Raw genomic sequence first — 72,089 nt, 5'->3', positions numbered from 1 at the left:
GTAATCACACCCAGATCATTTTGATTTTCAGAACAAAGCAATTTCTTCTGACAAATATATTACTGCTCCATAGCTTAAATGATCGTTTTTCCTGTTTTCTCCAAAAGGAGGGAGAGGATGGGGCCTTGGATAAAGGGACTTTTGTTCCAAATTGGGAGCTAATCTTTCAGGACAGAATAGCAATGAATAAATTGTTTACAGTTAAACTCTTCTCATTTGTATTAGCCTATAACTACATTTCAGTCTCAAATATTTGAGCATGTCTGTGAGCTCAGCAACTGTCTGCTGCTGTGATTGCACAAGTGAATTACCTTCGCTGAAAGCCAGAATATACAAGTTTTCCTGCCCTCTGTACCAGAAACATACTGTATCTTGCATTTTTACCCCTAAGCTCCAGAAGCAGTTCCAAACTCCCTGGGGAAAATGATCCCTGTTTTGGAGAGAGGGAGGTGAAGGAAGCACCTCCTTTGGCGTTCCCTGAAGAGAAAAAGGGCCCTCCCATGTCCCAGGTTAGCCCTGCACAGTTGCACACCCGATGCACGCACACACTGAGCACACAGCCCCACACACACGGCTCGGGGCCTCTGCCCTGCCTCTGAGAAAACTCTTCTCCAGGTTCTCAGTGAAGCCTGAGCACTACTGACTGCCTAAAATGTTGAACAGCACAAGGAAACGTGAGCTCAACCTATCCACTTAATTACCCTACTGCCTCTGCTACTGCTCTCCTACCTACGTGTCATCCTCCTTAGGATCCAGTAGGAGCAATCATCATGAAAAACAATCATCATGAAAAAAAGCTGCTCAGTAAACAGGTCAAAATCACCAAAGGAACTGTTTCCATGTGGCGAATGTCTCTCCAATGTCAGACCAAGGTGATATTTCAGCTGTGAGCTTCCTGTTAACTTATGTACAAATGGTATGGCGATAAAAGTCGTCTATACGATGACATATAGAATAAAGCCTTTACACCAACAGTGCTGTATTAGATTGTGCATTTGAGACACAAAAAAGCACAGTAAATGACCATGCCTGTTATATGAGTATATTCATTGTAAACATTCAGAAGACATGCATGCTCATCCAAAACCAGCATGCCCCTTAATTAGGCATACAGCAGTAAGTATGGAGCCCCAGACAAGCAGTTACGCACATGGCAATAGCTCACGCGCTTACAGCTTACCACTTGTACACACTTACTGTCTTTTGTCTTCAATCATGCTGACCAGACACACAGAGCACCTTTTTGCCCTACGTTGGCACTATGGTTACGGGGAAGCAGTCTTTTCTCGCAGTCTTTTTCCAAGACTGAGACTTCTCCAAATACTGTACTACAACTTTTGTTTTTCATATTGTAATCCATGATAAAGGATGTTAGCTCTTGGGAACCAAGAGCCAGGCAGGGCCATATGAGGCAGGTTAATAATAAGTGAATACATAAATGCATCTTGAATCTCTGAACGTTATTTTGTTTTATTTCTGTAGTAACTAGTGCACACGCAGATGCAATATATTGAGGTTCTCCCACCTTTGTGAAAAATCTTTGCACTCAGGTTTTGAGTTGCTCAAAGTATTTTTTCATGTAGTGCTATGTAGCAGATGACCAATTCTTTTTCTCATCAGAAATCCAAGGGATAGTAAATAATACTGTAAAAGATATCTAAGAGTAAAATTTACTAGTAAATTCCCTTCCAGCTCTGTAGTAGTTTGTCTTGGGTACTAATTTGTATAAGACTTTTTTCTTATTATTTCTATTTAAGTCACTGGAGAAAGCAAGGCTAACATGAGACATTTAACACACACATCCACTTATCAAAAAATAAATATATTACCAGTTTGTTGGAATACGTTGCAGTACGTACCCTACAGCAGAGATAAAGACTAACCTTGGCCCACAGATCAGAGCATAGCTCAACAAACTGTTGCTTTGTACCTTATCTGTCTTTGGTACCCACACACAGTCCCCGAGCTTCAAGCCAGCTTCTTAACTGTTCAACCGTTACAGAATAAAAGAGCAGTACGGGCTTGAGGCAAGTGCTCAGTGGTCATTAGAGCGAGCAGCAGCTCCCTCCAGTCAAAAAAAACCCCGCTTTAATATTCAGTCTAATTATGGTCCTTTGAGAACTGATGTGACAATGGGAAAGGGACTAAAAGAGCATAGATTTATATTTATAGATATAATATATACACACACTTGTGTATAGGATATCCGTCTATCCCTATATCCTACTCACAAAACGGGCAGAATCCAGTGAAAATAGTAAGACGGAAAAAATATCTTTTCTGGTGTCTCCCATCACTTGGCAAATGATCACTCGTGAGCTGCCAACAGAGAACAGAGACCTCATCCCCACACCAACCTCAAGGGCTGACGTGGGGCAGTAACGCTACCAGCTTCCCTTTAAGCAAAACCTGAGAGAAGCATTTTATGCTTCCATCCCTTAAGAAAAAGGCACCAGGGCAGGAACACAGACTTTCTCACAGGCACAGAAGCCTCTTTTTGAAACACACAGAGGAAACGCCAGGTTCGGGGTTGCCAAGTACCTGATTTCAGGGTTCATTCTGTTACTGCATATAAATTTCTCTGGTGTGTGTTTGGCACGACATGTTATCCTAGACTGATCATATGTTCACAGATTGTGGAGAGTGTGTGAAAGCCTTTTTTGCTGTAGTTATTGGGCGAAGTCATGTCTGTTACCTGGTACTCATGCAGAGAAATCTGTAATCTGGGAACAGATGGTCTGACTGAGTGAGTGAGAGAAAGAGAGAGAGACGCTGTCTGGAAGACTGCAGAGTTTTTCACTCAAAGGAGATAAAAGAGGAATGAACAAACCCACCACAGCATGACGAAAACATGAAAATACAGAAGAATGTCAGTCCTGAAGGTCATTCCTTTAGAATTCACCAACTGTCTATGCACCATATGTGCATATCAACACACCAAAAAGAGCCCACCATCCTGTTGAACAGAGCCGGAGGTATCTTAGCCAAAAATTGCAGGTTTGTAGACTTACCATTTAGGAAAGTGACACACTCCATAGTCTAAGCATACAGTCTGAAAAGAATCTGAAAAAATATATAGCAGCTTCTGCTCTGGATTTTTTACAAAATTTAATAGCAGTAGACCAGAACAGAAAAATTCACATCCTAGTCTTCAAGCACTGCCTTTGCGAGATATGTTTGGACCTGAGACTTTTTCAGTAACTTGAAAGCTGCAGACCAAGCCTGGCTTTGGAGTCCAGGTGCTCCTGGAAATGGTGACATCTGCCATCAGGACAAGCCCATCCTTCCCAAACAGTTACATGAAACAGGCTATCGTTACCAAAATACAGCATTGCATTACTCCAAAATAAAATGAATTGGATCTAACCTGTCATAAAATCTTATTCAGCCTTCTTGACAGTGGGAATTTTGGTAATCAACAGCGTAACCAAAGCTACGGGGTGCTGCCCTGCTCATGTGAGCACCCACCTTGCTGGCCTGAGAAGCCCACATCTCTAGGTGGGAGCTCTGATGGCCTGAGGTGCCTTAGCTCTCCCAGGGACAGGAGCACACCCAGCTAACACAGGCACAGATCACGTTGTAGCTGTGAAAGCACAGAAGTCGCCAAGGTGCAATAAACCCAGATGAGGGTCTAACAGAGTCCTAAGGCAGCAGAGTCGTAGTGATCCCTGCGTGGCCTTGAATACACCCCTGTCATCACCCACGCCAGACAGTTTAGTGAATCTCTGCTCCGTCCCCACAGCTGCCATCGCGTCTTTGGCAACAAAGGAGACACCCTGAAAAATACACAGACCTCTTGCATTCAAGTAAAAACTCGTGACCATCCCAAGCCCCATGTTCCCAAAGACATTATTTGGGATATTTCAGCCAGAGTGAAAACAAACAAAACCCTATGTGAGAAAGCAGCATCACAGCAATGGCAGCAAGGGTCTGGAGCGAGGTGCTGGCGCTGCCCGACATAGGCGCAGGCCCCTGGCACGGCAGGTCCGTGCAGAGCACACTGGGCAGGAGGAGCAGAGGGATCATCCAGCTGACGAACCAAAATGCCTCTGTGTGACAGGTATTGAGGGAAAGCTGGACCTAGTGACAAAACCCCTCCAAGCCCTGTGAATTACACACTGCAGGGACTCAGCATGGGCCCTTTTAAAAGCTTCTCACATAAAACCTGCCCACAGGAAAAAGAGGAGAATCAAGACATTTCCCTGGTGTAAATAACTGGATGAAATCTGTGGTATTACCCTCACATAAAACTGATTTGAAAAGATAATCAAGACTTAATCGAAGAGGATGATTTCTTCAGAAAGGTGAGGGGTTGCAGTCTCACCAAATTATTGTCTGAATGAGACTGAATTTTTAGCCCTTTCAGCCTATAGCTGAAAACTCTACTTGTAACACATCAGATGAAGCCAATTTTAAGAACACTTCAGTTTTTAGCCAGCACAAGATTTTACATTTGGGTGCTATCCAGTACTTCAAACATCTTTTCACAAGAGATCCACATTGTCAGACATAGACAAGCAACACTATTTTACTATTTATTCTTCCAGCAATGTGTCAGTCAATTTGCAGAGTTAATTTCCAAATGGGACCAAACATTTTTTTTTGTATCTCAATAGAACTGACTTCACCAGAACATTAAAAGGCAAAATTCCTCTTCCCTCTCCTCTTTCTGTCCCAGTGAATGGCGGCAGAGCAGAGTAACAAGATCCAGGATTAAACATGTTGCCAATGGAGTGAAAAAATCCATTCTTTGACAGTTACAAAGTGATCTATCATACCTCATGGCTAAGCTACTGAAGCAGACAACCTCCTTTTGGTCAGTCTCAGTTGTTAAAAGTAATTGCCTGGAGCCAAAAGCTGGCTAAGACACTCTGGAAAAGTATAAAGTATCTTACAGGAGAAATGAAACACAATATCTCCTTGTGCAACACAAAACAAAGGCTTCGACTACTTTATGTGTTTGCCAAGTCAATTATGTAGATGGTGATCCTGCAAACATGCAAAAAGGGCAAATATCAACTTAAAAGCCCAGAACAAGCATCTCTGCTCTCCCTCTCACTTGGGTGTTTTTACCCCTTTCTGAGGCAGGATGAGTTCATGTTACATGGGTACTACAAAGGCTGTGATACCTTTCTTTTCCTTCGCAGCTGTAGAAGGGATGGCTCTGTCTTTAAGGAACAAGTTTCCCAGCCTCTAAAAGTCTAGTTAGGGTGCAGGGAAGTTTTTGTTATGCACAACCAAGTGGAACTGGACACGGAGCAAGACAGATCTCTTGCAAGAAGTTTTAAATGCCGCACACCGTGCTGAGAGTAAAAACTGTATTAGCTGTCTTCTAACTGGGAGAATAGGGCTTCTGAAGCATCGTAGGAGCTGCAGCTTTCAGAAGATGAGAAAATGACTATGAGTTTACACCTTGAGGGTATTCACATACCTCTCTAATGGCTCCCACCATCCCCTAAGATCTTTAGGCCCTTAATTCAGACAATTGTGTGACGGTCACCTTCTACCTGCATGCAGTGGACGTCAGCAAACAGAAATCAGTCAGATGACAGAACTATGCAGAAAAATGTTTGATTCAGAAGCATGTAATGTTCTTGGTAATTTGCTGTTAATTAGGCAGTGGGATTACATACATCTGAGTATTGCATGCTGCACAGAAATGAAACATAAAAAAGCTCTGTTTTTAGACAAAAAGAACAAGGAAGCAGAAGAGCCATCTTCAGCTAAAGCTGAACAGTGAGTCTCAGTACCTGGTAAGGGATGAGCTGGTGACTGGCATCCAGGAAAAGAAACTCAGACAGAAAGAACAAAAGGACCCCAAATTAACTCTTGGTACACTAGCACAATTTGACAGACACTATTACCCCAGCCTGGGCCAAAGCTATGAAGAGTGGACAGGAGTGTACCGCTAAGGATGTGACAGAGAGTCCTTAAAGACTACGTAGGACAGCGAGGAGGGAGTACAGCCCTCCAGGCATGTGCTTGGACTGCAGGCGCAAACGCACACTCAGGCCAGGACAAGGACAGACTGGGACTGGTGTCACTTGAGAAGAGTTTGCACTTGCCAGCAGAGTGGGTGCAGATATAGGGCCAGTGGACAGCTCTGCTACAGAAGATGAATGTGCTATCAGCCTGAAAGCAGATGGCACATTCACTGCTTTTAAGTTGGACACTAGTGCAAAAGCCAGCAGGTTTCAGTTATGAGAATGAAAAAGCACTGGGAGTCAATAAGTAAAACAGACTTTGTTAAAAGTGTGTCTCAGGTGTATCCTCCTCCATCAAGAAAGGGAAGCTAAAGGCTTCTCATACCACTGTGGTGATAAAGGTGAAACATATTTTGGAATAGCAGGGGAATTAAAAAAAGGCATAGGAAGTCTGCCATAGGAACACAGAATTTTAGTGAGAGTACAAGACTGAGTTGAAAAAGCCCAAACCAAAGCAGGGGCTGTGCTAGCTTATTGCTCTGGAAATTATAGTGAGAAAAGAACCAACAAAATAAGTGTCCTGAACAGATCATCATGGGGAAAAGAGACAAAATTCTTTGTTGCTACAAAAAAACAAGGACAAAAGGGTTAAGTAAAGAGGTAATAAAGGATCATCTTCCATTATCCAAAGCAAACAGATCAGAGGCACCAAGTATTTCTCTCCATTTTTCATGCTCAGTGCGTCAGCAGGCTTCTGGCCCTTGGAAAACTGCAGAGACAAGGTCTCGAGTGCGAGACTGGAAGTTTCGTCTTTCTCCCGTGAGAGCTGTACTGAAGAGGGGAATGAAGAAACCCAATTTCATAAAAAAGGGGAAAAGCAAAAGGATTCTGAGAATCTGTATCTGAAAGTTCAGTTTGAAAGCAAAAAAGCTAATGGGATCCATTACCCACAAACTGTGCTCTAACAAGCTATATCAAGGCTACTTACCAATTAAACGGTGTAATTTGCATGTGAGAATAAAAGGACAGAAGGGGCATATTTTGTGTCACACCTTGCAACAGTCTCTCCTGGTACAAACACAGGAGAAGTAAACCTGGGAGACACTGGAAGAGGAAGGTGTCAGAGGGCCTGGTATTCTGCCTGCTCTAATATCCCTTTCTGCAATGAAGCACAGCTCTTTTGATGCTCGTGTCCTCGCATGTTGGAACCAGGCAATGCATGATGCCGCTGAAGTCGTTTTGGTTATACTCATACCATCTGCATGCCAGGCCTTTCACTCCTGCCACCACTGTGGTACACAAATTACTGCTATGGAAATGCAGCAAAGCCCAAGGTTCCTAGAAAACCATAGCCCTCTTCACACCCAAATTTTCTGATGTGCAAGTAGCAGGAAGGTGATTCTTCTAACGGTGCACAGAAGCACTGCAAAACACAGTGTACACAGAGGCTGAAAGAATACAATAACCATTAGCTTCCTAGTACTTTCACAACCCTCAAGCTAAACTATGAAATAATTCCTGGACTCTTTATATCTGTTAATAGATCACATCTAGGTAACCTCTTAGATGCTGTATAATTTTATCTGCCAATGCAACTTTGGTAGCAATTCTGATTCACCACTGGTGCCAGCTGGGCACACACACAAACACCCTGCAAGAATGTACACACTTGTTGAGCTCAATACTCATCGTTTATAATCAGTTACTTGGCTCAGACTATAATACCAGCTCTTGGCAAGGTCCTGGTGAGCCTGGAATCTGTAGAGGTTTCATTTATTGGTGCTGATGATAGGGATGAGTTAAATTACAGAAACTGGAATTGCTTTTAACATTATTCAAGGGGAATGTTTCCAAAGAGCCGACTGTTGCAAAAGCCAACAGCAATGTCTCTTCCAAAACGTTTGCCGTTTCAGAGAACTCCAAGCTGCCAAAGTCTAAAGTGCAACAGCTTCATTAAGAGAAAAGAACCTATGTTCGGTATTGAGCAACCTCTGCAGATCCTAAACGTGCTCAGCACCTTGCAGGGTCAAGCCCTAAGCAGCTTGTCCTGGCATGTTTAGAAATTAACAGCAAGACCAAAGAACCAAATTTCTGTCCAAGTTTCATTTACTGTATGTTTGCATTGAAGGCCACACTAAATCCATCTACAAAGCCATCTTTTATTTCCTGCATCCCCTTTATTTGTATGGCAGGATCTCCTCAGAGGTCCAGTCATGAAACGATTATTCAAAGTGCTGTACAAACATGGAACACAGAGATGATCCCATCCCAAAGAGCTATTTTGTACACATCTCTAAGAGACAAAACAGAGAACATCATAAGCAAACAGGTAGTCATAGACGCTGGTCCTCAGCAGTTACACGCTGGTGAGTTAATGGGAAAGTGCTATGATTAGGTGCCGATTTCATGGGGTGCTTCAAGGTATTTCAAACCTTTATGGAACAAGTCAAAGTCTGTATACTTTACCTAAATACATTTCATTTAAGTCAATATAATCCAGAAGAGATTTAATTCTCCACATTGCTGTGGAAAAACTTCAAGTATAAATACATGTTTCAGTGACAGGAATTGCCTCATACTTAGCAAAAGCTGCCATGTTTGTAACAGTATGAAAGAATTAGCATTTTCTAAGACTTCCTGATTTTACATATTCCCAAGAGGTGCCCAGAAGAATCTTATTCAGATAAAACCCATGATTCCCCAGATTACAACTGTTCTTACCAAAGGTGCATGGTAACTGTTTTCTGAAACATGCCAAACTGATCATGATAATTCATTTAATATGTAGGATCTGAGCTGCCCAAGAAGATACAGCAATCATGAATTCTCATTTAATTTTGTGGAATGACACATCAATAGCTTAATTAGAAATTAAGACCTGAGGTGAAATCTTTGATGGTAATACTGAAGGAAAAATGAGACTTACTTAAAATTATGGTAATATGGAAAAAAGTAATGAAAGACAAATTATTCAATAGAGCAAGTGTGAATGTGCTCCTAGCAGTCAGGATAGTACACTTTCCTCAGCTCACGGACAGTCATTAAGACAACGCTGTGGTACTTGTGGCCAGTAGGAACATGCAGTGAAAAGTCAGTTCTCACTATTAATTTGCAGCATGTTCCAGTGCTCAGCCCACCTAAGAAAGCAGCAGGCAAGCACAAAAGAAGAACAGAATTTTTGCTACAAGCAGGATTTCACTTGACTCTTCAAGAACAAAGCTTAGATTTTCTTCAGGGGAATTAAATATTCTAAAATCAGGTGATTTTTTTTACCTGCTACACTGTTCCCTCCAGTCCTATTCCTATTGCAGAAGTATTCTGAAATTTCTTCTTCTACAGCCAGCATAGCTTACCACTCACTTTGTTGAAAAGTGTGTCACAGACATTGCTTCAAGCTCTAAAGTCATTCCCTACCATCTTTTGTTACTGAGCAGTTCTAGCTTTTCCTGAGCTGAGGTTCTGTTTTTTTCCTTTTATTGGTTTAGTTCTATTCCCATCCCCTTTCTGAAAGTCCTCAAAGATGCACCTTAAAATACAGTGTGGGTGAATAGATCTGCCTGTCCGTGGCTCAGGACATAGAACAATGCCTCCTGATCACAGCCCAAAAAGATCGTCTCATGCTCCGTTGCCACCCTGGAGAGCAGCAGTGCGTACAAGTGACTCTCCGCAGGGCTGATTTCACAGGGCCTGTGAAAGCAATCACTTGTATGGCAACATTTGAAAAGTTGAGAGGCATACTGAAAAAGTTATTTAGAACACAACTAAGCACATTAGAATGTTATTCTTTCCAGGAATATTCTTCTGACTTAATTTGAATTCAGAAAATTGTCTGGAGTGTTTTTGATCGAAAAAAACATCTTGTCAACTGCTAGATCATCTACAGATACCTAGTTCATCTCTACCCCCTTTATATTCCCACCAAAAGGAAGAGCGAATCCTCTCCTGCTCAGAGGGGAGCTGGGTAGGCACTGGGTAATTCAGTCTCTAAGCACATACAGCCCGTGACATCTCTGCTGAGCATGCCAGCAAGCGTAGTCATTGTGAAAAGAGGTGTTTAACCCAAGTGATGTAACCTGCTACAGTTCACTCGGTGTCGTGCAGAGACTGTGGCTTCCATTCAAAGCATTACAATCTCTACCCTGAAACCAATTCAGCCCAAAGAAAGAAAGAGTTGTTACAACAACCTAAATGGTGCCAGGATTGCACAGAAAGCTCCAACCTTTCTTTGTTATGATTTTTTATTTCTATAGCTCAACAACGCCAGCTGCGGGAATATGTGTGGACCCACTCTGATTTCATCCGCACTACTAAGAGTCAACGAAGTAAACTGTCAGTGCAACAAACTGGGATAAATGATAACTGTACTAACATGATAATAGTTTTATACCCAGGTAGCATCTCAAAGCTCCAGCCAAGACTGAAGCCCTGCTAGCTTGGCTTTGTACAAACACAACAAGGGACAATCCCTGTCCAGGCATGCTTACAAACTAAACAGACAAGACAGGCTATGTGTAACAGGGAAAACAAAAACACAAAGGAATTAAATGTCTGGCCAAGGGTTACACCAGCCAGTCAACGGCAGAGCCAAAAATAGGATCCAAGTTTCTTAGTCTACTAGATGTGGCAATGGGAACTATGTGGCCCATCAAGAGCGTGATTAGTCCACAGTCTCTGGCAAGACCTGCTTAAAGTCCTTCACCAATATTTAGGGACATTATTTGTACTCTGCTCTATTTTGCTTGCCTTCTTTCTCCTCAGAATGGAAACTTTTTTCTGTGAAGGAAACTGGAAAGAGGCTCCTTCACATGAATGGGGGAGGTGATGACTGCTACAGGATGAAGCAGATGAATAAGTAACTCCCCCAAATTAATAAAAAATAACTGCTTTTAATGCAAAGTATTATCCCTCTCAATGTTCATAATTGTAACTGTCAGTTATCAAAATTAGGATGGAAGCTATTGTATTTTTTAATTGTATACTGAAAGCACATAGAGCTAAATGAAGCCTATTGCTCACAGCAATATGAAAAGCAGTGGTTCCCTCAAACATGAGATTTTATGTAAGTCAATACATAGTTTTGAAAATAAGAGCCCATATTTAGCCCCAAAATTTCTTTCTTAGGCACTCGCTTGAGTCCCAGGTGGTGGGGTAGGGAGGACCATGGATAATAAGCATAGACTTATCATCTTGACATTAGGCTCCTAGTTTAGAGCCCACTCACACCCATATTGCTTGCGTTAGGGTTCTATATGTGGGATTTTGAAAAAGCACTTGCCATCCATCTAACTCTTCCTTTCTTGCCATTAGGCATCTCTAACTTGAGGTAGAACAAGACCAGCACTGAGCCCTTCTGCAATCTCACCTGAACTGAGATGGCCAAATGACACAGAAGCAACAAAAAGATCTCTATACCCACTACTTGAGGACATATCAAATCTCACAGTTTCACTTTTAAACATAATACATATTATCCTAATTACTATCTGAGAAGTATTTCCTTTATTTATGGTTAATTTCTTGAATAAGCCCATGTGCATTATATGGGAATTAAAAAATCAGCCCCGTTTCCCCTATATTCCATTAATTATGACAAAAAACCTTATACATCTTCTGGTTGTTAGTCACTTACGGTAAATGAGATTTGAATTCCAGACTTTGGAGTGCAGCCATTGAGGATATGCAGCTTTGCAAAGTATTTTCCACAATGAAATCTCCAATGATTTGAAGGTACCTCACATTAACCTAAAGCAATTTATTAGTGCAAAACGCTCTAAACTACTGACATACCTGGTCAAAGAAAAACATGATAAATCTGATGCTGAGGTTATAGTCATTGTACTGTGGTGAGAACTGGATTTTTGAGAAGCTGGTGTTTTTTGGATCTATCAACAGAGTTCCTCACAGTCCAAAAATGAAATTATTAATGCTTTCAAGAGAAAGAGGTGCCAGTTCAATGCCCAGCTTTTATGCAGCACAGGGTTGATTTGGAGTAACGTTAGTTGTTTATGTGGAATAAACCTACAAGCAATGTCAATGAGCTATCTGGGAAAAGTCCTAGCAGAAGATGATTTGCAGAATCAGGCCCTTTTAATCAGAAAGTGTAACTGTTATTTCTACAGCTATATCTTTATATACCAGAGCCTCCATGAATCAGTATCACATTTGCCTTTTCTAGACAGGGGCCCAGAGATACAATTAGTCTGTAAAAATTCAGATATCTGAGATTTGTGCAGCCAACAGTTTCCTCCTATCCAAAACAAAAGCTTACATATGCTCAGATGATGCAAGGAATTCAAGTTACTGCAAATCGCCTGAGCAGTGGTAACTGTCTGGATGAGTTCACAGTCCCACTGCAAGTTTAACTGAATTTAACTTAGCCTGCTATTAAAGAGGGTTACCCAACATGCATTACAATGCCTTTGCTGCTACTTAATACCATACAGAAATAAATAAAACAACTTGGATGATGCATATCTTGTGAAGCTGCATTACCTAGGTGCATTTTTTAGTCCAATTTCTGATCTTGTGTTTATATGTGTGCCACACATTTACAACAAGATGATAGAAGCCTGTAGACACAAACTCTCTGGAATTTTGTTTGAAATCCAAATCCAGAAATGCAAACAGATTCTGTTGTAGCTTCAGCTCATATCTGATGTTTAATAAGTCTTGTATTTCCCACAAAACTGAAAGCAAATCCCTTACTAGTTGAGAGAACTTAAACACATTTCACTCTCTCATAAGCTATCTACTTTCTGTCACTATTTCTGACAGCACTCCCTTTGCTGGCTAATGCATTCTGTGATGGTACTTTGGAGAAGATCACTTATTTTATTCCTCTTTTAGGGGTTTCACTCACAAAGAAACATCCTTGTGTCCTTCAGAGACAAGGCTGTTCTGATTCACCTGTAATTACCTTTGCATCCGTAATAAAAAAGGGTCCTTTTTAGTGCAGAACTCAAGATTGCAGTAGGCCCAGTATAGGATGCACCTACAGGGAATGTGTGAACCTAGCAACCACAGTGCTTCTTGATCATGCACACGTCCTCACGCTGTCAGAGGCCCAAAAGAAGGCAGTAGCTGAAAAGTGAGCCTTAAGATTGGCATTGCTAGCAATTCTCAACACAGCAGAGTAGGAGGTTCATATGGTTTGTTGTATTAATAGAGAGCATGGCCATTATACACTTGAAATTTTATAGCGTTTTCCATATCTTCCATAAGCCACAAGCTATGGAAAAACTTTCTTTCTGGCAAGTCTATTTACACAGATCTCTGCCAGTCCACTGAAGGCTGCATTGGCTTATTCTACAGCTGAGTGCATTCTTCAAGGACCTCCCACTGAGGAGAAGAAGGACGAAGACATTATTAGAATATGTTTCAAAAGTGTCACCCTCTCTCACTGTCCATTCTTCAGTAAAGAACATCAGGCCCTACATGTTAGGACCTTTTTTGTGTCTAACAGAGCCTGATTCTTCATGCAACAGGCAAAGGAATATTGGGTGAAACATCACTGAAATCAATAGCATATTAACATAAATGAGAGTCAAAATTAAAGCTTGGTATACAAGAACACATCCTTGCACATTAAGCATAAGATGAACAGCTGTTTGGGCTTGGAGATAATATAACCCTACAGTGGGACAGCTTCCACACATGGTCACAGAGAGGAGGTGCGACTTATTTCTTACTAGTACAGTTGTTGGGAGACTGGGTAAATCCTCAGCTCAACATCAGCATCAACAATGCCAAGAAGCTTCTGACCCCTGAATCAAAGTATTAATTCCTGAGAGCTGAGGCAGAAAAGCCTCAAGCACCAGCTGTGGCCAAACTCTCAGAAATCAACCCTTGATTTGAAAGGAACATAAAACAAAGCACTGTACGTTCATGCATTTTTTGTATGCACCTAGCTGCAGGTAGATGTTCAAAAATGCTAGTAGTAGTCACTTATCCTCACTAGGCTTGCTTTTTCCCTTGTATCTTCAGACCATTACGAGTAGGGGAGAAAATAATTACTCCTCTCCACGTATCAGGCTTGTCCTGATAAGACAAATATTTTGTGATGTACTATTGCAGAACTCAAGCATGCTATAATTAGCGGCTGCGAAGAATCAACTCCACAGCTGTCAGCGCATCCATCTCTATCTTCCAAAAGGTTTTGTGATATGACTTGGAAAGATATGGACATGTAGGAATTCTGAGTAAGTTATTTCAAGTCAAAGGGAAATATTCATCTGATAACAATACCACAGTTCAGACCTGTGCAATACTTAGCCACAGCAGGCCCAGTTAAAGCACTAAACATTAGTTCTAAAAAATCCTTGTTGCTTTAAGTTTCACTCCACCTTTTACTGCCCCTTTAACGTGATTTTGATTAAATATAATAATTGACTTTTTTCAAAAAAAATACTTTGAAAAACTACATCAGCAGTAATATTTATAAATAGTATTTCAATAACCTCCCAAGGCAAGGAATTTCCTCATCAGTGAAACCTAAGTCACTGGCTAATGTAAAAGCAGAGCGTCAGGAAGCACTGTCTGCTAAGACAGTACAATGGCTGCTACAGAACTGGGGACCATTGAAACAGGGCTTGGGTTCCCCAGCAGCCTCTGCAGGGATGCAGCCATAAGCCTAGCAGGTGAAGAGGCAGAAGGCAGGTGGGGTTCCAGAAACCCTCAGCCTTTGGTCCATCTAGATAAAACCAGACTATATTTGCAACACAGTTCAGTCTTGCAGGCTCAGCAAACAATATGTGATTGGAAATTTTCTGACCAATCCTGCACTGTATTGTTCTTAGAGGCAACTACAGTATTTGTTAAATTCATCAGATTTAATCATATGTCCCCAGACCTGGAAATAATTTGAACCTGCATTCAAACTTCATAAAGCCTCTGAGAATGGCTTAGAACCAAGTTAGTGATTGGGCCAACAGTTATCTACCATACATTGGCCCCTCTGGACATTTGTTATGTTTCTAGATCAAGTGAAACAGCTTTTTTAAGGAGGAGCTGTCTCACATGTAAATTATTCTTCCATTTAACCCACTGCTAAACCAAACTAACACAGCTGAACAGTAACATGCAATATATATACAAATATAAAAATAAGTAAACTGCCATGAGAAAAAGTAATCAGAATTGCCTGAGGTATTGAAGAAGCCATAAGATAGTACTGGTAAAGGTGCAGGACTTTTGACTGAAGAGTTATAATCCAACAGTAAGTGTCAGTACAGGTTTTCCTTGTCAGCACAGTTTTTCCTTGTCAGCATACAAGAGTTTATTAGCTGTCACGCAAGCTAAATATAGCCATCTATAACACCCTATAACATTCTCTGAAATATGAACAAATGTGTTCATTTTAATAATATTCACTCCCTTTGCAACACAATCACAATCAAGTACCCACACTTTCACAACTGAAATTTAGGATCTGATTCTTCCCTGACTTAGGCATCATACTGTCATTTCACCTAGGCAATATGGATGCAAAACTTTCTCATGAGAAAGATTTCTAATCTGCTTTACCCAAGTAGCGATGGCTATGGAAAGAGAAGAGTAGTGGTCTACATTTAAAGCAAGGGTTGAACTGAAAGTAAGGAGTACCACACAGTTCTACTGTCATATCTCCCTGCAGCTTGGGTTGTGTTGCCTATGGAAATTCAGCTACACCGCATGAAGAGAGCAGAGAAAAAGAAGGAAACGATCAGGTTTTGTTACAAGGTTGCTGTTTTCCTGTGAAGGCCACTTCCAGTAAATATGATCTATAAGGCTATACTATTTTACACATTACCAAAGGTAAATAACCTTGAAATATTTAAAGGAACAGTTCTGTCCAGCAATATCTTGACTGACATACTCAAAAATGTAAGTTTGTCAATTGTTGACCTCAGTAAGAGTAATCTCCAAGTAATATATTTCGCCTAAGCAACACAGGCTCCAGATGCAATTCTGTTTTAAAAGCAAATAGTATGAAGCATCTAAAGCAACTGACCATAATAACTATTGCACTTTGCTCCATTGACACTAGCAATAATTCTGCCATTCACTAAAATCTACAGTTCTATACAATTTTAGGCAGTAAATGATGTATATTTTTTTATGTCCATGACAACATTTTAGTCAGGGCCAGCAGAAATATCAGAGCAGAGTGGCCACAACAACATTATCACTATTCATTTCCAGCAAATGAGATCTCCTGATACACTTTTGTGAGCATGGGCATTTGCTTTAAATAGCTTGAGTAACATCTCACTCAAATCTACTTAATCCTTAAGGAAAATCCCAGTGAGCATCACTAAGGTTTTTCCTAAGACAAAGAAAAAGCACTGTCAGCATTTCTACATGTTCTAATTCACTTTAATTTTCAAAACTTAATAAAAATTGCTAATAAACATTCAGAAGGTTGCCTGAACTCCGCTAGAACAAAGCAAGGTTAGTATGAATTGGATAGTTTTACTAGTTGATGGATGAAACTATTGTCCCATCAGCCAAGTTAATTTTTCACATATTTTATAGCTCACTTAATGCTTTTTGACTATGCAATGAAAAGCAGAAAAGTGGATGTGGTTAAAGTTTTATGGATGGCTAAAGTTTGTGTCTTCAATTCTTTTAATTATTTTAGTGGGTAAGGTCACTGGCAACCTCATATTATTTGAATGATAATTTCTTTTTTGCAACAAATCCTTTTTAAAGAAATATTGTTATAATTTGTTTTATTCAAAATTAGTACAAAATATCCAAATATCCAGTATGAAGTGTTTATTATGTTAATCAAATTAATAATAGAAAGATTAAATCAATCACTCAACTGTAATCTAACTAAAGCTACAGAACGTCAGTTCTCTGACTTGTTAATGCGTTAAAAAAAAGCGTGAGTCAGAGAAAGGTTTTCAAAATGTCTGCATAGCTTTTCCACCCTGTGCTGACCATCATTATTAACTACTAATAGACAATGATGTGAGCTGTTGTAGCACATAATAAGGCCAGGCTGCACTGTCATAACCAGTGCAAGAATTAACAAAATATTTTCCCAAGGGCCTCAGTACTAGTTTTCCCCCATGATAATTTCAAGGGGATAAAGTGAGACATGCAGGCTGTAATACCAGGTATGGGTTGAGTGGTTGAGACAGGCCCATAAAGTTGACATAAGACTAGTAAATCTTCCTCAAAATTATGTTAACTGATGGTTAGACCATTACTAGATTGAGCCATTATCACTGGCTAGAAAGGAAGTTAAAGTCCTGGGTTGGTTTAAGTTCCACTTGTCATTTCTTTTTTGTTAGAGAAGTTGCCTTCCTCTGAGAAATAATCTGCTCCTAAAATGTATTACTCCATGTTACATGTAGATCATGACAGGTTTACATGATATTGTACAGGCAAGTATAAGAAAATTATTATGGCAGAGAAGGTTATGGTTTAAATCAGACATTAAACAGAATACTGGAAGCATGCAATAGTGATGGAAGCAGTAAGAAGAGATGCATTTCATCAATAACAGGTCAAGAAACTAGTCTGACTTTTGGACTGGGTGTCACTGCACTTCATTCTCAGGCCTTACTTATTCTTCTTACAAATGCCTGAACACCACAACTGAAATAGTCTCCAAGTTACACAGCCCCACAACTGCAGTGGGTTAGACCCAACACACAGGTAACATTTATGTGAACTAGGTACAGGTGAGAGAGGTGCACTGATAGCTCACACATACTTTCACATGTAGACACTTGTGTGCAGTTCTTTAATGGTAGGGAAGCAGAGTACAAGTGTGCCATATCCAAAGCTTGAGGCTTCTGCAGCATCTGCAGCGTGGTGCTGTCAGTGCTAAGCAATCTGGAAAGATAAATGCTCAATGCATGTGATCTCTGCAGGTACCCTTATGAGCTGGATTGCCAGCTTGGCTCAGTCTCTTGGAGGCCCAATGAAAACGTGGCAAACAAGCAAGTAAGGCATTCAACTTTAGATCAAAATCCTCAGCTCCACACCACCTGAATTAGAGCTTTTTCCAAGCTTATAAAGTTTACTTCTTCATTTCATTCAGGACTGGACAGTATGTTAGAGAAGTTACAAGACCAAGTAAAGGAAGAAGGCAAAAAAAAAAAAAAAAGGAGAATAACACCTGTCTTTGCAGCTGGTCAACAGGCAGACCTTTAATGTGCTGCCTGCTGGGAAACAGAGATGGTCTCATGTTACACTGAGCCTTCAGCAAAGGATGGAGTTTGCAGAAAGGAATCCTGCAACTAGATGTGAGGCTTGGCCTTCAGCCAAAAAACAATGGAGAACAGCATTAAATGAAAAGTTCCATAAGTCCAAATGCATTCAATCATTGAACAACACACAGCTTTGTGGTTTGAAAGAAATTTAAAAAAGAAATTTAAATCATCACTGCAGAGCTACCAGTTGTTTCTAATTTTGAAGAACAATCACTATTTTACCCTTAACTACCACCAAATATTTCCCAGAATGACCGTAGTCACCCATAAACACCCCGAATATCTTCATTTAGGAAGAACAGACCAAGTCTGATAAAAGCTGATATGCTACTCTGAAAATTGCTTCAGTGCCTGAAGCAGAATTTCATCTTTCATAGACTAAATTTACCCTAGTAAGTGGCACCGGTTTTGCTTTAGGTTACATCCTTAGAAACTCATTGACTACAATTGAAAAGTCATTGAAGAAGAGTGATACCAAAAGGCTAGTAGAGAAATATATCTAATAGTATTACAGTAGACATTTAGAGAGTATAATCTTAAGAATAGCAAATAAAGGTTGTGACAGAAAGCAACAGAGTAAAATAAAAAATAAAAGCTGAGATGAAAATCCTAAAGCAGTGAAACCTGCATAGTTCTGCCTCTGAAATGAAACAGTGGAGCAGCGAGGACAGGATGGCAGAATATCTCACAAAAATGATCAAAGAACTACATAACCAGGGAGTAAAATCACATATTAGAAGCCAAAATGCACTTCTTTTTTTTCATACTCTCAATGATCCTGACTGCTAGAAAGGGATAAGGAATGTAGAGGTGCATAAGGAGCATATAGGTAATGACCTGCATTTTCAGCAGTGACCTTTAATTTTGGTTTCACAGGGTGAAACGAAGAAGAATCTTTTTTCTGAGGGACCTAAAGCCTCTTAAAATTTCTTAAGTTTAAGCCTTTCTTAAATTTAAGTCTTAAGACTTAAACTCTCCCTGCTTTTGGTAGGAAATGAGAGGACAGTAACCTTCCCTGATAAGGAAGCGTCTCACCTCTCCTGATGAGTGGGGGAGATATCACCCCCAAAACATTGTTGAGAAGTGAACTGTTGGAATGACAATTTCAGGAACGTGACAAGACCTTAAGGATTTAAGAAAGAGTTAAACTTCTACAATATTTGAAAGGGGCTTTATTGGATGAGGTAGTGTTTGATGAGCTAGAGTTTGAAGGATTAGTAAATATTTTAAGATCATATACAGATACAGTTTATGCTGGCCCATTCAATGAGGGACAGGGTTAACATTAACAAGGCTATTTGCTGGTTTTGGGTTTCTTATTTTATGGCAGAACAATAATTATCCTTTGGGGGAAAAAAATCCATAAACTGTATTTCAGCTCTTTGTTTTCAGGTTCATGGCTAGAGATTGAATGACCTAAGATTCCTTTAATCTCTAATTTTATGATTCTATTAAACAAATGATAACTAAAAATTTCCTCTAGACACACAAGGGGAGGCAAAAAAAAAAATATCACCAAAATATTGGAAAAGGATCCAGGTTTTCAGTCAGTTGAAACCTCCCTAACTGGCTGGCATGTTTTTCTGCACTTATTACAGTGAATGCTGCCATCTGTTTCTTACTTCAAAAGAAATAGTCAAAATTATAAGCAAGCTAACAGAGAAGAAAGTCTTATCATGCATACAGAATCTTTAAAAAAGCATGGTATCCACTAGCTCCCTGTGGATAGCATATTTTCAGTCTTGACAAGATAATTACTGGTAGAAAAATTGTGACAGGCAAATATTCACCAGTTTCCATTTGTGATAATGGGGCACGTACAGATGAGATAATTTTGACTTCAGGTTTTCCATTACTCAGCTTTCAGTTTTGCCTTTTAGGTATCACAATAAGGGTGCTTCTTTGTGTGAGCCAGGCTGTGCACTGTCCATCCGTTAGATCACAGGATGCTGACTGATGCATTACATTGATACTGAAGAGTTTGCCAATGTAAAACGTCATCTTTAATAGCCCAAAGGGAAGTCAAATACACAACAAGAGAAAGAGCGTGAAAGAAAACACACACACAATGTCAGGGTAAAGAAAAAGACACATAAGAGAGAATATACATTCACTTCCACTAGACAGCTAATACATTAACAGTGCCATCATCATTTCTGATTTCACAACTGATCAAATATGCATCACACAGGCTTTTTTTTCCTCATTGTTAAGCATCATGAGTGCTGATATTTTAGCACTTTAGCATTTAATTCCATCAACTGCTGCTCAACCTGAGGACTGCAAAATTGATGCTTGAAAAACCAGTAGTGTCAAAGACCCCTTGCCTATACATTAATGTTGGACATTCACTTCCTTGAGTGCTTGTAGAATATTCAGTGAAATATAACCTGTTATGGGCGGACTGTAAAGGCAAAATCCTGTGCCAATCTGTACAGGAACAGCCACAATTTGAAAAGACATGGAAAGAAAACTATAGCACACAGGATGTGCAATAAACCATAGTAACTACTACAGTCAAGTGACAATAGCATTAGTATGAAATACAGGAGAGGATTTCACTCACATAGAGCCTGTTATGTATCTTTTCACCCAGCAGTGCAGTGGAGAGTAGTGAGACTCACAGCTTGTCCCCACCCCATTCTTTTTCCATCTGACCATAGGAATCCAAATCTAGATTTGAATAGATTTGTATGAGACTGGGAGAAATAAGAGCTTTCTGCTCTCTGCATCTCATGGCAGAAAATGACAGATGCCATTGCTACAGGGAACAAAAATAATTTGCAACAAAACTAGTTTTGTATCATGCCAGTTTTTTGTTTTGTTTCAGAAAACACTATTAATTCACCTTTATGCTTTGCTTTTTCTTCATATGTCAATGACTGTACCATAATATTTCCTAGTTTCACAACTGCTGAAATAGCAGAAGCATGAGAGACACAGGCCAGGGCTGAAACATACCCACTGGTAACTCCTTTCATTTCTATCTCTAGGCCACATAAAGAAACATAGGCAATTTTAGAAGGAATAAGATACCAACATATATTTATACCACAGGATGTCCAGGCTGTAGAGACACCTGCTCAGGGATGAATGCAGCAAGTGGGAAGAAAAAGAACAGAAAACAACACAGGAGGGGGAGGGAAGGGATGGCAAAGGAAAAAAAAAAAAAAACACAAAACCCAAGAAGTGACTAACAGGTCATCAATGAACATTTGCTATCAAAGCCTGTAGACCAAAAAAGGTAAAGAAGAAAGAACATACAAGCCTCAGACCAGAAAAAGAATCATGTCTTGACAATGTCGCAGCTCAGCTTACAAACATGACTGATGACTACAGTTTGTGTTTTTCACCCACTTTCTCGAAAACAAAAGGAAGGTACACACACACACACAGTGTGGGAAACAGGAGAATGGCCATGAGCTGATGTGATAGCTGCTGGCTCTTGCTACCTTACAAGGGAAGCCTGAGAAAGTGCAAGAACAGCAGCACTCAAATTGCACAGGCAAAGGAGGTGTCAGTGCTATCGCACTGGAGGGCACTACTGTAGCCAAGGATTCAGCACAGTTCTCAGGCAGCTGGACCTTTGGAAATGCAGATAAATTCAGAGGAGTTATTTGAACCCGTAAACAGGATATATAAAAAAGCATGGGAACTCAATCAGCTCCTCCGTGAGCTTTGGTACCTAATACACAAGCTTGATCTGTCTTGGGGAACTGTGCACCGGGAGGCCTAATACAAATAGTTCTTAACCAAAATAAAAAAACCCCAAACCAGCCATAGCTTGATGAAGATATCTTTTGCTTCTAAGTGTCATCATTCTCATGCCATGAGAGAATACTTAGCATCTCCTGTGATCAATAGGCAAACCTTAAGCTGGGCAGAGCTGCCTAACTCCACTTGTCACAAATATGTCTGCTGTGCTACCAGAACCGTTTTTTGATAAAGTAATTGGAAAACAGCCTTTTTATACTGGATAATAAACAGCAAGTGCTGGAGGGTATTTAACATGCAATGGGTATCACACCACAGAATGCTACGCACTCTGCATGACAGCCACTGAGGAAACTGGTTGGACAGACACTACAATTTCTCATGGAAAGGAAGAAATGTCATTTAAGGTAATGTGTACAACTCGTCAAATCAGTGCTGACAAATACATTTGCTGACAACTTCAGTCCTTTTCCCAATTACCAGCTGTTCGCAGACTACTGTTGTGTTTGTTATTGTAATTGTAGAACAGACAATTGAAGTGCCTGAGCCAAAGCCCCAAATTCTCATCAACTTCACTGGGGTATGGGGAAGGGTTGTGGATGAACAAACTTTAACCCAAAGAATCTGTGAAATATTCATTCTGACTCTTTCCCACTTGTTACTTATGCTGTGTAACTGGTCATTCACATCATAGATACTTTTTTGTTTGCTCCCAGACTAAATATATTAAAACTTTTAATTAATAATTTAATAGCAAATATTTTTACACATGAATGAGTAACCATATTCACATGAGATTAAAACAATGTGAAGAACAGCCAACATCCAAATGTTTATGGCAGTACAAACATCCATGTGTAGTTCATACCAAAAGGTTGCAATGTTTGAGATGTTCAGAATCCAAGGCAGTGTTTGCAATTGTAGTTTCAGACCACTCAAGAAGCTACTGCATGGATCATTAGTCTGTAGCAGAAGTCTCAGAACAGACTGCATTGCAAGCTAATACTCTGAATGTTGAAATCACCAATTAATCTGTCCTTCCCAGGAATAAAGAGAAAGTCAAACACTGGGATTAAACATGTAACTGCTTCATTTTTCAGGACTTGGAATTATATTGTCTGCCTCTACAGGAGGAAGTAGTTGTCTTTATAATTCAGCCCTACTGTAGTCTGTTATAGTTAACAATAGTAATAAAATATCTGTTCCAAAATACTCTAGGAAAAGTCCTTCAGAGGATTTACCACTTAATAGTGAGATTATGATACACTTACCTTTACAGAATAACATCCTCTTTTCCTAATCCAACTGGCTTTGAATAGATTTGTTTGCAAATTCATGGGACATGCCAGCTGCAGAAGGATATCATAATCTGATTAGCTGCTTCTAAATGTCTCAAGCAGTATGGATCCTTCTTGCCTCTCTCATTTGAGCATACTAGAAAGTTTCTCCTTGATACTCAGACATTTTTTTAAAATATTCCATACCTCTCCTGTTTATAGAGTAATTTTTCTCCATCTTGGCCTTCATTTACTAAATAGTGGGCGTTAAGACTAGATTCTCATAACCAAGCTGTCATGGAACAAAAAATTTTCTTTAATGGGGCACTGTATAGAACAATATAAACTAGAGTATGTATGCTGTAGAATTACCACCTCCCCATGCTACATGTATTTCTTTTTTCTGTTAAATTCCTTCTCCTGAAATATACCTAATGCACACCATATATTCTAATTATTTATATGTTATCTTGCATTGAAATCCCTTAAAGGCACTTTAATGACCCAGAAATTTGTGAGCAATTGGTTGAAGCTCTGAACAACCACATGACACCTGTGGCACATCACAAAGATGTTTTCCATTTCTTGATTCTGATGTTTATTTTCCAAGTACTGAATTATAACATTTAGTACAAGGAGCATACAAACACAATAAAACCAGTCATCTGTTTAACGTAATAAATAAGCTTGAGCTATAGATGTGCTATTCGATTTACATTAATTTGTTCCTTCTTGATACTACCTTGGTAGCAGCAGGTAATGAATGTGAAGAAAATAACATTGGTTTGAGTGTTCAAAGTGATACACAGAAACATTTTTATAAACTATCCCAAAAGCTCAAGGAGAAGGGAACTGGCAAATAACATAGGGTACGATGAGCTGAGCCAAGAATGTGATTTTGGACTGTTTCCATTGCGGTTTTCACTTCAGAGTAATTTGTATGATTTGGAAAGCTAGCAATATAACTCTGTGTAGGGATGGGTTATTCAAGGTAACTTCTATGTTTAAAGGATGGGGTATTTTTATAGCCGTGGACCAAAAATGAGGTCACATGCTACAGCTACCTAGAGCTAGAAAGGAAGACAGAGAATCCACTGTTTCTAATTTCTCACATTATCTTGTACAGTACAGAGACACGTATTTTACTGTTCTTAAAATACATAGCTGTTAATATTCTAATGGCATGGAGAGCAAAACAGCAAAGCCTAATAAAATGTCCCTCTAGCAAAAATACTAATTTTTCGTATTCTTTAAGGCTAGCGTTCACACTGAATTCCTCAAGAAATGCAGGGATGTAGAAGCATGAGTGTAATAGTTAGAACTTTTAAAATACATTGGATTTTAATGCATTCCTAGTTCATGTGGCAGCCCAACTTGTCTATTTAGTGCTAGATTTTCTGTCGCAAACCTTGAGCTAATTTCTAGAAAACAGCTAGAAACGTTTAAGCTGCTAAAAGTTGTGGTTTGTGCATAAAAACACAGCAACTAAGTCCTCCGAGTTCATCAGTTCATTCCCCACTTTTAATATTTCAGATATGTTGAGCTCAACACAGAACAAAGATAGGACTACCATCATTTAACATATTTGAATGTGAACAATGTTTTCTCTAGTACAGAACAGGCATAAAAATGTCAAACTCCCCAAAGAACCTTGAAATCAGCCACCAATGAAAGTTTTACAGACTTCTTTTAAAGACTTAGATCCAGGTCCTCATCTGTAGTGAAGTTTCAACGAAGGAAGTGGAAATATGTAATTTATGTCAATGAAAAATTGGACCTTAATTATAAGGTCAAGATAATACAGACATTAAATTCTCATTTTACTCCTCACTGCTTGCAAGGAGTAAAACACTTCCAAGATTTCTACAGGACCAATTTAATATCAGTTCTGGAAACCATCCACATTTGCAGGACGATTTAGAGAAATACTCATAGGGTCAAGGTCTTGAGACATCTTGAAGTCCTTGGCTAGAAGCCAGGTGAATAAAAATCAAGTAACAAAAAGTTAGAATTTATGTAGCATTGTAAAGAAAAATTAAAGGAATGATTGAACAGTACTAACTAAATAAAAAACACTGGCACATAATAAACACCTTTTTTTACACCCTTTTTTTCAAAAAGGTTCAACCGGGATTTTTGATTGTTCCTCCAATACAATCTTTCCATTTACTGACATGATCTAAGTGAGAATTTCAACCAGCTTCTGGCTCATTCCAACTTATAAAAGCTCAGAGGTATGAAAAAATGTCCTAAACCATGGAGGCCTTCCATGAAAGAAATCCCTAGCATGGATGGTAGGCTCTTTTCCCATCGCTACCCCTCACAAGCCCATATATCACAGAAGTCCTGTGAGGAGAAGCAGCATGCTGGGGGCTAATGGGACATTGCACTATATCACCAAGAAGATACGGGTATAGCGTTGTACCCAGGGTGGCCCCAGTAAGCTGCAGTAGTGCAGATCCCAGTGGTTACTTGGATAACATAAGAAGTAACTCAGAGAGCGAGACTCAGGATTAGAGCATGCATGCACAAACACACACAGCTTGGAGTCACACAGCCCTCTCTCTACATCTGGTGATGGGACGCCAGCCTTGGTCCATGCCTCTGGTCAAGTACAGGCCTGAAACTTACCATGACATCCCAAATAAGTGACACTGCTGCAGCAGCAGTGGCTGCTTTGGCTAAAGCTAGATAATCTGTCTGCATTGCATGGATATCCTCTCCAGAGCATGTCTTTATACCATTTCACTCCAAAGCTAAGTTTTTAGATGCTGCTGACCATCAGGCAATTTTCCCTTAAGTTTCCTTTATTTCTCATATATTTATTATTCATTAATACTTTTCTCATTTCAAACTTAATTTACTAATGCCCTTTAAGTTTGGTGATTTCCTAGATATATTTTGCTTATGTTCTCCACAGCTGCTCAGTTGTCTTTCATGTGCTGTATTGGATCTCCAGGATTGCCTCTCCTTTTTCTCATCTGCACCTGACAAGAACTAAGTGGGTTGTGGTCTGGACTAGGACATGTAGTTACGGTGACAGGACACTTTCACTACCAGATGCTTACTAATGCATGTTAGGTGTTTTATGGAGAGAAGAAAGTCTGATTTTTACACAGGGCAAATTAAAGTCTACTGGGGATAAAACAATTTATATTGCTCTAGGGAATGTTCCATGCAATTGCTGTAGCCTTTGCTAGATGAAGATTTTACTATGTACCCGATCTGGATTGCTTAACTAGTACTTAAAACCGTAGGGTTTCCTCTGGAACATAACTTCAGTTTCCTTCAAGATAAATTATTAAAATTGCTTTTTATAGTGAAAGAAAGAGTTCTGCTAACACAGAAGTCAGCTGACAAAAATTTTCTGCCAGTGGAGTGTTATCTAAGTAAAAGCAACACTGCTAAACAGACAGGCCAGAGCATGAACTGTGCCAGGCACAGCAGCTTCCTTCATTCTTCTTGCTGTGTGACAATGCCACGTGGTCAGGACTCAGCACAGAAGACAGACCAAAGTCCTTGTAATCCTTTTAGAAGGCTCTTGATATCATCTGAGACAAGGGAAAATGAGATTTGTGGATAATCTCAGCTCATCTTAGCTCCAAATGCCCACAAGGAAAATGTGACTGTAACCTGCCACATTTTACACACACAAAAGATCCCTTGTCTTTTGCTCTTCTTCTGTAATCAGGTAGCTCAGGCAAGTGGAAATACAGTGGTGGCTTCTAGTCCACTGGACTTTTTACAAGTGCAAGATTAGAAATCCAGCTTTTCCCCCGACTGACCCTACTGGTGGACTGTGCAGAGTTACGCTAATAAACCAGAAAAACCACAGTTCTGTTGTGATTAGAAACCTTTGGTATGTCAAAACGTAGCAACGTATCTGCAGTTTGGCTGTTTGCCCTAGAGGTTTACACCAGTGGTTATCATAAGCCTTTCACTTCCAAAGCTGGCACAGGAGCGACCAGAAAATAAACCAAACTGTCCAGAAACAGGCAGGATCATGCAAGCTGCGAAACAACACAGCACTAAGAGGAGGTGATGCTGCCTTCTCTTCATTTTTTTCCCTGTCGTCAATAAATAACAAGAAGAAAAAGCACAGACTATCAAACCTGAATGAAAGAGCCGATTCAGTAGTCAAGCTCTGATCTTCATTGTGTTCACTGAAAGTTCTGGTTTTTTTAAGGAAAGTTTCCCTGTTCTTACATAACCTTCGACACTTTGCTACAGCAGGGGCTAAGTGAGGGAACAAGATTAACAGATACGAGATATTTTTACTGCATCACCCAAAGATTCACAGAATTTTCTGGGAATTTCAACACTTGTTCAAAACAATGTGCGATTCTTCATGTTGCTATCAGGGCTAGGAGAGAATCCTACATAGCCTGCGAGTGATTTGTATTGAACAATTTTACATAGTTATTTAACATCCTTCTTCAAACTAATAAATCTGCTAAACTGGTTTTTGATAGGAACCAAAGTGCTATTATTAAGTATCTCTACAAAATAACAGCATTATTAAAGTGGAAGTCATTAAGCTGCCGTTTCTACCAACCGTTGTGTATGTTACCACGAACTTAGCCATGACAAATGCTTTCCAAGTTAACTACAGGAAATATATTTGTGTCAATCAGCACAGATTATATGATCGAGGAACAAGATCAGTGAACCATAATTAATGTGGTCAATATCTGCCCTAAAATATGACAACTATTAATCTAAATGCAATATCTCAGCTTCATTTACTGCATCTCTTCCTGTTTCCCTCCCTTTACTAAGCATTTATTAAAAACAATGCTAGTGTAAACAAAGTATGTGTCATATTTTTAAATGAACTTCCATTACAACACTGTTACCCACTGTTCTTCTGATACAATTTGCTTGCCTCACTACCATGAGCTGATATTGTTACCAGCAAGTCCTCCAATCACTCTGACTTCAGCTTGCGAGAGGTCCACCACAGACAGGAAAATCAGTAGCATTTTCCCCACCCTATACAGCTCCACCAAAGTAGAAGCTGAAGGTGTGATATCAGCATCTCAACAGTCAGATGGAGCGCCAGATGTGCAAACACATGGCCCAGCCTGCGATAAAATCCTTTTTCCTCTCTACAACAGCTGTACCAACGTCAGAACTCCTTGATACAGAAAATCCCTACAATTTCTCTAGTGGAGGAAAATGAGTGAATAGTCCCATAACGCAGATTATCATGGGCTATTAGTTAGCCCGGGATTCAAGAGTATAAGCCTTAGGAGAAAATTTCTTGTGCCAGTTATAAAGGTCAATGTTTCAAAGTCTTCTGCTATGCATTAGGCACCAAAATCAGATCCTCAGCCACCTCTCCTTAACTTCACCAGTGGCACTGAATATCTGAGACTCCTTGCTCAATGCTGAAACCCTGTGCAGAGCTTTGCATCCACACAGGACAGAACAGCTCTGTGCAGTTCTGCATAGGAATGCTTTCTGCAAATGAAAACAGTGAAGATCATGTGCAATTCCGCCAGCAATGCTCTGCTGTCTGAGACCAGAACCTCTGCTTTCATCGACTTTAAGAGGGTGAGTAGCATTTATACAGGCAGCTGAATCTGGGGTAAGAAGGACAAGACCACCTTGACATCAGATAGGAAGAACTCTGCCTCAGAGTCAAGACCCATACTTAAATCATGAAAACATGTGAGTCCAGGATTTCTTCTGTTTTCTGCTTTCAAGCGAATTCTCTAAGTATGCTACTGTATTTTTTATTCTGCTGTTACTCATAATATTCAAAAGTGTCTTCCCTTTGAGCACATATTTCGAGATATGGGTCTGATTTTTGAAGGGGACGTGCTCAGCACTTCACAGGACCTCATCAAGGGAAAGAGATTTAAGTGTAAAACAAATAGACATATCGCTAACCATAAAAAACTTGAAAATTTTAACCACAAAAAAAATGTGTCTGCATATATAAATGTAAAAAATCTTATTACACAAAGCCCTTGTTTTCAAAGTATAGCAGATAACAGAGCATTAAGCAAATTTACCAGTAAGTCTGAGAGTAACCATTCTTGTGCAAAGGAAACAAAACAAAACTTCTACATGCTCAGCCTACTAAAACACACTGCCAGATATTTGAGAGCAAATCAAAAATCTGTTGCTGTTGAGAAATGAGACATGCAATCTTTGGAGCCAAACTGGTCACTGGTGAACAGTAAAAACCTAATAGTTTCCATATTTAGTAAGTAATCTATGGCTATTTACCCCAGTAATCATTGCACACAAAAAGTCGGGCGGGGGGGAACCAAACCAACAACAACCTGAGAGATCCTGGTGTATGCTGCTATCCACTTCTGTTGTTCTTCAAGCAACACAATGGAAAGTAACACAAAAAATGAAAATATTAGATCTCATACTATGTTATTGGAATAATAGAGAGATAAATGATTATAAAAAGAAGATAAATGAAAGTCTGTTTATTCATGCTTTTCACTTTTTTCTCTTACTGTCACTATTTCCAGAATTTCTTCATTTAAACAAAGAGAAGGAAAAGGTACTTTATAGAGGAAAGAAAAACAGGAAAGGAAGGGGAAGAAATATAACAAAGGAAGATGGATATTATCTTTATCTTCAGTCAAAATATAAGATTTTTTTTTCTTTTAATACTTCATAGTCGTCTCTACTAGGTCTGTTCTAGTCTCAGCATACTTCTAATTTCCATTAGCATTAATAACTGATGCGTGCTCACATCAAAAGAAGATACACTTTACTTTGTCAAGTCTCAAAACTAGACAACAGTTTTAAATGAAGAAACTTGGAAAGGCTTGGAGACAAGTGAAGCAGTACGTAAGTCGTCTATAAAGGATAATAAAGAATACTTAGCATAACTATAAAGATTTCACATCAGTGGTAAAAGGCTTAAATAAATCACACAAATGAATAAGAGGACTATAAAATCTTTATATAACAACACAAGAAGTAAATAGTAAAAATTGCACATAATATTGAATTACTGTATCAAAAAGCAAGCAACTGAAAATAGCCCATAGAGCTTTTAAATATTTACTATATAACATATTCTTATGAAGGATGCTGGGGGATGGAGATGTTGCAATTATGACACAAAACTAATGGTCAGAATTGCATACTTTTCAGCCTTCATGTCCTGCATAGCTTTAAATCCAGTCATTTACATTCTTTGTTTCTCAATTTTGTCTTCTGTATTATAGCAGTAATTCTCTCCCATGTATATCAACATACAGTTAGTTACATTAACATTTGCAAAAATATTTAGGTCTATGGAAAGATGAATAAAATACAGATGATGATGAGCAGGAAAAAACAATTAGTCAGATGCATATCCCTGTGTAGCATGGCTTTTTCCATGAAAAACATCTTGATGATCTATAGGGCCCCCAGCTTACATGGAGATATAACAAGTTAAACTAACTGAGGATCTGTTGTTCAGATTTTAAACAGGTTATGACACAGCCTTTCTTTACAGTTGAGGTCTACTTGATTTTAACCATTTTTAACTGATACCATGAACAAGTCCCAGAAACAACACATATTCCCACTTCTGACAAAAATACCAGCAAATGTATATATGTCAAACTCCTATATATATGCCTACAGGTTAGTTAGTCACTCACCATGTCCTTCTAGCCTGATGTGCAACTTTCCAGTCTTCTCTGGAATGAGTGTCATGGAACAAGCTGTTAGCTAGGAATTCATTTGGAACCCACAGAGATTTTCCAGTTATCTCAGAACAGCTTAGCTGTGCTGCTGCTTTGCCGTGGAGACCCAGACTCCAAAAACCAGATACAATTGAGGGTATCCAGTCCCTACTGTACCCTCCCTGTTTAAAAAGCCAGTTCTCAGAATGTTTCTTCCTACTTTCCAGAAGCCTTTTCCACTCCTCTCTTCCTCAGATGTTTTCTCCACATGCCTTCCTTGGCATCAGAGTTCTATCTGAGAGTCTTCTCTCCAGTATACTGGCAAAGTACGATTCATATTGAGTTTTACAACACTCACCTATTTCCTGAAAAGCTAGGTACAACTTTGAGGTCTCATTAGTCAGCTTATAACAACATATTCGAGAAACTGTGTCACATTGAGGGCCACTTTGCATGTTGGCCACCACAGATGGAAGGAGTAGCAAAAAATGGCATCACAGTCCATTGAAACATTTATTTCTGCATGCATAGACTTATCATGCAAACCTAAACTCCACCCAGTGCTCCTAACACAGACTAATCATGTGCAGGTGCATCCGTAAGGCCTGTGCAAACTGCAGAGCATAAGTCACTACTGCCTTGGGGGCATACTGTGTTTATGCAGAACTCCCAATGGAAATCAAGGTAGCAGCAGTTAATTGCTATGTGTATTTCATAGGAAGCTAGGATAATTTTTCATGGGTAACATATGGTGCACTTTGCTGTGACACGGTACCTAGACTGTCACAGATCTCACTCCAATCTCAGGCCAGTGTGTTGGGAAAATGGGGACAGTGGTAGATGGGAGTGTGTATTTGACATAACATGAGAGAGACATTTTTTGGTTTTGGGCATGCCTGTTCCCCAAAGATGATCTACAAACCTTCTCAAGGTCAACATCTCCAGTCATCTTCTATCGCAGTCACCACATCTTAGGATTCTTGTCATAAAAAAAAAGAAATTCACCTTGTGGGCAATCACATTTTCTGCCCCCATAACTCTTGATAGAAAAGTGCTCACGAATGCGTAGAAATATTTTTTTCTCAGTTGCCGCCTAAATGCATTCATGACCAGTCCACATATTTGTCCCTGTGCCAGTGCTGATCTTTAGACTAAGTAGTTCCTTGCTGTCCCTGGTTCTATGGTAAGCTGCAGAGTGACTATTTTTCTCTTGTTTCAAGGAGGTAGATAGCACTGAAGATAATGAATACCTTAAGTTAATACCATAACATGGAACCAGGCTCTTCAAATAAGCATCATTAGGTGTATTTATGCTCTGTTTTCTGGCACCGTGGTCTCTGTGTCAATGTGGGTGAGGATTCACATTTTTCTATGTTTAAATTCAGAATGAATTCATTTTGGTTGAGATTTACTCCAAGGGCAGGCAGAGACACCCCATGCAGAAAAGCTACCTGATGAACCAACCCAATCATCAGCCATGTTCTCTGTACATTGCCTATTTGGTCAGCTCGCAAGACATGAGCATGATGTGGACTGGCTCTGGATAAGTGGTGCTGATGTTCTGATCTTGGTTCCAGCTCTGGCATCGATTCCTAGCTCCAGTAAGCAGCTGAGGGGCAATACAGCAGGCCTGCTGCAAGCTCAGTTCATGGAACATGGATTTCATTTTTCCTATCCCCTTCTTTACACCACTTCAAGCAAAGGGCTGCCTCATTGTGTGTCCATCTTTTCTTCCTACCATTGATATTGTCCTAGTTTAATTTCTCAGAAACTAGTTCAATATTTTGACAGTGCAAGTGCCACCTCCTAATGAATACAGACTTCTCTGTACATTGACATAGCGCATCCTCTGTGTGTGCTGGGTTTGATCAGTTCTTCTTTAAATAACTACAAATTACCTAAACAAATCCAATCAGTTGATTTGTTCTTCTAAGGCTAATTAATGCCACCAAGAAAAAAGTAAAAAGTTAACATCTTTTTGAAATCTCAGACCATAGGCATTTCAGCTCTTCACAGTGGCAGATGGCAGTTGTCATATATTATAAATATTTATACTGTAGGAGACACCTTTCATGTTACAGCAACCTCAATACCCCATGCAAATTGCTAGGCCTAATATACCTCATCCAAACTGAGCAAGTGAATGGGATAAATATTAAGAATACATGTCAGAGCCAAACTTCAGTTTGTGAAAGTCAGAATATGGAATTATGGCATGAAGGATCTAAGTTTCTTCCCTTAGCTTTTCCCCAAGAGCCTGGTCATAGTAATTTCAACATTACTTAAATAAAATTCATCCTTACTCAAACTTTGCATTTTAAAGGAACTTTATATTTGCACTTCCTTGTACAGCATTACTGAAAAAACTATAGGGTGTATGTGACCAAACTTGATTTATACCCTGGCAATTACTGAATAATATTTGGACAAAACAGTAATGTAGCCTAAGTGGTATTGGCCTTTATGTTCACTTTGCACTTAAGAGTACAACTTGCCCACAAAAAATAAGCAGAAGCCTTGAAAACCCTATTTGAACACATAAATTTGTGCTCACATATACCTACATACCTGCCATGGAAACTGTGTATCTGCCTGTAGGAATCTTGCAAGTCCTTAGCCTGTTTGTGAAGTAGCAGTCAAGGGGCAGAAAAAAGGACACAACAAAGGTGACTAATCAAACATGGCATGAAAACAGATCTACTAACTGAAAACTTAAATCAACAGTGCAAGAAAATAGCTCAAGCAATGGATACACTGCAATATGTCCACCGAACACATTTGTTAAATCAGGAACAAACTAACCACAGCCTTACAGATAAGCCACAAACAGAAAAAATGTACCAAATTCATGGTATTGTTCACCGGTGCATACTTAAAGGAATCAGCAAGAGAGTACTAAAATAGCAAAGAGGTACTCTATGCTTTTAATCCTCCAGTTTACAGGTTAAGTCATGTTCACGCATGTTCTCCCAGGACATTAAGGACTTTGAATCAAAAGCTATAGCTGAATAGTACATAGTAAACTGATAGGAAGTGCTGGCAAGGTTGCAGGTTCACCAGAAAGCATTAGAAAGCACCACTGACAGGAGAGAGTGGGTATCAGTGCAGGAAGCTGAACACTTTCCAGTTGCCTAGCCCTGTCGAGTGCATTTGTGTCTGAGCTTTACCTCTGAAGCCAGTGGACTTGCACCTCAGGAAGGCAACTTTAATGCAGAAACACGAGCTTGCAGGTGCTTTTCTGTTTCAACTTTGTGTAGAAGAGGCCCAGATTACTAGCTTTTAGATGGTTAAAGGTAGCAAAGAGAAATCCCACCTTCAGAACCATCTGATTTGCATCACAGGTTCATGGCTTATATCCATTTATTTATTCGCATTACATTATCCCCCAGACATACTGACTATGACAAAACTTGAGAGTCCTAAATCTTAAGTAATTGAGATCAACCACATCATGAACAGCATGATTCAGGAAATGCTGTTGCTTAATAATTAGACTAATTTTTCATTGCCTGTGAACAGCAGGAATAGTTTTTACTGTACTGGAACCCCACACATTGCTGGCCATGAGGGTATGGGTTTTTTTGGGGTGGGGGGGGGGGGGTGTTGCGTGCAGTGTTGGTGGTTTCTTCTTCAAAATCTATACACAGCTTCGAACTCTTTGGCTTAGTACACAGTACTTCTCAAAGAAAAATACAAAGGAAAGTCAACAGAAAAAAATTCTTGTAGCCTTATTTTTTCAGCTGCATCTGTTCAGATACATTGTTTCAGAACAAAACTACTTTGCAACAGGGAAAGAATGAGAAATAGAAAAGTCATTTGCAGAATTCTAATTCACCTATGAGGATGATGCTATTAATCAGCTTTCATATTGTTCCCAGTGACCTTTTTCTTCCTGTCACACTATTACTACCCTACTGCTGGTTTTAAATCTTCCTTCCTGCATCACTGAATAGAAAGAAAATAAGTTAATTTAGAATAGGCCATGACCCCAAGTACATGAGAGACAAGCACTGACTAGTGTTGATTAATTTCCTGAGTCATGTTAACATCACTTTCCAGACTTCATTACTTCAGCTTGCAATGACATATGCACTGACTGCAATCACAATCTGATAAAAATACTACAGTGTAAAATCAAGGCTTTTGCAATAGCAGTCTGTCTTAAACCAAAAAAACACAGCTTTGTAGGCTGAATTCTCTATTAAGCATACTCCACCTTCCATTAGCACCATAAAGGCATTTCCTGGTAGCCATGTCAACAAGACTACAGATTGTTTCTATAAATATGAACTTGAGAAAGTTCTGAAAACTGAAGAAATCATGCTAAGGAGTTTATACACCATAAATGAATCATGTCTCATGAAAGTTTTGCATCTACTGGTCTTATTTGCATGACCTATACATGGATGTGACTCCATGAAGAGCATTTCTGAAACAGAGGAGCTTGGAACAATTAAACAACAACTAAAAATACTTCTGACTGCATAAATGAAATGTTTGGAATTACATTAGTTACCTCATCTTAGTCATCTTGGGTTCGTGTTCAGAAGAAAGAGATGCAATGTTTTCCTTCAGCTGAGATTTACCAAATGTTTAACCATGGAGGGAGATTTTTTTTTTTTTTTTTTTTTCAGTATCAGGTGCTGAAAATACTCCTGAACAGGACCAGCAATTTGTTTTTCTCAGGATACTGTATAACAAACTGAGTTAAGGATTCTGCATAAGATTTTTTTCATGTCCTGCTGGACTACACTTAGAACTTTTACATTACAAGTTTTCAGCATAGGAATCAATTTTTCTTTGTAGAAAGAAAATGTGTCTTCTAAATGTGTTGGACGCATGTTTTCATCACAAGAGAGATATTACAAATCCCGGTGCTTAAACTTGTGGCCAGATTTGGATTGACTATTTCCAATGCCTGAGGTCCCTTGGAGGTACAATACCTCAGCATCTAGAAAAAAGGAGTTTACCCTGAATAATTCCGATTTCTGTTACCTTTAATGATTTGGCTGATTTTGTCTAGATCTTCTTCCTTCCCTAGTTTTGTAGCTAGAGGTCACAGCAGTTTAGTAAGGAAATGCAATAGAATGGAAAGAAGAATGAAGAATCTTGGCTTGGAGACCACATGGACCTCTATTCCATGAGGTCCATTTTCATACAGAAAAACTTAGTAGACTAAAAGGTATTATTGTCCTCGAGATTGTATCTTGTGTTTTAACTGGGCGTCACTGACAGAATAAAGGACTCATGATTGTGAGGAAAAGCACCAGCACTAGATCTTCAGATTCCAAATAAACTTGAAAAAACTCAGAGTTTCAACCATGTAATGAGATTCAGTTGCCATTCCCATTATTTCCTAATGGCCACATTTCTAACAACAGACCTAGAAAGCCCAAGGCTGACAAAACTTGTTTTCCCAGCTCCTCTTGGCAAATGAACTTCAGACAGCCTCAGCTAATTAGGCTTACTGAGCAGGACAAACTGCATATCAATAACTTTTGTTTCTGGGCTCTCTCAACCATGCGGAGACTGATGTAGCTGAAGGGATATTTGGGGTGCATGAGTCTACTAAACTTGCTGCAAAAGCATTTGATTCCAAGCAAACTCAATATGAATACTTGCCTCGCAAATCTGGATCTGAGATGCAACTGTTCCTCACATTAGCCTTTTCTTTATCAGTTGCCAGCTTCTCTGATGTGGGCTCAACTGCCTGTCTCAAGCCAGGGCACTGAGTGGCTACAGTACAAGGCATGTGCCAGAACTTCTATGCCAGACTAACACGCGATATGTTCACCATGTGTGCCTAGAATTTTCCTTTTTTCTCAATTAGATTATCCAAATGAGCACCTACCGCCCTATCCTACAGGTTTGTAGAGATTTATGATTCCAAAGAGCCCCTCTGAAAAATCTCTTTAAAAAAAAGTATAAGAAGGTTAGGTTATCAATTGCAGCTTCAGAGTCAGTATTTCAAGGGGATGTCAAACTAGACTATAGTTGTAGCTATGATTTTACCTCTGCAAAGTTATGTTCCATGGGTGCAAATATCTGAGCGTTAATAAAATCCCTAAAATTTTACATCAGAGATGTAAGTCTGTTAGACTACAAATGCAGCTATAATGATGTGTCAAGGTGTATCTGAAAGGCTAGAACTGATAACAGAAATCAATGCCCCCATGTCAATTATCACCCATTACCTTTCAGGCCCAAGTCCAAAATTCAATCCAGGTTGTCCCACAAAGCGCCTACAATCCTTAAATTGTGCATGTAAAAAGTGAGGTGCCACAAAAGAAGACAACAAAAAAATCCCATACACTGATTAGGATACAATTGCTCCTTGCAAAAGCTAATGCACCTGACTTTAGACTATAAAGGAAACATTTCCCTTTTATCATGACCCACAGACTGAAGATTTGCCCATGGGTGCTAAAATCAGTCCTTTCAGATAATTTATAAGGAAATAGCAGCCATATTTAAACACAACTTTCTGCCACTGGAAGAAGCTGTGCCTCCTTTATTCAGAACCTTCTTTCTGTCATTGACTTGAATTCAGCCACAGAGGGAGAAATCCACGTTTGCTACTTGACAGCAGAATGCTCAGGCCAGCAGGTTTTAAGTGAAGATGGACAGAGGCATGTGCACTGAAACAGCCCATACAATGAAAATGGATCACGGTGGAGAAAGGAAACAGGATTCCCAAGCTGGGCTGAAGCAGTTCTGGGCAAGCAAAACGGAAAACATGTAAAGAATATTAGAGGCATTAAAATCTCAGAGAGAAGTATTATCTCCATTACTAAGAGATCTTGATGATCCAAGATTATCAAACATCTTCCTCATAAATCCATCAGTGTCATCAGACAGCAAAAACACAAATCCCAAACCAATATCCACTGGACATCATCATTTTCAAACTTCAGGGCTGTCGTTGTTAAACACCTGCATCTATGTTTAGTCACTGAAATAAAAGATCTGTTAAGTACCAATTTATCTGGAGATCCCATTACATTTACTGTGAACTGACACTGCTGCTTACCTCTGAAAATCAGATTACTTGGCAAGACTCATACCTTTCAAATTATCTGTGCAGATTTCAAAATGTTGCTCATCAGGCTTCTCATCAAGGGTCAGTCTTATTCCCACTGAGTTTCATGATAAATGGCTCAGAATCAATTAACTCTGTGATCCTGAACAACTGATGATGTACCAGATCTTTCTAATCCTGTTACTTGATACAGAAACCCCTTAGACAAACAAGGAACACTATCACATACCGCAGAGCGTGGCTATGCATCTCTTGTTGCGCACTGCTATTTAGCTCATTAAACCTCAAAAGGCTTGAACCAGTTAAGAAACATGTACAAACCAATCATACAGATTCATACAGGAACATTTAAGCGGAAAACTATCTTACATTGGAATTGTTTTTCAAAAAACTATCACTTTGCATTTGATGCAAAATAAAGATAAGGTTTGGTGAAACGATAAAAGCACTGAAAATGTCTTGATCCCCATGTCTGCCGGTCTGTATGAAAATCTGTATCTTCTTTTGTACAAATCAGTACCTAGTTTGGAATTTATAGGATCTTCCTCTCTTCACGTCTGAAAGTGAAGTGTCCATTTCCTTTCTAGATCCACTCTCCACATCCCCAAGAGTGGCATTCAAAAATCAATATACGCGTATATATTTGTGTTCATAAGTATGTGTTTGTATATATTTATGAATATGCATATATACACTTATATGTTAACATGAACATATATATGAACCATAAGATAATACTACCAGAATGAACATAATTCTGACTACCCATTACGCCTATAAAAATGCAGGGAAGCCCTTCTGGTAGCAGCCATGGTAAGATATATTTACATGTAACACATACTCGAAACCAAAGTGATGCTGTACCAGTGGTAACTTAATTACACAGCAGTCAGATCCAAAGAAACTAGAACTATTTTAAAATGTCATGAAAATCAAGCATAACTTTCAAGCTAAAAAAAGCCACCTTGTAGAAAATAGGTATATAAAAATATGTGCTAGAAAAGGCCTTTTGAAAAAAAGAAAAGCTCATATAGACCAGAAGTAACTACTGTGTCTTTAATTCTCCGCCTTTAGTTGTCTGTGCTATCCTCTTGAGCTTTTGTACTTGGCTTATACAGCCCATGTCTCAGGTATGGATGGAGGTAGCCCCATTTCTGACCCAGGGAGGGGACCAAGAGGCTGCTCCCATGCCCTGTGGCTATCAGCCAGAGTACCCTGCTTGCTCACCTCTGGGGAATGGAGCCGTGTGAACCCCCGGCCACAAATCTCCCTCCAATTTTATTTAAGATTATGATGGAGGAGACCCCAGAAGCTCCAACTTACCCTTCTTCCACCCCTTGGAAGGAAACAGTATTGAATTCCCTGCCTGCAAGGGAGTCCATCCCTGAAAAAGGAATCTGCTAAATCTTCCATCATGAGACTCCCATTTTTAAATATCAATGATACATTTTTACCTGTGTGAGGAAATGCTCAGGCATTATTGGAAATCTCTGGTGAAAAAGTTTCCACTTTTAAATATCTAATGTTTTATTGCTGAAATATTAATACAAGTAAGGAAATGTCTACAGAGACAGTAGCTCACATTGTGTTACTGCTCACACCAGGCCACTTTATCAATGGAGTTGGTTATGCAGCCCTGACAGAGATGCCACAGTAACGATGATGCCCCAAACATGCAGTGACTCCACTCTGGACAGAGAGCCTGCTGCGTTAGGTGCTGGTATGTTCACCATACGCGCCAAAGAGTTCACAGCTTTAGCCATGAATCCTTGAAAAAAATCAAAAAGCAATTTGTTAAGATACACAAGTTCTATAAATGGCATGAGATCCCCTATTTCTCTTTGTGAAACAAAGCTTTCTTTTTAGATGGTAGTAAAAGCATTTAAATAATTTTGAAGCTATTATTTTTAATCAGTCATTGATCAGCACAAAGAACACAGATTAATCTTTATAACCCTATATAATAGGTAACACAGAAATATTTTCTGCTTCAGTTAAAACACAGAGTTCTAAGCCAGTGTCTGTTTTCACAGATACTTTATATTCCTTTTTTAAATCTCCCAGCTGTGAAAAGGTAGCGAGAAAACACTTTCAGTGATAGAAAAATATATTTTCTGCAGCCTGTATTATGTAAACAGATGTGTGTGCAAGCATGGGCCTCTGCATCTGTTTGCATGTGATTCTATCTATGGTAAAGATAGAAGCATTTGGCATCATATAAACAAACATTTACCACACACTTCCAAAAAACAAAACAACTTTGTTTCAGTGTGCACATTCCTAGGGGTGGCAGGTATAGTAACAAATCCTGGCTCAAGTAATGAGGCTGTGTAAGCTGAGTACTACAATCTGGTTTAGCTATGCACATTATCAGCCAGGTGCAACCAACACTGAGCTGATGCTACCACATGTGTAGGTCTTAATAGGAATTCCCTGGTGTCCATTAATCCACCCATTCACTCTCTACACTGCATCCCTGTTTCTTTGACTTGAGCAGTGGTATTAACAACTGCTTAGGCCAGCAGAGAGGTAATAACCTAGTGAGATCTTCAGTGTAGCTTGTCACTTCCACATAGCCAGCTATAGGGCACAATGTCCTACCTGGGGGCAACAGAGAAGCTCCCATTGACTAAAGCAAACCTGGATCTAACCCTCCACCTTCAAGGAAGAATCTGTGCATCCACCATCTGGCAGTGTTTTTCTCACTGGACTTCAACTCCTGCTTTTGATATAGCTGATAACACATTTTTAAAATAAGAGATTTCTTAATACAGTCTTCCAGCATTTTCTGTTTATTACAAAGTATGTGTATGCATGTCATGTATCATGAATATGAAAATATGGCATGTGATCACTTTGGCGAGGGTTATCAGAGACACATGAAATCCTAAAAAATGAAATTAGATACCTAAACCTATATTAGCATGAAGCTAAACAGTGAGATGAATGTGACAAAAGCCAGGCCCCAGCACACTGGAGGCAGCTATTGTGCCTCCTGCTCAGCCCATCCTGCTTCCAGGAGGAATTGCAAGCATTCCCAGCTGTGCAGGACTTGAGACAACACCCAACACCTGCATTCTAGTCCAGGAGCCAACCTGCAGCATGCTGATGTCCCAGCCATCAGATTTTGATCATTTTAATCAGTCCTACGGTCCTATCAGAGCTTTTTGTTTGCATTTAATCACTTTCCTTTATTTCTGCTTTCATAATAAGGGGAAGTTTTGATTGCTGACACAGTCCACAGCAGCTACCATGGGCTTATTACATCAATGTAAATAACTTTTAGTTGTTCGTTATTTATGGGGCAAATTTTAACCAAAGTGACACAAAGCTACTCTACGTTTAGCTTGTCAGCATGTCACAGTCAGGTTTCCAAGTGTCAAGGTCATCTACCACAGAGAAGACTATTATTAAAAATGTATCACTAGTAGTCCCTGAATATATGCAGTGTTAAATAGCATGTTGAAGCCTTTTTTTTTTTTTTTTTTAAGAGAGTGTATCACTTCTTTTAATTGAAAAGGGCATATGGCAAATCTGCCATGTGCAAATGCAATCATAAAATTTTCATAGATACCAATGTAAGTAAAGGATTAATCCAAGTGGACTAGTAGTGCGATTATTTTGGCAAATAGTATGCTGCAAAAAATAGTTTTTAAATACAAGTTCAATGTATCAAATTTTTCCAACTGTAAAAATGGAATACAAAATAAACCATTTAGGCTTTTTGTTTCAAATGACCTTTCTTAAAAAAGTTTTAAAAGGGTAAAGTAATAAGAAGATGGAATGAAATATTTAGTTTCATGACAAATTAAACCTTTCAAGTCAACCCAAAACATTTCCAGGCCAGAAACCAAACAGAACTATCCAGTAATCCCATAACACTCATGAATAATACTGAAATTGGTATGGGTTATAAATATGAATAAATTTGCAAAATGTGACACCATACTATTCTGAATCCATTATCTTGATTTACAAACTGTAAACCTGCACTGGTGTTCTACCCAGATTGCAGTTCAGTTCAAGTCTAACACAACTTCCTGTTGAAGTATTTGAAGAGCTTATTATAGCATAACACAAAGAGGAAAGGGCCAAGCCTGAGTTTCAGAAAATTATTTTTAGAGCAAAATAAGGCTATTAGTTTATAATGGCCTAAAAAGACAATTCTGCCTGACCCTCAGACTGCCTGCTATGGCTTTACTCTGGACTGCTAGTGAGAAACATTACGGTTACCACCTATTCATGAAGCAGAACACACCTAATATTTAGCCCCAGAAGCAATCACTGCACCCACAAAAGCTGTAACCATGGAAGGATATGAAATAGCATCAAATCCACTCACAGCCTACCTGCCACTGCTGCTCTCCAATACAAGGAGGTAAAAAAACCTGAAAACCTTGGAGGGAAAGCACTAAGGTGTTAGTAGTGGCTGGAAGAACCTGGAGCAAGACAGGAATTGATTGGAGGTACAGGGTAGAGCACAGACAGCTAGGGGGTTGTAAATATAGGAGGAAATACGTCTCCTTGTGTCCCTGAAGGGTCCTATTTCAGGAATACCTAGCTAAATTATAGCTAACAAATAGACAAATGCTTCTAGAAAAGCCAGCCTCCATTCATGTGAAAGTATCAATGGCAAAATAGAAGTTACTATAAGGATGGCATATGGTAAAAAGAAGGAGCTTAATGCAAAGAAAATGCTGTTAGGAAACAAATGGATTATATCTAGGGAACAGCAGTCTGGACTCCACTAAAATAAGTTGTGATACAATAGAGTGAAGTTGATATTAGAAGAACTACAGACCCACGCAACACTGATTACTTTAAAAAGTATGGAAGAGAAACTCCTTTAAATATGAAAATTGTAAATAAATACTGTGAGCATATTTCAAGGGTATTATACATTACAGGAGGAAACATAGACTTGAAAGACAAATCTGTGAATAAAATTTCACCTCAGCACCACTACAAAATTACTCAAGCGAAGGTGAAATCCTGCCTGGATGTTCCCAAGTCCACCACCCACTTCCCAAGGAGAGAATGAATCCTTCCCTCTGACTTGGCTCACAGCATGGGGATGGGATTGCTGCCTCTCCAGTTTGTCCCTGCAGTAGAATAAGGTGAGCAACCATTTCATCTGCAGTGTTTCTATCCAGAATACTTTCAGATCTGTGCCTGCTTATCCAAACATACCCCAATGCTCATGCAGAAATGGTCTGATACTTAGCTTCACCATGGGCTTCAGGAGGTAGTAGCAGCTCACCATTTCATGTCTTCCCTAGCCACAACCAGTGCAGTTCTACTGGTCCCACCTTGCTGGAAACCACAGTGATTTTGTCAGAAAGCAAACAGCATTCTAAAAAGTAAATGCTATCCTGTAAAATATTGCAATGCACACAGCGACATGTCTGGTGCCATTGGAAGGTTGCTAAAGATGTTTGTAAGAAACATGGTGTCCTAACATACCAATCTTCTTTCACCCTTGAACAGCTCGTTAGGGATAAGAAAAGCAAAATTCAAATAGTTTGGTCTTGCTGCGAGACAAATCAATTCCATAAATCTCTGCCTGCCTGGGAATGAAAAGACCAAGAAAAAACAAACATCATAGGTAGCCTGGAAACTGAAGAGCCTCTGGGGAGCTGCTGAGGTGGAGTGTCATCTGACAAGGCAGCAGGAGAGCTTGAGGGCTGTAAACACGTACCAAAAAAGTTGGGAAACAATTGAACTGAATTCTGGACACCCATGGAGAGCGTGAAGTAATGGGAACCTCAAAGTTATCTAGCTAGGAACAGCAAACAGCAGCAAAACAGAGCTATGACAACAGACCCCAAGGGTGCAAGCTAGGGGCTCACCAGGAAAGTCACACTCTAAGGACACACACAGGCCAACGGGGATGCAGCTTTGTCCAAAATGAATTATTGCATACAGGAGGCTCTGTATTGCATACAGGAATCACTCTGTGGGTTCTGCCAGTGAAATTCAGTCTTACAGTTTCACTCCCGTCTCTTAGGCCATGTCTACATTGCACATTTGGCCTGAAGCCTGAGCTCAGGGGCTTTGGCCTGGCAAATCTCCTGACTGATTGCTGTTAGAGTCCGAATTAGCACACAACCGGCACACCTCCGTGCTGAGAGGAGGCAACTGAGAGTCGAGAGGCAGTAAGGAATGACTTCTTAACCCACTTCTCAGCTGGGATCGGTGTCCAAGTGTATGAGTGCTCCTCCTCAGCTCCAATGCAAAATCAGTATAGGTTAGCCGGAACCCCTGAAGCCCATGGCAGGGCAGAGGGAGTGCTTTCCTTCCATCAGGTAGAGCTGAGAGACACCGAGGAGCTGGGCTGTACAGCCTCTCAGCTGCTGCTTTCTGCTCTTAATGCAAATTTCCATGTTGACATTGCATCAAAGCATCTGAGCGCACCTCAAGTCCAGGAAGGCCAAATCTTTGCTTCTCAGAAGAGAAACCTCAGTGTCACTGACCAGGCTGAGGGCAATGACACTATTTATTTAGCAGTGTGGATGGTTGGTAAATGGCGACATAAACATTGATTCAGGCCCAAGCCAAACATGGAATCCAAACCTGGCCTGAGTGGGGCCCAACTTACCAGTTCTTTTACTCTGCCAAGAAAGCAGAACAGCAATTAAAGAGCGGTGAACTGACAGAGGAAAAGCACAGCTAAACAAAAGGACATGGCTACAACACACCATTACTGCCACAACAGAGGTGGTACTAAGCAAGCCTATAAATACTCCTCAAATCATGAAGATACTGGTTGGGCACAGATATTTAATTCATGTCAGGATATAGCACAGCCGAATTAGCATCGACTGCTTCCACAAACTATTTAATTGGGTACGCTGCCCAGCGGCAAAACTGCACACCTTACAGCCTTTCAAAAGAAACCTCTCCAGCCTCCTGCTGCATTTGCCTTACCTTTTGATGTTCTACCAAACAAGTTAGCAGGCAAGAATGTTCCCAATAAAAAAAAAGAACAATAATTAAGCATTGAAAGAAAGCTGATACAAGGTAAACGTCAGATTAGTGATTATAACCATTTTTCAAAAAAACCCAACTCCAAGAAACATGGTGTTACAAAAGGGGTTTGATAAGTAATGTGACCATTTGAATCTAGTCAAAATGCATCTTATTTCAGGCTTTAAAGGGTTGTAACAACTTCATATTGGGTATTTACCGACCAAGAATAACTCGGTGAATAACAGTGAAATAACAAGCCAATTTCAGAAATTCATGATGTTTGCACAGGGTTAACGAACAAAAAAGAGGCAAAAGTCACTGAATAAGTTAGTTTTTATAAATTATTCACTCAGCTTTAGCCATGATAATTAATTACAAAATTAACAGGCACGTGACAATAGACTGATTAGTTTATAATGTGCCTACCCTGAAATACAATTAATTAATGAAAGACAATTGTGATAACAAGTAAATGAGTTGTACAATAAAATTAGATCTTGTCTTTTAATTATAAGAAATTGTATCCTCACCAGTCTGTCCAACCATAATCCAGGCCAATCACTACACTATAAAAGAAAAGACAATACACTATGGCTAAAAACAGTGCAGAAAATAGAAATCCTTGTCAAAGAATACACACTGAAACTACGAATAGTACATGTTGTCTTCACTGGCCCCAGAGACCCAGTGTTAAATACAGATATGGATCAATAACAATATTGTAAGAATAAGAAAGAAAATACTATACCTGAGGCTAGCAATTGTGTTTCTACTTGCTACCCCCCAGGGCAGACTACAAGGAAGTATGGTAATGATGAGAAATGTATCTGATGGAAATTAGATCTGCTGTTATTAGCCAATGTACAATATATCATGCCTCAGTCCTATTTAACTGATTAATATGAAGCAAGTTATACCATGATGGTTTCTCTTGCCAGAATTAGATGCAGTTAACTACAATATTTTCATATGCCATGTTGGAAACTGGCTTGACTTTTCTTTAAGACTGACCATCTACTCAGTGAAACCTTTCTCCACAGACGAGGGAAACACACAAATGAGAATAAGCAAACAGTGGCATGACATCAGAACTAGTAAAATCAGACTTCCGCAAACTAACAGAAGATTTTTCAGTGTTTAAAACATTTCTAAAGTATTTCTCCCATATGGACACCAGGGCCAAGTAACGTATGATCTCAGCGTGTAGTGTTTTGCATTGCTAGAAAACTTACAAGACATAATTATGGGATCTTTTTTATGTATACTCCTCTCATCTACTACTCAAACTTTTGGGAGACTGATGTTTTTCTGATATCTCATCCCTGTAAAACTGAAATTAACCACGAAGTACAATCATGCAAGCCTTATTTCCTTAGGAAACCAGACTACAAAGAGGCATCCAGATTCACCTGCTTCTGAAATTCTCACTCCATTCATGTTTCAAGCTTTTCAGTTCATTTCTGCAAACCTAAGCCACTTGAATATTCACCTGAAAAATCAGGGTTTTGGGGTTCTAATCACATCACAAACTCAGAAGCTTCAGAGATCCATTAAATGCCAGTGAAAAGACAGCACTGTGAAGCAAAGCAAACATTTGAAATGATAGCACTAAAAACTCCACTAGCAAAATATCCCAATATATTTTTGGGTTGGTGCCATTCTTAAGTTGTGAATTCACAACTATTTTAGTTTTTTGCCTTTTTTTTTTTTTTTCAAGGATATCAATTCAATAGTTTCTCTTAGAGATTTGTTCATTTTGATGCGTTTTTAAAATGTATCTGCCTTTATACAAATGTTGGATATCTCAGTTTTGCTTACACATTTAGTGCTCAGATGATTTGCTCCGATGGTGCCAGTAATCTGTGAAATTGAAATATGCAACAAAAAGCTCATGCAAAAGCCATTCAGAAATAAATCTGAAAACTGGAACCAAGGCAAGGGATGATGATCTGTCTGCATCCACTTTACAGAAGCACAGAAAGTGTTGGTGACCTTTAGCAGTTCATCAGCACTCACACGTACAAAGTGTGGGAGCCAGTTTATAGTTTAACCTTATCCATTTGCTCCAGCAGCCTGGATCAAAGAAGATCCAAACCTAGAAAACAGTTAGGAAGACTAAAGACATTAGGGGGTTCTACAGCAGTACTAGAACAGCCAGTGCAAAGAGCTACTGCATCTCAAATAAGCATAGAAAACAAATTATTAGCCCCCTTTTCTGTGTTTACAGAGGGAGGAGGATGGGGAATAAAATTAAATTCAATCACAGAAATATCATTAATAAAAGCAAACATGCAAAAATATAAAAAGCTCAGTGATTAGATTCTGTCATGAGTTGCCTTTCTGGAAAGCCAAGATCTTCAAAATCATCACACTTCTTAAATGAAGACACACTGAAATACTATCTACATGTTTGGTTTTTGGGGAGCGTGATTTTCACTTCAAACATCATTAAAATGAGAAATGGGTCATTTAGACAGTGATCTATGGACATGACATTAATGAAACAGTGCACCTCATTTTTCTTTTTCTTTCTTTTGACATTAAGAGCCTTGTGACAAGCATCTAGAGAGAGACACTGTGCACTCTATCAATATTATCTGATGATGATGATCCTTCTTTGATAAATGCATGAACAGAGATTTGGGTATTTCCATAGCAACTTTAAGTCTTTGTTTGTCTAGTAAAGAAAAGCATCATCAGGGATATCAATGGCAGATCAGCTTGCTTTACTTGCACGTAGGAAGAAAGAGGGATGTAGAGAGAGTGACAAATATGGAAGCTGATACACTTGAGATACACAGTTTTTTAGTAGTATAAATTGGTTTCTAGCTACTGTAAGTACAACAGAGTTATATGCTCTGTATTGTATGCAACTTGTGACTTCCATCCATTCCCTAACCACTAGTGTAAAAATTAAAGATATATAACTTATCTCCTCAGTCTTGATTTGCTTGTACACACTCAAATATAGCTTCAAAACTCAAAATGTTAAGTGCTTAAGAGAAAAAGGATCACGGTATCACTAACTGCATCCCAACTCCCTGAAAACCCCTTCATGTCATGATCCATTAGCTGCAGCAGTGAAGATACAGATTACTGGCTTCACTGTACACTGTGCTTAAGTGAAGGTAAATGAAAAATATTTTCTGCAAAGGAAGGTCCAGGCTTTTATGAGAGTCAGAATAAGTGAAATATGAACGATCACGAATAAGAAAGCATGCAGTCATTGCTTTAGCAAGGTCTTTGGTTTTTACTTAGACCCAACGTTTAATAAATAAGGCAGTTACAATAAGCATGTAATGGTACAATGGGTCTGGAGATATAGAGCAAAGGGGACTGTGCACATTCACGGCCCATGTACTAAACTAGATCATGCCCCACAGTACAAGCTTTAATCTTGCCATGTACAGCAAGAGTCTTTGGCCGCCTGGAAAGGAATGCTTTGCCATAAGCAAAATGATGTCTTCAGCAACTGAAATGTTCCATCATTTATCATTCTTGTTGTGGTAACATCCTGTATGTGTATATTTCTTTTGATGGGTTTTATCTGCAAGAAGGGTCCTAGCAAATTTTAATTAATTTTCTGGTGCTGTGTGAGGAGCATGTTCAGACGATTCTATTAACAGTGTTGTCTCCAATTTGATAGAGACATACACCAGGCATATTTAATTTTTTTTAAATGGTATTTTCTCACAGTTTGCCTTATTAGCAATTGTAAGCTTGGAGTAAAATCTGTTTCCTGCCAAATTTTCAGTCCTACTTCCCATCTTACTTGTTTATGAACCTGAGTTAGTATGGGCAGACTCCTCAAGGATAGGCTTTACAGCTCTGGTTAGTTAATTTTTTAGTAAGAGTAATACGATTTTTTTGAACACTTGAAAAAGTTAAATGAGGCCAAGTTGTTCAATGGTTTACACTGGCATCATTCTGCTAGGCTTCAATAGAATAATGGTGATTTAAACCAACTGCTGATTCAATTCATAAAAAAACTTGAACAGCAGGTAGAAGTATTAATTACTCATTGTGAAAAATCAAAATGAAGTCCAAGAGCTCAAAGCCTTCCCTTTAAAACCAATTAAAAGGGGAGCCTGCTTTAGATACATTTTATGAAGGCTGGGGTAGTACTTGCACTGTTGTGGATCATCAGGAAAGCATATTATCCCTAGGAAAATAAATCAACACATCATACTCTCTGTACAGCTCAAGAGAGTGAAAGAGTACACGAGAGGAAGCAGTCTCTGGTGTGGTGGTGAAGGAACCCCCAGATTTCAGCTCATGGTTTAGAGGCTTTTTTTTTTTTTTAATTCTGCACTACCCAGTGGCAAAAATGCACAAATTGTTTCTGGTGCAACAGATCTTCCTCTTCCTATGTAAATACACAGAGTATCTGGAGGAGAGTAAGAGTCACTATTTGTCTCTGACCTAAGGAATATGAAGCAGAACAGTTCTGAAAAGAGGGGAGGAGAGAGATTGCTGATCCTCAGCCTCCCTGTACCAAAATAGGTTAGAGCCTGCTGGACAGAGCAGCTGAGGGAACACACTTTGAACCATACATAGGATCCGATTTCACAGCTTGCAACACAGGGCAAGAGCTCCATCCAGAAGAGATTTACAAGGAAAACTAAACAGGTGATCTCCTTACTACCACTTTCCCCACTTGCCTTAGGAGCTTACAATAGTTGTACAGTTTGTTTCCCCTCACATGTGTCACTAAGGCTGCATCTTTCCCATCGCCATTACGGAGGTAACCGACTTCAGGGAAGGATTTACAGACCCACTGTGGTTTGTGCAGAGCCTTCAGTTTGCTGAGCTTTCAGCAGGCAGGTGAGCTGGGCTCTCACAGAAGACCAAGTGTTTCAGTTCTGTCAAAGCACAAGCACCAGACAAATTTCTGGCTACCTGGCAGCAGCAGAGCTCAATGTGGTGCAGTAGCAGAACAGTAAGTGTCAGCAGCTTTTGAACGTGTGTCAGAAAACAGATAAAGGCATCTCCTGGATGCACTGGAAGTAGACCGGGGCGTTGAGAATTGCAGTTTGTGGTTTAGGAACTTAAATTTGTGTTCAAAGTCATGCATACCCTTCAAGTCACTGTTAGTGGAAACTTAGGCCCTTACTTAGTAAAATAGTCCTAAACAAACCAGAAGTGACCTAGCCATTTTAGCATATTTGTTCCACCTGAGACGATTTACCTTGCTTATGCCAAAAAGAATTCACACCTATTTGTCCTAACAAGCATGTAACCTTACCACCAGGCTATAACACTGTTTATTGGGTCTCTTCCACCTTCTTTTTCTGATGTTGTTGTGTAGGCTTTTGTACCTACCACTTAGACTAAATCAGAGACACCATGCTTAATGATAGAGAGGCGAAGTGTCTTGCTCTGGACCCAAAAGCTTCGCTCAAAGTTTTGTTCAAGGTTTGCTCACCTGAAAGGCTAATCCCAGTTGATTCAGCTGTTAATGAATACCTGGTTATTACAGCTGACCACACATCATTCCTCCAGGTGGTGTTAGCCCTGATGGGTCACATACTCTAGGGTGGGTCTTTGAACTCTGGAAAACCCTACTTGCTGCTGCTCCTAAACCCTGCATGGTGGTTATGGACCTTCTTAAATTCTTTTGTGGAGTTTTGTCCTCAGGGAGCTACATTCTGTCTGAAACATCTGTATTGCTGAGTTTATTGCACAGTCAATTGAAGATACTGCCTGTTGTTCCAGAGAGTAACTTGGATTCAGACTGTAGGCTTCATGGGTCTGTGATACTCAGGGGGATGAGCTGAGATAAGCAAAGAATAAACCATTTTACCTGAAGTTGAAGAAGTGAACTCTGTCCACATATTTCTGTGTCTCCCAAGAAGGGCAACGTATCTGCATTTATGGATTCTTCATTAAATGACTTGGGCAGGCTGGGGACAGGAATATCTTCACACCATCACACTGCTGATACAGACACTATTACCATAACAGCTGTGAAAGTCAGGGCTCTATCTAGCAGAAAATTTCCATCGGCTCAATTAACTGCTGTTCAGTAGTCTCTGCAGGTACGATGATAATTAACAGTTGTTGCTGAAGACACAGGACAGTTCATGCACTTATAGATCTGTTAAAGCCAAATACAAATACTAGCAGTCAGGAGAATCAAGCAGATTGCAGATGCTCCTGGGAGAACAAAGCCTTCAAGATGTTATGCAGTGATGGCTACTTGCTAAAGAAATAAAGCAGTGCATGCTCTCTATAGCTCATATTTAGCTGCAAGAACATGTCCTCATATTCCCTACTCAGAAAAGTCCAGACAATCATGTCTCAGCCTGAAAATCTCTTAGAAACACTGGTGAAAATTACTTTTCATCATCAAAAAAGTATTCACACCTCAGCAAGAAGCTAAATAAGGACACAGTTCTGGGAGTGTCCCAGACACTAAACTATTGTTTTTAATCCTCTTACTTAAATACTCACAAGCACAGAAATCTCCTAAGGTGCTTAGCGCTGTATTTGACAGAAACAATCCATGCCTGTACAAAGGTAAGGGAAAAGGAAGTAAGCAGGCATGTCTGCATTTGTGAGCAGAGAGAGTTCATGGGCTGGGTCAGCAAGCTGTAGGCACAGAGCAGATCAGCCCCAGGTAACAGGCATCCTGCCTGCTTTCTGACAGCATGGCTGGAGATGTCTCAGGAGGCTCATACACAGTCTGGGTTCCAGATCCCATGAGACACTGGGGCCTCATGTGCAATGCTAAGCTGGCCTTTCCTGGCAACCCCACTCAAGAGCCACAGCATGGAGGCAGATCATTTCATGAGGCACATTCTAGACTAACAGCAAACTCTCTTTTATTCTTTTGTTTAGTGGTTTGGTTTTTTTTTAAATTCTTTTTTGTTTCTGACAAAGGTCATCTGAAACTGGCAGAATTTTTGCTTGCAAACTCTGCTACACAGAAGCAGCTGGATCCACCCAATACTTCACTGGTTTCCAGAGCAACTTAAACAGCAGCCTAAGCAAGGATAAAAGCACAGTTCTGTACACCTGTTTCCTCATCTCCTCCCCCATTCTTTTCTTTTTTCCTCTTTCATGTTCCTTTCATCTTTCATCCTGATTCTTTACCCATTGTATTTTTTCCTTTTTGCAATTTCACCTCCATTACCATCTCTAACTCACCTTCCCTACCTGTGCTATTTTAAGAATGGTTTATGCACACTACAGAGCTACCCTGTAGCTAGTGCTGTGTATATTGGAGGCACAAACTTTCCTCTTAGGTGTTGGATTCTGCTTGGACTTGCACCAACACAGCAATCTGGATTACTGAGATATAATGGGAGGAAAAAGCGAGACCAAACCCAGGTACCTGACTTCAAATAGTAAATACTGTTTGTTTGTGGGCGCTTTTTTTTTTTTTTTTTTGCGGGGGGCGGGGAGTGGATTTGTTGTTTTGGGTTTGTTTTTTTTTTAAACTCTTCTCTGTAGCTATAATAGGTTAGTATTAGGAAAAGCAACTGAATACACATTCATGAGCACTTACAGGGTCAGAAAGATACAATTTCGGGAAAATATGGCATGCAAGACAGAAAAGACTAAATGTCTATAAAGTCACCACAAAAATATTGTGAAATCTTGGGGGTTTTTAGCTAGAAAAACTAGCCTAATTTAGTTTTTCTACCTCTATAAAGACTTTTTTCTAGGCCAAATTCTCATTGTGAACATCAGAAACAGCCAAAGTACATACAACTAGGCACCATGAAGAACATTTGTGCAACTTTGAAAAATGTCAGAAACAAGCAGAAAATAAGTTGTGTGATGAGACCTAGAAAATCTGTTTGTTTGTGGTAGCTACTCCTTAGCAGCCATCAGCTCTTCTGTTAAACCAAACATCAAAGGTCTGAAATTCCACAATGACTTTTGATGTTGGCACAAGTTCAGTAGTTAAAGTTGAAGACTTGTCACATGAGGAGTTTATGCCAATTATAAAGCATAAAAAAGAAATCACACACATGCAGGCATATGTTCATTATTAAAACAACAAGTCTACCAACTCTCCTTCTCTTCTGAATGTTCATCTTATTTTATGAGAAAATAAAGATGAAAAACAGCTCCAGTTTTCAAGGTAAAATGCTTGAAAAACAAATAAATGTCAGTAGTCGCTTTGCCTACATGTATAATCTTCCTGGACCCCTTTTTCAACTGAACCATGCTGGAACATTCTTCAACTTAACGCTCACCTGCCCTCCCCATTTTTCTGTAATAGATACTTTTTTCTCTTCAAATAGAAGTGCCCCATTTTCTACTTTTTATACCATTGCCCAATGGACAAGTTGGTTCCCCATGACACACAATGGCATAAAATAATTTTCCCTATGCATTAAAAAAAAATTAGATGACAGATTGTCTAAATTTTGCCTATCATGCATCTTTTACCTGCCCCTTAATACTGCTAGCACTTCACAAAGATGTAATTATCCCCTAATGAGTGAATGAGCAGACCCCCAATTGGTGCAAACTGGTATAGCTTTTTGAAATTAATTTTCCAAATGTTTTCCCAGGCAAAAGGTATAATGTCTTAAAGTTCATGGGTATATAAAGAACAGGAGTAAGGATAGATAAGCTGCAAAGCAAAAATGCAAACATCACAGTCTGGCAATGGGGCAGGGTGGGGAGGACTGTGTTTACCTGAAATGATAGTTAATGTACTCATTTTTAACTTCAAGTGAAATTTTCCAAAGCACCATAACAATTTGGTATCCAAACCTCACTGCCTTTCCAACAGTGGCTTGTGAATTTCTTGGTGAAACAGCTTTCCCATAGGGAATACTGATGGATTAATATCTCACAGAAATGGTGTGACATCTTCCTAAGACAGGCAGATTCCTGTTGGAAACATGACTGGTTTCCTTCCACCTCGCCTGATACACTGCTGCATACCCACCTTCCCAGATTCTGCATCGGACAAAAACCTTGCCATGATGACTGCCAGAGCAAACTAGCAGGATAGTGCTTGGAAGCCCTCAAATCATAGCTGGCATATTCAGGGCTCCCTGATTTCCCACCACACATTTTGGAGCCTGATAGCCATCATGGCTCCAACCTGAACAACCCTTTGAACTTCAGGGAGCTTCCCAAACTGCTTCCAACAGGATGGGAGCTTCCCAGGGTGCCCCAGGGAGCCATGGCAGAGCCAGGAGTCAGAAGTTATGACAGCTGTTGATTGTTTCATTTAGGAAAACTCAAAACACTTTTTTTTTTTATTTTTCTGAACAGAAAATTTTCCCATTTTCCTTTGAGTGAAAAATTTTGAAATGTCACTTTTTGTTCCAATTCAGTACAAAAACATACTGGAATTCGTGTCTCATCCAGAACCCCTCCCCATCATAAAACTTCTGAGTCTCAGCTAGTTCTTCTGTTTTCAATGCCCTTATGCCTTTGAAAAATCACCCTCTGAGCTCTCTCTGATGAAACAGTAAAAGCAAGCATGTACAACTACTCAGTCAAATACCAGATGTTTAAGTATTCTCATCATATTCAACACAAATATCGGTTCAAAAGTTTCGGTTCACAACATTGTGGGAATGACTCTTCTTCATATAAATGCCCATATTAGAATGCTGGAAAGATTAAGAGCATTTATGGTTATTCATTGTTTGCTACTTGGTGTTTGTTATTCTTCTTGTAAAACAATTTTGTTTATCAAGCAAATAACAGCGTAGGATTTCTGTGACCAACCACACACTACACATAATGAACAGTGAATGAAGCACGCAGTCAATGTAAGTAACCATTTGGAAACTTATTTCACCAAATTGATCTGTAAGCACTTAGAAAACAACAAAGTTACAGAAAGTTGGACATACAGAAAAATAGCAAAAACTAGCTGCTAAACACACTGCTACCAGTTCTTCGACCCGCTTTAGTAAAAAGAGCATTCAGCAATGAGAAATTAGCTTTGCCACCTCTCCCTGCTACCAGCGCATGCCCTGCTGCCTCGGCTGAGGAGAGGCTTTTCCACAGCTGTCGCTGGTCTCCCACTGCTCCCTGGATCGTGGGAGCTGCAGGGCTGCTGAGGAACACACCATTTGTGCTGGAAAGTATCCTAAGGCTTTTGAAATCCCAGCTGCCACAGGCAGCTCTTGGGAAAAGAGGATCTGTACAATCTTGGTGCAAAATTGTGTCACTGCAAAATAACACAAAGGGTTTTTGTGCCATGGTAATCAGATCCCATCTACAGTATTCACTTTAAGACAAATAGGAAATGATGAATGAGACTTAAGTTCTTTTTGGTATGCACCAACAGCCTGGATTTCGTTAAGACCAGAGATACGGATAAAGAATGCAGTGGCCATGGGTTCTTTTGCTACAAGATGTTTTGAGTGGTTCTCCTTCTAGTATTTCTTTAGCAATGAACTCAGGTCTGCTATTTGTTTTCTGGGCAATTGCATCGTGTAGGCTAAAATGGAGATGGAGGCCAGGTAAGGGGCAGTATCCTCTCTGTGAGCATCATCCCAGATTGATATACTGAGGATGATGTGACAGTGCCACCTCTGTGCACCCTGCTCCACTTCAGTGACATCCATTCCTGGAATAGTTATGCATTCTTGACCTCACATCTTTCAGTACTGCTGAACAACCTGGAGAGCTTCCTGGCTTTCATCAACAGATTAAGGGTGCTGAGCAGTTCACAGGATTATGCCCTATCAAATACAAGAATCATTAGCTTACATTTCTGTTTGCTATCCAAGTCCTTTTATACCCCCCATTCCCCGCCCGCCCCCCCCCCCCGCCCCCCCCCCCCCCCCCCCCCATTTTCAGGAAGGGAAATCACATGGAAACCCTTCCATTGGGAAGTTGTAAGAGAGAGACAACCTGCAGGAGGCAAAAAGCAGACAATGAGCTCATGAGCTCCTCCGTCTCAAGTAACACCTGAAAAGTCCTTGGGGAAAAAGAAGGGGAAGCAGAAATAGCAAGTTTCTGTTGATCTTCGGAAGCCTTCCAACTTTGGCTTTTCAACTGATTCAGATGCATTGCGGGGTATTAGTTAGCGTGTTTAGCACAGCTGTGTCAGGCTCCAGAGCTGCAGTAGCAAGCTGTGAGGCTGTTTGGCCCACTCTGTGCTCACCTGTCTCACACAAGGAGAAACAGAGCACAGCCACTGCCCCGGTGAGTCAGCGCAGCTCCTGCTGCAGGGGGATCCTGGCAAGCATCAGCGCAGCCAGTGAAGCTGAGGTCAGTGTGTCAAAAGTTAGGCTGCAACTAAACCTTATATATCCCATAGGAAACAAGCAAATTTTCTACCATTCTGAGAAATACACATAGCTGTCCACAGTACAAAAGCCTCAGAGGATTACTTATCACAAATCAACAAGTCCATCCCAGAGCCACAGTCAGAACAGCTTTGGGCTCAGTCACAGCTCGCCAGGGGCTATTTTTGGCAACATAGGAGTACTCATCCCTGTTTGAAAGACACCCTCAGACACAGCATCAGTGTCACATCAGAAAAGGTTCTGGTTGAGAGGGGATAGCAAAACTTTCATACAAGCTTTCCCAAGAGTTGCTATTAGCTTTTAAGCAGTTGTTCTTATGACAACCATACAGAAAGTATAGCAATGTTGTGCAGGAAGTATTTTTGCTGCTTACTATTTTACACACTTAAGAGTGCCTCTAGTCCCTCATGAATATACAGTTCAAGCCATGGATTGCTAACGTATTATCAAGCCAGGCATATATTTGCAGCAACAAAAATAACACAAACACAATAAGAAACTGCAAATTCAAAATTCAGGTGATAATCAGGCCTGGTAGAATACCATAAAAGATTTGTTAAAGATATTATTCAGCAAGTTTGACAGATTTAATAATTTCACTGTAATGTAATATATTTATTATTTTATTGCTGAAAGAATTATCTGTTGAAATGTTGTTGTGCCAGTATCTTTAAACCATCATAATAACATTAGTCAAGACCAAAACAATTATTATAAATCTAATTATTCTAAGAACAGGAACATTAAAGGTCACTTGGCCTAGCTGTTGGCAACTACATTTATTTACTTTCTGGTTTCTGACAAGTGACTTTCAGAAACATACTAGAGGTACTTTCATTTTCAGAAGTGTCCTGTTACGAGAAGCAAAGCATGCTCATTCTATACTGCCATTGAGGGCAACTTCCCAGAGAACATTAACACTGTTGAATACTAAAACCGCTTTTCCTAAAGGATATTGTGCTGCTACTTACTCATTTATACAGCAATTCTATCAATTTTTTGTGGTATTCTACTACTCACGTTAGTGTTTTCTAAGGTGCTTCTAAGAGCAGAGAAGTTCCCTGTAGACTTGGAGTATTTTTGTTAGTTCCTCAGGAAGCCACTATAAATTGGAGCACTTAGTGTAGAAAATTAGGTCCTATGCCCTATTTAATATGTGTTTATGTTCTATCAGAATAAAGAAATGTGCTACAGATAGTGAAATTTTGTTCATTAGCTTGTATTTATGATCAGACTGCAGCTGTAGCCTTTGGGCTAGCTGACACACTTGAAGTGTTTTCTAAAATAATAAGTACATTGGAGAAAAACAGAGTTAGCAACATTAAGCCAAATTCTAAGACAGTTACAACAAATGCTACCCTTATTTACTCAGTTAACTTCCTCAGACTTGAGTTGACTTTATTTAAAAGCAGGATTTGGGCTGCATACTTAACTGTTAAATGCACGTTAATACTCAGAAATAGAGTGTAGTACCAAGCTGTCCGATATTGTATAGACTCCCACCAGTGAACCTACATGACATAACACAATCTGTCACATCAGGAAGACTTAACAGGACAAGTCCAATCCAATCCAGTTGGGATTAGCCTATAGTTAAAGAGCCCTTTGCTGCTGGAATGCAGCACACCCTGACCTGGAACATAAACCACTCCACCAGTGCTGTCCTTCCCCTCCATACCCACATTCAGGCAAATGGCATCAGCTCAGGCTCATTTTCAACAATTAATTTAGATTTGTCCTAAACTCTCAGAGGTGTGAGCTGCCTTTTTGTTGTGCAGCTATGAAGCACACAGTAGTCCTGGCAAATAGTGACAGTTCAAGATAGGACTTCAGGAGAAATACTGCCTAGTGGTAAACTAATATCACCACTGATTGCTACAGAAGAATGGACAAATCTATGATTTATTACAGACGACATTAAACATGTTACATCTGCAAAGTCAAACTACCAAAAGGTAGAAAATGCCTGAAATAAGATAGCCCAGGAAACAAGTTTATCAAACAAAAGAAACCACCACAGAAACTATCATGAAGTTCCAAAGGAAGGGTGCCTGAACCTCATGAGCACTACACTGAGACAGTGAAAGCACAGCCCATAGCAGTAGTACATTGGCCATCTTCTATATTGGCCAGCCACTGGAGGGAAGATATCACAAGTGCTTTGACAATGGGTCTCAAAATTTTTATGACAAAAAACCACAAGTTCAAGACTCAGGAACATTGGATATCACCCTTGCAAGACATGACTTTTCTATTATCGCTCCCAGTATCTTGTCATAGTGTCTGCCTTCTTCCTGACCAAGGTGCCACTCCATATATCCAAGCTCTTGTCTCACTCCACTGTTTTCAGCTAATCAACCTCCACCTCAGCTCTCTGACTCCTTATTTGTTCTCATTTATCCCTCATTCATAATCTTCCTGACCATGTCCTTTTCTTCTGTTTTACCCCCTACAATCACCGGTTCCCACTTACAGTCTCAACCTCACCTCATCAGAAGAGAACTTGCCTCACGATCCTGCCTCAGCTTCCTCTTACCTTCCACAACCCTTAATATCCTAGTCTCCTCACCCTTTTCCCAACAGTTCTGCTCATTTCTTACCCTCTCTGTAACAGAATCAAAATTTTCTATCCCATATGCTGTCCCACATCTGCACAGCCAGGAGAGGTGATCACAAGGAGAACAAGCACAGCACCTGGATGCCCTGGGGTGATGCTTAGGGCAGCACTCAACCTTAGGTGAAGTCATCTGCTTCTACTGAGCAATTCTGAACCAAAACGTTTTGATATTTAACTTTGATCAAATTCATACTAGGTCAATGTTCTTGAAGGAACAGCAAAAGCTATCCCTGATCCCAGAACCACTTCTGCCAGATTTGAAGTTCTCCTAAAAACGTAAAAGCATATTGGCAGAAGAGAAAGTGGGCCAATTCCTTTTACTTGAGTGAACAAATATTAGGAAGGGATTTCAGCTGAAATACAATACAGACTATTGTATTTCATGTTATTATCTAGTCAGGAATACATTTATGGTGGAATTCAGAAAGTTTCTAACCAGAGAATCAGGGCTTCAAGAACAACTTCCCAGCAGGTTTCCCCAACATCCCCACATCCTGAGATGAAGAATTATAGGATGTACTTTCCTGAATGGCTTTGAGGAAAATCAAACTCAATGGCTTAAGACAACCCTTCCTTGTTCCAAGAAACGCAGCCTATAGCAAACACTCAGCATGAAAATTTTTACCCTAGCAGATAATGTAACAAGCCACTTGTAAGGCAGAATTATGATGAAGAGTGTTAAGCAATCTTAAATACCACTGTTGCCATCAGGTCTGCCAAAAAGATGCAGAAGAGAAAACCACAAATACAAGAAAGAGAGGAAAGAGATAGTACATGAAATCACCAATGGTTTTTGAACAAGTCCCAAACTGCCAGTACTAACCTCTGATCAAATACAATACTGCCAGGGATGTGATGATGCTGTGACACAGTTAAAGCGTATCCTGGATACACAATATGTAAGGATACAGGCACACTGATCAACAGGAAAAAAACCTCTGAGGGTTTATTGGGCCTCAGGCCCCATAAATCATACTGCCTTGCGGAATTCAGCATTAAGCAGTGGGTCATACAGTCTCACTGATTGTAAAGGGTCAGGTTCAAAAGAAAACCATTGAGTTTGTCCATTGCCTCTTTCTGTTCGACAAATGCCTGAGAGTTTCCTGGAAACACAGAGGTTGTGCTCAAATGTCAGGTACTGTAAGACCTGGGGGACCTTGTAAGAATTAATGCAATAGTGAAAACCCCGGAGGCATGACCACAAAAAAGCTGAGAAGAAATCTGATATGCTTACATTAACATCTGACTAATTTGAAACAATTAATTAGTATTTCAGATAGAAGAGATTCTCATTAAAGATTTAGCTGAGGCATAAGAAATCACAACAGGCATGTTACGAGACCTAACCCTACACTAGCAAAGAGCAGGTTTAATACTCCTGATGTTTTTCAGACAAAACAAATGGGTACCAGATGTTATTTTCCTCTTTCCAGAAGGAAAAATAACTTAAAGTTGAGTACACTGTTGTCTTTGAAAAATCATTTTCTAATCAGAGATTTTTTTGTTTTCCTTGTTATTAAGAAAGCTATTCATGCCTCTGGATTTGAAACACCTAGTACCTACCATGCAATAGTTAGTCCAAAATTTACTTCAACTCCCTGCCTTCCACCTGCACATCATAATTTGTGGGGAAAAAGCTTCTCAAACGGTCAGTTTGATTTTTGAAATGGCTTGTTCCTTTTAGGTCTTTCTGCCCATTAATGAAGCAGAAGCCTACATATGCCACTGTAGGCCATTTGGACTGAGAAGGTGATACACACAAGTGGGATGCTGGCACTATTTACTATTACATTTCTTATAGTTTAACCTAGTAAGGACCAGACAGTATATTGTCCATATACTGGTGTGCATAAAAACCCTTTGCATGCGCCTGTGCGTCCTCACTTTCAGTCCTCAAATGTAGGCAAGTGGTGGGTATAACAACGTTGTCAGCAAACACTATCAGCGTACCAGTTAATTGCAGAGGTCTACATATTTCATATAGAATTATTTTATATTCTGAAAGGAGGGGAGACATGCAAAAGCAGCAGTAGTTCATTCAACAGTGGACAAGAGAGGGGCTAGACTGGAAGCACAGGCTTCACCATCTATGAAGCCTTCCCTACAATATCTCTGGCCACAAATACCTGCATGCACAAGCACTGGTCTCCAAGGGGATTCCTGTTCTGCAAATTACACAGGCCTTCAAGCTTTTTCATGTCCTTATCTGCCCTGGGTCTTTCTCACTTAGACTGGGGGCTCTGCAGGGAGCAACCCCCGCTGCCTGCACAACACTCAGCACGCTGCCGGTCCTCTTCCATTTGAGATCCTTGTGCTGTTCCCATTGCCACATACGGCTGCAGAATAAAACAAGCTTGCTGACACTTCTGTGTGTATGTCACTGTGATCAGAGTGTGGCAGGAAACTTATCACATTCTGAATGTACTTGTGAAAATCCCAATCTCTGCATGCTGGCATTTCTACGTATAAGATTTTTAAGGAAGCCAGTTTGATTTCCAAGAGGTCACAGTGCTCTGGGTACGGAGGCCTCTTGTCCATGCAGAACTACACCACTTTTTGACCTTCTTCACTTCAGATGCTACAAAACTGCAACAGACCCTGCTATCTCATCCCTGCCGCCACCATCTGGAGCCCTTTTATTCTTTTCATGTTACTCAGGAGACCCTCTGGTATTTTTAGGAATATCAGTTTACTCTTTTCAGCAAAATATCTGTGGGAGCATGCCAAAGAAATACTCCACAAACCTAGCAGACGCATTATGTGAAGACACCTTGCAGCCATTAAATGAGGTGACTGCTCTCAAGCCCATCACTTCCCACTTCTTTTCACATCATCATGATTTTTCAACCTCCCAGTCTCTATCCTTTAACAAGGATTTAAAGACACTAAAAACAGCACAACACATTCTGCTTGTAGTTTGCCTTAAATCTTTTCCAATTTCCCCCTGTATTTTTCATTTTATTCACTTACTCTCATTTCTAATGGCTTCTTGGCATCCTGTTTCCTCACAACATATTATTAGCACTTCTCTGTTGTAATCCCCTCTTTAGCTGCCTTACCCAACATTACTATTAGCATCAGTGTTATCATGTAATATAGCTGCATGAAAAATTACAACAGTTGTGCAGCAGTTACAGTGTAATTACTTAGTGCCACTCAATGTGAAGTGCTACAGTAACCGGTTGCATAAAACAAATTTCTGAATTCTGCTCACATAAGAAGCCTCTGAAACAATGTCACCATAGAGGTTTCTCAATCCTGTCTGCAACTGATTTGCACCAGCAGTGCATAAAAGGGAGCCAAAACCTCTTTCAATAGCAAGGAGAACATACTACTGTGGTCTCATGAACTGCTACAGTTATTAAAACTGATGTTAATATGCAAAAAAAATACTTGGGAAATATCCAGTGTTAGATGACTAAATTTACACTCTTCAGGGGTGTTCTTCAGCCTTAGACACAGAAATCAGAAGGGAAAGAATAAACTACTTTTTCCAGCAGAATTTTATAATCAAGTTACTGTTTATGAATATAAATTGTATCCAAATGAGAAATGACTAAGCATTCTGATGCCTGTTCACTTGCCTTGACTTGTACAGTGTCTAGGCACATCTGGAGAACTACTGCAACAGGCTGCTTTCATACATGGGACAGCTTTCTTTCTCGAATAACAATGTTTCCATTTTCCTGTCACATATTTGTTAATAAATACTGTGGAAAAACTAAAATGTAACATTATTAGAACACAAATGCAACAATAGACTTTTGTAACCAATTTGCATTGGTTAAGATTTAGTTACTTTCTTTACAGATTAAAATCTGCTACCAACTTTGTAATATATAAGTGTATAAGATTCACATGCATCATTCACAAAACTTGACAAAATATTATTCTGAAAAATTCAAGAGATGCAAATTACAGTTCTCATTGGAAAGGTAGAAAGTCCAGTATATAGATTTTCATACCATGGGAAAGTGCCTGCATCTGTATTTTGTTATTAGAAGATCTATATACGCACACAGAAGACATATATATATATATATACACATATATACACACACACTTTCTAGAAGACAGATACAAGTCTAAGTAACAAGATGATTCACAGCCCTCAGTTCCTTGTGAATTCTTAACCTTGAATTCCCAGTTAGTAGCAGCAATGGAGAAAATAGTGGAGATTTTACTATCCATACCAACTAGATGCTTGTGACCTTTCCTCAAATTTAGCGCTTGGCTGATGTAAATTGCTGCAGCATTTCCTGGGCAACTGTTGAAGGTTATGTAATATATTAATCCACTAAAAATGTGGTGGGTTGTTACTATGAAGTTGATTTTTTGATTTTGCTTAGGTTGGATCAGTTTCCCATTGCTTTCTTGGTGTAACTCAGTTTTTGGTGTATAAAATTTTATAGTAGACTACAATAACAAACCAGTCTTTATCCCTAATTGGTGCAACACTATAGTAGCTTAGATTTTGAAAAAAAGGAAAACCATAGTCTCTGTAATGCTACCTTATGGACAATTTTTGAAATGCTAACACACCCAATAAGTCTCACAGATTGAAGCATGGCTGCTGTTACATTTCTGTGAGAAGAAGTTTGAGGCTGTTCTCTTATTTAACTTTGCTCTCTCCTCTCTTTGGGAACAGGTGAGAGAGAGATGTTATTTTTCATTAAAATAATGAAGAGGAGTAGTAAACTTAGTATCCACTGAATAAAAACGAAAACTAAAACCTTCAGATGGCCAAACATCAAATGAGGCAACACATATTGTGGGGGTGTAGTTTTGCAGGTTTTTTCTGTTGGTCGTTTTTTTTGTTTGGGTCCCCCCCTCAAAATGACATTAAAACAGCAGTTGGAAAGGAAAACTTGTTTTAGAAATATTTCATGGAATATCCCTTTTCACTTGTTAAAAAAAAATCCCACAGGGAAAATATCTTTCAACAAAATTTCAGTTTGGCTAGGAAAAAAAAAGTTACCTCCTCTCCACAACAAACATAGCTCTGAATTATTTGCTGTACTGCTTGCATTAATAGTACCACATTATGAGGGATCCCAGTGAATTAAGAGTGGCCAGTTGTGAGGAAAGCTACAGCATATAAGCTTGGCAGAATCAGCCAGAAGAGTTTAATCAAAATTAGATTATTGATTTGTAATTTAGAATAGGCAGTGAATATCTAAGTCAGAAAGTATCAGGAAGAACTAAGAAGTTTTCTCTATTGTAATTGTCCTTTTTAATAAAGTACTTCAAGAGAAACACTAATCCATCTATAAAAATTAGGTGCTGCTTCTTGAAGAACGCCAAGACCAAATGTAGAACCTGGGCCAATACCAGGTTCCAATACCTTTTGTTTCTAAAAGGTTTTTTAGCTGCAGAATGACAGTAGGTCTAGTATTTATACTACTTGCATATCTATGAAAATACAGCAGTGGCTGATGGCTAAAAGAGAATTACAGAAATAATAAATTAAAAAAAAGAGTGAGACTTATTATTAAGTTCCCTAAAAAAGATTTTAAGTTCAATCTCTGGGTTAACTGAGTAAAATAAAATCCCCATGAAGAATCAACTTAGTCAGCAAGCTAATTTGAGCAGAAAATTGTAACCTCTATGCTTTAAAGTGATCATCTTGCCCATTTCTCAAGGCAACTCAGTGACCACTCTGACCAGATCAGTAGACTGGGTCCAAGGAATCAAGTACATTTCTTTAGTTTATAGAAAAACCTCTGTTTTGCTTACAGAACAGAAAGATACAAAAATAAATTTTATAGAATTCTAACTATTGCAGAGTTCAATGAGTTTGGATATGTCTCTTCCGTCACTGTTTATTTCTGAACAATTCTCCTTGTTTGTCCCCTTTCTTCGGTATCTCAGCACTTCTCCAATTTCCACACTAACCTTTAGTTCACTTGTCTTCCAGCCTCTGTGTTTTCTTGAAAAGTACCAGGCTAAATGTCCTTCTGACACCTCCTTGTCCCTTCAACTGTACTGCTGCTCATTTATGCCTCTAACCAACACCTCTCATTAGGTGCTTATATGATTTTCCCATTCTCAAATCAGTCCCAGGGGGTAGTAGGCTTTTCTATCATTCTTGATACTAAAACAATCTGACTAATGCCCAGTATCCATCCTTTATAGATCTGCTGCCTTTAACAATTATCACAGTGGTACCCCAAAACCAACTTCTTAAATCAATACATTATTTATTTAGTTCTTTATTACCTCTACATTATTTAGAAAGCATTTTCAGAAGCTGAGAGGCTTTGCCTCCTACAGACTCCTCTGGGAGCTGCAGAACCTGGTTGGTGTAATCCTTATCTTGTTGTTCTCAGCTGCTGTCTCCTACACCCTCTCTGCCCTGTCTAGGCAAGGCCTACAAGATCTTTATTATTTATTCTTATTATTTATTATTCTATTCCATTTATAGTATTTATTTCTATTTATACTATTATTTGTTATTCTTATTCCATTCCCATTCAAAAATGAAGGGTTCAGATCTCTAGACTTCTGCATGTAAGGTGGCATTTCAAGTTCCCAAATGAAAGAGTAGGATCCAAGCTTCCCTAGGGAAATTCACAGACACTCATTTTGTCACTAAATGTCTTTGGATGCATGAAGTTCCACTTTTTTTGCATGCCTAGAACATATGCTCTGCAGATGCTACCAGGACGGCTCTGCTTGGTGCCTAGCTTATATTTAAGCCTACACATGCTCCTGGTAGGAATTCTTCACCTACCTCCTGAGGAACTGCATGCAATAAGCAAGTTATCATGATGACTGGAGACACTCCTATGGAAACTCGTTTGAAAACATGGAGACCACAACTCTCTCTTTCAGCCACACAATGAGAAGTATTACAGTCATTATCCAAGACATAGTTTAGTATACTGGTTAGTTTGAAGAGGAAAGATGAAGGGTCATGTTCCAACCTATCACCTGCCAGGACAACACCTTCACCACATATCTACAGATGCACCATGTCCTCATGCACCTGTGAAGACCTGTTGAAGCCATGCCACTTTGCAAAAGCATTATTGAGTCAGTATTTATTGAGATAGAGACAGACATCACTGTAGTAACAAACACGAGCATAATGTCCAAGAAAGCTTATCTGTATTTCACTTATTCTTTGAAGATTATCTTGTGCATTTTCACCCACTGAAAAATTCACAAAACTACTGATACCTGTCATGGGATGAGTATTTCAATCTTTCATCCTTCCTGTTTTTTCACTCCTGTTGCATGAAAAAGTTTGCAGCAAGAAGAAACTCTTCTTTTCCACATCAGTTCTGGTCAGTCCTAAAACTCAATCTCAGTTAGTGCCAATGATCTCAGAACTGAACACTGCCATGCAGAGACTAAATGTAATATTAAAGTAAAAAACAAAGTTTTTTTTCCCCTCCCCACAACTTCTACATGCTCTATATGTCTTGATAACTTTTTCCAGCTTTTGCAATTACAGAAAGAGTACATTTGTTTATGAAATGATCTTATGATGTTCTGTTAGACTATATTTTAAAAAGCTTTTGAATGATTAAAGATAGCACTTCTATTTTGCTGTGTGACAGACACAGTATTTCTAAGTGGTTCAAAAGAACAAGCCAAAAATTTTACGAAGTTATAAAAAAGCCACTACTGTTTGAGATCAGTAAATTGTTTTCTGCAAGCTACCCTGATTTAACAACTCAAGGTCATCTTCTGCACACAATGTCTTCAGGTAGCCCTAGGTCAAAGTGAGGTAAAATATTCCTCGGATTTGTTCCTGCCAGTACATCTGACCAGCAGCAGACGTCAGTAGCAGAGAGACTCATTAATGTTGAAATCCTAGGTTACAATCTTTATTTTAAATATTTTGCCTTTTTTATCTGATTGCATTACACTGGCCTCATTGCCTTAAAAATGGGAGACAACTTGTGTCTTCAGTTCAGCTTGATTTGCCATTTCTTTCCCTTTACAGCTTTTCATTCTTGTGCAAAGTGAGAGTATAAAGCCTTACCAAATCAGAATTTACATTCCTCAGGCACATTTTACAAGTATAAAGAGGCAAAATCCAAACAAACAAACAAACAAAAAAAACACACACAAAGAAAATCAGCCCCATCAGTTTTGACGAACACTAAAAATTTTTCAGTATTATTCCACAATTCAACACTCATCAGTCGTGCAGATAAAATTATTACTGTGTTACTGGAGCAGATTTCTGTGACTAATGTGACATTAGTCTCTTTTGCTTCCTCTCTCCTTTGGTGCAAAATATGAAAGCAATTCTAAAAACAAAACCAATAAAAGCAGCTTTCTCTCACATTGAAGTGTTCAATCAGAAGCTCCCCAGAGGCTTCTGTGATAGCTCATTTATAATATAATTCAACTAGAGCAGTTAAGTGATGCAGTTGTACAGTTTAAGTGCCTTTGCTAATTTTCCTGTTCCTGTAGGGTTTTGTATCATATAGTTCATTTGAAGTGATATAAATTTCAGAGAGCAATCAGAAACATTCCCTAAGGAGCGCAGGGGGACATCTGGACAAAGAACTTCCTTTTATAAATACACACCCTGCAACTTTTTGTAGTCACTCTTGTAATAATCTCTACATTCAGTTTGCTCCACTTCTTATTTGGGGTTCTGCTACAGACTGAAACACTAACACACACTCATTATGGATATACATACTTATACTATTAACACACTTTCATATTTATGGTCAAATACACACATGAAAATGAAACTAATCTTTTTCTTGGCAGAGTCCAAAAGCAACTGGTCTTCCTAACTCTGTGAACCCCATGGCTGAAAGCCACACACAGATAGCACTACCTCAGAGATAAAAGGATGAGAAGTTCAAGTAGTGGTTTGCAGATTTCCAAGAAGATCGCTCATCCCACTGCGGGATGACAGTGGGTTGGACATGTGGTTCAGTCCCAGGACAACCCAGCAATATTGATCTCAACAACCCTAGCTGGTTCACATCTTCCCACAGCTAAGCATTCAAATTACCTAGAACTCCCTGGGTGTCTCTGTGAACATCAAGTGGTCCACCATGACCAAAGGGCTATTGAGCTAGCATACCAGTGCCATTTAAAAAGACATATTCTAGTTCAACTGTGTCTTGTTGAATTGGTGCAGAGTTACTCGTTAAAGTTTATGGCCATCTTCTCTAGTAGACCAGACAATCATTCCAACAGCTGTAAAATTTACCATTGCATGAGAGACCAAACACATGGATTAGACCAGGAACTATAACAAATCATACACACAGGTCCGTAGTGTAACACAAATAGCCAGAATCTCCATTTCCACTGACAACACCTAAAACCATACCAGTTTCATACTGCTGTGTTTTCTTTAATATGCTGTATACCTAGAAGATAGGTGTCCTACAGCCCTAGGCCTAGAGGACTCTTCAGAGTAGTAATGAGACAGGGAAATACTTATTGTGTTCATTAGCTTCCAGAGCTCAGTATTTTTCATATTATCTAAAGTGGAATCTGGTGCCACCCTACTCAAGATGGCCATTATACCAAAAGCTGGGACTCTAGGATATGCATTTAAGGTATAGGAAGGTCTGAAGTGTTAATGCTGCCTCTGAAAGGGGAAGGACATCTGGGTCATTGGGCCCCACTCCTGTGAAAAGACTGGCAGATATGCCAGGTGATAAAAAGTGTTGTAGACATATAGACCTAAAGAAGCTTAAATCACAGAGATGAGATTACTTGTACATTAAAGAATGGAGGCCAAATAGCATCCAGCCAAGGACTGTGGCAATCCAGCCAGTAACATTATTTAGATTGTTCCGTGTACTTAGGTCCATTGTAACTGCACAAGCAGATCCAAACAGAAGAAAACAACATGGGAAAATTGTTTTCTGTCCTTCAGTTAAAGCAACCCAGTAGATCAGCATTATCCAAACAGAATATTAATACACACTCAAACTTCATGTCCTTCTCTGTTTTTCTTTTAGAACCATGGGAAAACAGATGGGCTCTCCTGCATGCCCTCTAGGTCAATAGATTTGTTGAATCAAAGAGAGAGAAAAGGCCAACAAATGCCCTCTAGTAGCTTTCTGTGCTTCTCCTCAGTCTGCTGTATTTTTACTTTATCCCTTTAAAGATCTAGTTTAGGGAAGCCTGAAGTACCAAAGTCTAAGTATAAAAAAAACAAGCTTTGGCAAGCTTCCAGTATCATACAAGAAATGTAGGTGAAGGCAATTTCAGAACTAAAGGGAACTCCTTGGGTGTCAGCGCATATTGAAAGAGGAGGGGATTATTTTTTTTTTTTAATACCTGCAACGGTTCTGAGTGGTACTGGCCTTTGAGATTAGCAAGAGCCAGTGTTTTTTTCTAAAGCAGCTGCAACATTTCTCTTCATCTTCTCCCTTTCCTGCAGGTGCTATGGGGTCAGACCAGCTGAGACCAGAAGCATGAAGGCTGAGATACCATGAGAATGGCTGTTCTTGCAACACTAGAAGTGAAATGCATTCAGAAGTCACAAGAGATGTGGCAGCAACACAAAACGTCCTTTTCAATTTAAGAAGTTCATTGCTTTTGGATGTGGTTGTTCCAAACTTCTGGGAACTTACTTGAACTAAATGTTTTAGTGTTATAAAAAGTGCATAGTATGAGCCAGAATAAAGAAAGTCTGATTTACTTGCTTCTTTTTGAAGTTTAACACTAACACCATCTCCACATAAGTTGTTTTTAAAATAATAATTTTCATGAAAAAATGGCAATTTGCTCACTGAAATAACTGGGGAAACCCCTGCGTACTTCAGCGAGCACTGACTGAGGCCTCCAACATCAAATTCTATCATCCTTAAAGACTTGACCCTGCACCACTAAACATTACTGGGAATTATGCCATTGGCTTCAAAGGGAGTAGGAACAGGCCCTAAATAAGCAAAACTTCTAGTTATTACTCCAACGGGAGTAATCCTGTCAGGCCGCAGAACGTGCCTATATAAGCCAAAAATTCAACAGTGCTTTCTAAATTATATCCATACACTTTGTATAAAAGCATTCTGTATTTATATATGTACGAACCATTCCAGTGTGTGTATCAGGTAATTGTACAGAAGAAGGGCACAGGGGACTCCTAAGAGAGCATGCGTATGTGTGCCTGATGAGTTCAGAGCCCTTCTCCGATATTATCCCTCCAAAATACACACACACAGATAGACAATGAAGTCTCCTTACAGATCAAATTGCCACAGCATGTCACAGGAGTTTTATAATTAAGCTTTCCCCATCTTCTGCCATCCCCTGATATGAAATCAATTGAAGAGGGGTTGGAATTGCATGTGTTTTTTAACTTAGCAGTATTATTCCGATACCACCACTGACTGATGTGCTGACAAGCGATGCAGATTGTGTTTGAACCCACTGCCTTAAGCAGAAAAAGGCAGAAGAACAAACCCCATATACAAATACGTGAATTGCCTTTGCAGGGTGGAATGTGATATGTTTGCAATAGTCCTTATTGCTCACATAGCCACACATGGTAGAACATTGAGACAGACATAGCAAAAATCTAAGATCCATATCTGGAGTCTATGACTGTAGGTATTTGAAACGGGGATTTGAACTCAAACAAGTGAGGAAGCAGTTATCAGTGCCCTAAAGAAGGTTCCAATAAGCAGCTACAGCTGGAGGTGCTCAAACTGGATCCCAAGTCTAATAAGCATGTTTAAAAATTACTACAACTCTTTGTTTCCTCCCCTCCTGTTATTTATGCTTCATCCTCCTAACCCCAAAAGTCAGCAAGGTCAGAAAGCTTTATTGAACAGATATCTAAATTGCATTTAAATGCAACTTCCAGATTTTATGATGCAGAAACAATCTAAACCTAGAACACTTTTGAGAAGTCAGGCATTGCATTTTTTTTTTCTAAATCAAGTTAACATTTCCTTCAGTTTACCAACTTCCACAAGGCTCAAAACATCTCCAGAATTTTGAACATTCAGCTTTCTTTTGGATTTCCCACTTCACTACAAACAGCCTTATCCTGCACAGCAAAGGAATCAAGGATGGATACAGGCCAGGATAAACTTTCAAAATATCTCATTGTGGGTTTTTCCTCCTCAATTCAGAATTCATGACTGTATTTGAAAACCACAGATATGCAAAAGAATGACTTCTTGGTATGAAACAGCATATTCAAGTTCAGTTTTTAACCTAAAGGACTTAAAACCTGGTGCTAATTTTTGGCATGAAGGGCAGGGATATCTAACATGCTGAATGAGTAGAGGAAAATTTCAGCAACGCAGGAGACAGGTAGAGAAGAAGCTTACATATTTCTGAGAGCATTATGTACTTCTCTTGGCAGAAAACAGACCGATTCATCATGGACAGAAAGGAAATGCAGGAGGCTTGAGTTCAGCAGCCCAGGAGTTAAACTTTAACTAAATGATGAGTTCCAACAAAGTTGATGACAGAGGCTACTATATCTTGAGACACCTACTGCACCAAAACCCAGTCCTTTGCCAGAGATTCCTGTTAGGTTATTGATTCAGTGAGAGTGCAATTTTTAAAGGAAATTAAATCCTCTTGGAGAAGAACAGTTCCAAAACTGGTAGATAAGGATTATTGTAAAGGGAACTGAACACTGGAAAGGGAACATGCATTCGCCCTGAACAGAGGGGATAGCACTTAGCTCCCTGGAAAGAGAAAGCAAGCAAAGATCTTGTTTAATGTTATCTGAGACCTGATGAAAGAAGTGTGCTCTCATCTGGGAGTTTCTGAAAACAAAGAACATGATCGACATGTGCATATACTAAAAGTAGAGTGCCTTCTCTCCCTCAACAAAACAGTGAGGTCTCCGGTCTCCACCCACACCAGTTTTATTAATCAAGATCTTGTTGGCTGACATGAGAAATGCACCAGCTCAAACCCCTCCCCAGCCCTGGGCAAGGCCCTGGATATATTTGCTCTGCTGGTAAGACAGAGGGTAAGGATTTCCCCCCAGTAACTCTCCAGCTGAACTAGCTGGAGGCCTCCTGTGGCAGGAAGTCGATTTATAGACTTCTGACACACAGCAGCTGCTGTCGAAAGCTCCCCACGGTTTTCGAAGCCACATTGACCAGTCTGCTACCACTGGCTCCCTATTTTAACAGGATCTTGAAAAAGAGAAGTTTATGCCCAAGGGTTCAGAGACTTCCAGGGCTTTCTCTTTTCTACATCAGATTGCCTGCATTGACACTGTCACCAGAAACACCTCTGTGGATATGTAACTCCTGTATTTTATACCACTCCCAAGTGGTACCCACTCCAAGTCCTCTGCTCTATTACCTGTTTAATACCTGTGCTAAAGGCGATGCTTCACAACTAAGTATCATTGGGGGGAGTTGAGCTGAGGGAGAAAGGCACAAAGCACAAGTAGTGGAAAATTTCTATACAGGCTTGTAGGACTATCACAAAACCAGAGAGGTTTAAACTGCTATTTAAAGGTAATATTTTCTGAACAGGCT

Source organism: Nyctibius grandis, chromosome 8, assembly GCF_013368605.1.
Source record: "Nyctibius grandis isolate bNycGra1 chromosome 8, bNycGra1.pri, whole genome shotgun sequence".
Lineage (NCBI taxonomy): Eukaryota > Metazoa > Chordata > Aves > Nyctibiiformes > Nyctibiidae > Nyctibius > Nyctibius grandis.
This window is presented reverse-complemented; position numbering follows the sequence as displayed.